Source organism: Ranitomeya imitator, chromosome 3, assembly GCF_032444005.1.
Source record: "Ranitomeya imitator isolate aRanImi1 chromosome 3, aRanImi1.pri, whole genome shotgun sequence".
Classification (NCBI taxonomy): Eukaryota; Metazoa; Chordata; class Amphibia; order Anura; family Dendrobatidae; genus Ranitomeya; species Ranitomeya imitator.
The window spans coordinates 355,089,863-355,161,951 of NC_091284.1; the positions used below are offsets into that span (position 1 = coordinate 355,089,863).

The 72,089-nt window shown below is 43.7% G+C and overlaps 1 protein-coding gene across 3 annotated transcripts; it reads left to right on the forward strand.

The window, feature by feature from the left end:
• Positions 1-7,448: 7,448 nt before the first annotated feature.
• On the forward strand, positions 7,449-57,312 carry ADPRS (ADP-ribosylserine hydrolase). Of its 3 annotated transcripts, none has more exons than XM_069756852.1 (6): positions 7,449-7,820; positions 33,774-33,870; positions 43,520-43,727; positions 50,999-51,183; positions 53,623-53,723; positions 56,510-57,312. In XM_069756852.1, the coding sequence occupies exons 1-6, from the start codon at positions 7,676-7,678 to the stop codon at positions 56,806-56,808; spliced, it is 1,035 nt and encodes a 344-aa protein (XP_069612953.1). In that variant the 5' UTR covers positions 7,449-7,675; the 3' UTR covers positions 56,809-57,312. The 3 variants fall into 3 exon arrangements, with proteins under 3 accessions (XP_069612953.1, XP_069612955.1, XP_069612954.1); XM_069756854.1 differs by having other exon boundaries at positions 7,721-7,860; XM_069756853.1 differs by lacking the exon at positions 7,449-7,820 and adding an exon at positions 7,871-8,124.
• The last annotated feature ends 14,777 nt before the right edge of the window (positions 57,313-72,089 follow it).

The following is a 72,089-nucleotide window of genomic DNA, read 5'->3' on the forward strand; positions in this document are numbered from 1 at the left end:
GGAGTTATAAGGGTTAAAAGTTGACCAGCAATTTCTCATTTTTCCAACACCATTTAATTTTAGGGACCACATCTCATTTGAAGTCATTTTGAGGGGTCTATATGATAGAAAATACCCAAGTGTGACACCATTCTAAAAATTGCACCCCTCAAGGTGCTCAAAACCACATTCAAGAAGTTTATTAACCCTTGAGGTGTTTCACTATAATTTTTGGAATATTTAAATAAAAATTAACATTTAACTTTTTTTCACAAAAAATTTACTTCAGCTCCAATTTGTTTTATTTTACCAAGGGTAACAGGAAAAAATGGACCCCAAACGTTGTTGTACAATTTGTCCTGAGTACGCCGATACCCCATATGTGGAGGTAAACTACTGTTTGGGTGCATGACAGAGCTCGGAAGCGAAGGAGCGCCATTTGACTTTTCAATGCAAAATTGACTGCAAATGAGATGGGACACCATGTTGCGTTTGGAGAGCCACTGATGTGCCTAAACATTGAAATCCCCCACAAGTGACACCATTTTGGAAAGTAGGCCCCCTAAGGAACTTATCTAGAGGTGTGGTGAGCACTTTGACCCACTAAGTGCTTCACAGAAGTTTATAATGCAGAACCGTAAAAATAAAAAATAATTTTTTTTCACAAAAATTATCTTTTCGCCCCCAATTTTTTATTTTCCCTATGGTAAGAGAAGAAATTGGACCACAAAAGTTGTTGTACAATTTGTCCTGAGTACGCCGATACCCCATATGTGTAGGTAAACTACTGTTTGGGAGCATGGGAGAGCTCTGAAGCGAAGGAGCGCCGTTTTGACTTTTCAATGCAAAATTGACAGGAATTGAGATGGGACGCCATGTTGCTTTTGGAGAGCCACTGATGTGCCTAAACATTGAAACCCCCCACAAGTGACACCATTTTGGAAAGTAGACCCCCTAAGGAACTTATCTAGATATGTGGTGAGCACTTTGACCCACCAAGGGCTTCACAGAAGTTTATAATGCAGAGCCGTAAAAATAAAACAAAAATTTTTTCCCACAAAAATTATTTTTTAGCCCCCAGTTTTGTATTTTTCCGATGGTAACAGGAGAAATTGGACCCCAAAAGTTGTTGTCCAATTTGTCCTGAGTGCGCTGATGCCCCATATGTGGGGGGGGAACCTCCGTTTTGGCGCATGGGAGGGCTCGGAAGGGAAGGAGCGCCATTTGGAATGCAGCCTTAGATGGAATGTTCTGCAGGCGTCACATTGTGTTTGCAGAGCCCCTAATGTACCTAAACAGTAGAAACCCCCCACAAGTGACCCCATATTGGAAACTAGACCCCCCAAGGAACTTATCTAGATGTGTTGTGAGAACTTTGAACCACCAAGTGTTTCACTACAGTTTATAACGCAGAGCCGTGAAAATAAAAAATCTTTTTTTCCCACAAAAATTATTTTTTAGCCCCCAGTTTTGTATTTTCCCAAGGATAAAAGGAGAAATTGGACCCCAAAAGTTGTTGTCCAATGTGTCCTGAGTACGCTGATACCCCATATGTTGGGGTAAACTCCTGTTTGGGCACACGGGAGAGCTCGGAAGGGAAGGAGCACTGTTTTACTTTTCAACGCAGAATTGGCTGGAATTGAGATCGGACGCCATGTCGCGTTTGGAGAGCCCCTGATGTGCCTAAACAGTGGAAACCCCCCAATTATAACTGAAACCCTAATCCAAACACACCCCTAACCCTAATCCCAACAGTAACCCTAACCACACCTCTAACCCAGACACACACCTTACCCTAATCCCAACCCTATTCCCAACCGTAAGTGTAATCCAAACCCTAACCCTAACTTTAGCCCCAAACCTAACTGTAGCCTTAACCCTAGCCCCAACCCTAACCCTAGCCCTAACCCTAATGGGAAAATGGAAACAAATACATTTTTTTAAATTTTTTCCTAACTAAGGGGGTGATGAAGGGGAGTTTGATTTACTTTTATAGCGTTTTTTTAGAGGATTTTTATGATTGGCAGCCGTAACACACTGAAAGACGCTTTTTATTGCAAAAAAATATTTTTTGCGTTACCACATTTTGAGAGCTATAATTTTTCCATATTTGAGTCCACAGAGTCATGTGAGGTCTTGTTTTTTGCGGGACGAGTTGACGTTTTTATTGGCAACATTTTCGGGCACGTGACATTTTTTGATCGCTTTTTATTCCGATTTTTGTGAGGCAGAATGACCAAAAACCAGCTATTCATGAATTTCTTTTGAGGGAGGCGTTTATACCGTTCCGCGTTTGGTAAAATTGATAAAGCAGTTTTATTCTTCGGGTCAGTACGATTACAGTGATACCTCATTTATATAATTTTTTTATGTTTTGGTGCTTTTATACGATAAAAACTATTTTATAGAAAAAATAATTATTTTTGCATCGCTTTATTCTGAGGACTATAACTTTTTTATTTTTTGCTGATGATGCTGTATGGTGGCTTGTTTTTTTGCGGGACAAGATGATGTTTTCAGCGGTACCATGGTTATTTATATCAGTCTTTTTGATCGCGTGTTATTCCACTTTTTGTTCGGCGGTATGATAATAAAGCGGTTTTTTGCCTCGTTTTTTTTTCTTACGGTGTTCACTGAGGGGGTTAACTAGTGGGACAGTTTTATAGGTTGGGTAGTTACGGACGCGGTGATACTAAATTTGTGTACTTTTATTGTTTGTTTGTTTTTTTATTTAGATAAAGAAATGTATTTATGGGAATATTTTTTTTTCTTTATTTAGGATTTTTTTTTTTTTTAAACATGTAGAAATTTTTTTTTTTAACTTTTTTACTTTGTCCCAGGGGGGGACATCACAGATCGCTGATCTGACAGTTTGCACAGCACTCTGTCAGATCACCGATCTGTCTGAGAGCACTGCAGGCTTACCAAGCGCCTGCTCTGAGCAGGCACTTGGTAAGCCACCTCCCTCCCTGCAGGACCCGGATGCCGCGGCCATCTTGGATCTGGGCCTGCTACAGGGAGGGAGGTAAGGAGACCCTCGCAGCAACGCGATCACATCGCATTGCTGCAGGGGTCTCAGGGAAGCCCGCAGGGAGCCCCCTCCCTGCGCGATGCTTCCCTGCACCGCTGGCACACCGTGATCATGTTTGATCGCGGTGTGCCGGGGGTTAATGTGCTGGGGGCGGTCCGTGACCGCTCCTGGCACATAGTGCCGGATGTCAGCTGCGATAGGCAGCTGACACCCGGCCGCGCTCCCCCCGCGAGCGCGGCCGATCGCGCTGGACATACTATTCCGTCCTTGGGAAATAGGGCCCACCCCACAAATAGTACGTCCAATGACAGAAAGGGGTTAAGAGATCAGCTTAGAATCTATCTTTAGATTTGCTATCTTGCAATCTGCATATAAGGAAAGCCAAAAAACTTCTAAATTAGACTTTTCATTTAGAGATAAAAATTTCAGTTGACTTGACTTAGAATATAAATTAATTAAATCCATTTTTCTGTATGTCATATATTGTATGTACTGTTGTATGTCATATGTTGTATGTACTGTATGTCATATGTTGTATGTACTCTGTTGTATGTAGTGTATGTCATATGTTGTATGTACTGTTGTATGTCATGAGTTGTATGTACTGTTTTGTTATGTTGTATGTGTGGCACCCCTAGGGGTATTTGCCACAAAAATAGTTACTGACAGTAAATGCGAATACTAAAATAGCAAGACTGCACTACCACCTCCGGCCAGAAGGGGGAGCTCCAGAGACTCCCCTTGATCCATTCTGGTCTGAGAGAAGAAATGGCAGTTGGGCTAAGGAGCTGATAGTGAGAGGTCATACAGCTGAATTTCTAACAGCCCTATGACGGTTTCCAGGCCCAAATCACCGGCCTGAGGAGAAGAGGGACAGAGAAAAGGGACATTGTGAGAACCGGGTAGCATTAATCACTACCCAGAACAGGCGCAAAGACGGATACCGGATCCGTGGCTGTATTCATTATATATAATACAGCAACCGGAAAAACGTGAGGTGATATCAGCTTCACTAGGGCCGGACGCAGCAACAGACACAGAGTTCAGCGGTACTCCTGGAGGGGGTAAGCCGATAAAAGGACTCGGGTTGCCCGTCGAACCAGGACCCGGAGGGGACAGATTGGGCCGGCAGCCAGTTCACATACAGCAGCAGGGCCACACAGAAATTGCGCACAATAAGAGGCGAAGACCCCGGCAGGGTCAAAGTAACTCAGAGTTCCCATACAGACTCCGGTGACAGGACTGGTTGTAAATCCCTTTATGTTGAAGTAAACTGGTTAAACGTTTCAGTGCCTCAGTCTTTCATTTGGACAATAGCCATCTATCCAGGATCGGGATCGTCACCGCTGGGAGAACCTGCTGCTGATCAAGTAAGTGCCTGTCCCCTCACGATACCCCTTACACTGTGCATTGCCTGAGGCCACAGCACCGGGTCAAGCCACCTGTGACATCCCCCTCAAGAGACAGACCCCATTGGTCCGGTGCTGGGTATCCCGGTCTCCTGGGCGTCACAATTGTACTGTTATATGTAGTATGTTCTGTATGTCATGTGTTGTATGTACTGTATGTTGTATGTTCTGCATGTCATAAGTTGTATGTACTGTATGTTGTATGCACTGTCATATGTTGTATGTACTGCTGTATGTCATATGTTGTATGTCATGTTTTATGTACTGTTGTATGTCATATGTTGTATGTTCTGTATGTCATATGTTGTATGTACTTTATGTTGTATGTTCTGTATGTCATATGCTGTATGTACTGTATGTCATATGTTGTATGTACTGTTGTATGTCATATGTTGTATGTACTGTATGTCATATGTTGTATGTACTGGTGTATGCCATATATTGTATGTACTGTATGTCATATGTTGTATGTACTGTATGGCATATGTTGTATGTATTTTGTATGTTCTGTATGTCATATGTTGTATGTACTGTTGTATTTTGTATGTTCTGTATGTCATATGTTGTATGTACTGTTGTAGGTCATATGTTGTATGTACTGTATGTCATATGCTGTATGTACTGTTGTATGTTATATGTTGTATGTTCTGTATGTCATGTTGTATGTTCTGTATGGCATATGTTGTATGTACTGTATGTTGTATGTACTGTCATATGTTGTATGTACTGCTGTATGTCATATGTTGTATGAACTGTTGTATGTCATGTTTTATTTACTGTTGCATGTCATATGTTGTATGTTCTGTATGTCATGCTGTATGTAATATGTTGTATGTACTGTTGTATGTACTGTTGTGTCATATGTTGTATCTACTGTTGTATGTCATATGTTGTATGTACTGTTGTATGCCATATGTTGTATGTACTGTATGTCATATGTTGTATGTAGTATGTTCTATATGTCATGTTGTATGTATTGTATGTACAGTATGTTATATGTTCTGTATGTTGTATGTACTGTATGTTGTATGTTTTTTTTACATTAACACATTAGCCGGATGATGGATTGCTACTGTCTCTTCATTGGCTAATGTGTCAATCACTATTAGTGTAGCAGGCATAACCCGATGGGACTTGTAGTCCCATCAGACGATACCTGCACACACGCACACGGACAGCGCCGCACACACCCGGACATCGCTGCACACACCCAGACAGCCTGCAGACGCCCCGGCAGACCCACAGACAGCACCGCACACCCAGGGACAGCCCGCAGACGCCCCGACAGACACCCACGGACAGCGCCGCACACCCCAGGACAGCCCACAGACCCCCCGGACAGCCCGCAGACGCCCTGGCAGACCCCCGAACACGCCCTGGCAGACCCCCGAACAGCGCCGCACACCCCGGGACAGCCCACAGACCCCCCTGGACAGCCCGCAGACGCCCCGGGAGACCCACAGACAGCGCCGCACACCCCAGGACAGCCCACAGACCCCCCAGACAGCCCCCAGACGCCCCAGCTGACCCCCAGACAGTGCCGCGCACCCATGGGACAGCCCACAGACCCCCCCTGGACAGCCCGCAGACGCCCCGGCAGACCCACGGACAGCCCGCGGACCCTGCTCGCACACACATACACGCGGACCCCGCCCGCACACACATACACGCACACAGTCACCGCCCACACACTTCCCTCCTTTCGATCTGCAGCGTTTCCCCCACAGCTAAACCGCAGAACTTTTTTACATCTGCGGTTTTGCTGCGGATGTGCCTGACTCAATGCAAGTCTATGGGTGCAGAAACGCTGCAGATCCGCACAAAGAATTGACATGCTGTGGAAAAAGCAACGCTGCGTTCCGGCTCATTTTTTTCCCGCAGCATGTGCACAGCGGATTTGGTTTTCCATAGGTTAACATACTACTGTTAAACGCATGGAAAACCGCTGCAGATCTGCGTCAAAAATGCTGCGGATCCGTGGGAAAATCCGCAACGTGTGCACATAGCCTAAGTATTTATGCAGTGTCAAACCCGCAGCGGACAGATGTTACAGCATAGTGGATGGGATTTGTAGAAATCCTATGTACACTATGCGTCCACAGATGCCCGCTGTTACCTACGGTGTCTTTCCAGATTGCAGCATGTCAATTTCTCTTGCAGAGACTCTAAAAATGTCACCCAATGTAGTGGACGTGGGGAATCCGCACGGTTCAATGAACACAGAGGAGTCACCTACGCTCAATAGATGACTGCGAAAATAGGCTGCATCCAAACCGCTGCTACTTCTGGATTGTGGGCACCTGACTTCTATAAATCTCATCCACTTTGTTAGGCTACGTTCACATTTGCGTTGTGCGGTGCTGCGTCGGCGATGCAACGCACAACGCAAACAAGAACGCATGCAAAACGCATAGTTTTGCGACGCATGCGTCCTTTTTTTGCCGGATTTTGGACGCAAAAAAATGCATCTTGCTGCATCCTCTGCGCCCTAACGCTTGCGGCAAAAAAGACGCATGCATCGCAAAACGCATGTCCATGCCCCCCATGTTAAATATATGGGCGCATGTGTCGCCGCGGCTGCGCCCGGCAGAACGCAAATGTGAACGTAGCCTTAGAACTGTGAGGGTATGTTTCCACGGTCAGTAAACTTTGCGGGTTGGATGCTGCGTACATCCGTAGCGGCCAGATGTTACAGCATAGAGGATGGGATTTCATGAAATTCCATCTTCACTATGCGTGCAGGGACACCCGCGGATCCTCTGCGGAGACAAACATGTGGCGCGTCTTTCTAGACTGCAGCATGTCAATTTATCTTGCGGAGATGCCTCTTCTCCGCAAAATAAATATCACCGTTCAATTGATGCAGTGATTCCGCACGGTTCAATGGACACACGAGGAATCAGGGCACGTACAAAAGCGCTAGCGCTTTGGACCGAGCGGACATGTGCTGCATCCAAAGCCCTGCCGGTTTCTGTAGAAACATACCCAGTGCCGCTGCGGTTTTGACTGCAGGAAAAAAAACGCAGCCTGACTCATGCTGAGGACTGGACAGGGCTAGTTTCCAATGTGTACACTGAGACCCCCATCATGGCCGCAGTTGCCCGGAAACTACCGGCTTCACGTCTGGTGGGCACTAATGATGGGCAAAGTGCTAGCCTATTAACTCGTTCACACACGGCTGTGCACGCCCCATTACGGTGCAGGCACGGGGGGTTTCCTGTCAGGGAGCTGCCGTTCCCGCCCTCACCGCACAGTAATGGCTGAGGTGTGCCGGTTCCGAGGCGCTCTGCTCGGGGCACTGGTCGGGGACTGCTTGGGCGGCGTGTTTGAGGGGCAGGAGCATGATACGTTATGGGAGTCTGTGCTGAGGTTCCTGCAGCAGCTGGAGACCAGAGCGGAAGGTGAGCGGCCGCTGCGCGCTGGAAGCTCCGGCTTCATTAGGTCGGTTTTTGCTCGTACAATAAGCTTTATTGACAACGAGTCACCTCAGACACGACTGCGCCGTACAGCGGAGAAACGAGCTGGGCCCGGTGATTGGCGTCACCCACTTCAGCCCTGCCATGCTTGTGTCGCGCTTCCGGGGTGCCCTTCTAGGGGCGCTGGTCGGGGACTGTATGGGGGCTGTGTTTGAGACCAGGGGGTCCGTAGCTGTCCGGACCGTGCTCGGTTTTATCCGCGGACTGGAGGCTAATGTGAAGGAACCCGGTAGGTGGCACCAGCAGCAGGAGGGGAGCGGGCGGCTGTGCCCATAGCGGGGGGCAGACTGTGGTCTATCAGGAAAGGACTGCGGAAGCCGAGTAGCTTCATTCTCTGTCGGGGCTTCTTTTTTGTGTACTGATTTGCCATTTCTCTTGGCACCATACAGATGATTGCACACAGGGCTGCCACTAGGAATTTCTGTGCCCCATACTGGCAATATTTTCGGGCCCACTTGAGACTCTGCCCAGCTCCGCTTCCACCCTTTGAACCTTCTACAGTCCCATCCTCCACTCTTGGGAAAACTCATCCACCATGTCCTCATCAGTGCGATATTAACAGTTCCCATCATCACCAGTTCACTCATAAGCAGCAGCTTTTTATTATTATTATTATTATTATTTATTGTTATAGCGCCATTTATTCCATGGCGCTTTACATGTGAGGAGGGGTATCCATAATGAAAACAAGTACAATAATCTTGAACACTACAAGTCATAACTGGTACAGGAGGAGAGAGGACCCTGCCCGCGAGGGCTCACAATCTACAGGGGATGGGTGAGGACACAGTAGGCGAGAGTAGTGCTGGCCGTGCAGCGGTTTGGTCGATCGGTGGTTACTGCTGGTTATAGGCTTGTCGGAAGAGGTGGGTCTTCAGGTTCTTTTTGAAGGTTTCGATGGTAGGCGAGAGTCTGATGTGTTGTGGTAGAGGGTTCCAGAGTAGGGGGGATGTGCGAGAGAAATCTTGTATGCGATTGTGGGAAGAGGAGATAAGGGGGGAGTAGAGAAGGAGATCTTGTGAGAATCGGAGGTTGCGGGTAGGTTTTGTTCTGGCCAAAGGAATTTTTAAGCTGCCTCCACCATGACATGGTAGACTCTGTTGGCCGGCCATACTCTACTCTAACCTATTAACCCCTCTACCCCCAAGGGTGGTTTGCACTTTAACCCCTCTGTGACCTTAGACATACTATCCCGTCGAGGTGCCCTGGGCTTATCTGACCCTGGACGGGATAGTACGTCATAGCCGATCGGCCGCGCTCACGGGGGGAGCGCGGCCGGGTGTCAGCTGCTTATCGCAGCTGACATCCGGCACTATGTGCCAGGAGCGGTCACGGACCGCCCCCGGCACATTAACCCCTGGCACACCGCGATCAAAGATGATCGCGATGTGCCGGCGGTGCAGGGAAGCACCGCGCAGGGAGGGGGCTCCCTGCGGGCTTCCCTGAGACCCCCGGAGCAACACGATGTGATCGCGTTGCTGCGAGGGTCTCACCTCCCTCCCTGCTCCCTCCAGCCCCGGATCCAAGATGGCCGCGGATCCGGGTCCTGCAGGGAGGGAGGTGGCTTCACAGAGCCTGCTCAGAGCAGGCACTGTGAAGCCTGCAGCGCTGCATGTCAGATCAGTGATCTGACAGAGTGCTGTGCAAACTGTCAGATCACTGATCTGTGATGTCCCCCCCCGGGACAAAGTAAAAAAGTAAAAAAAAATTTTTCCAAATGTGTAAAAAAAATAAAAAAAAATATTCCAAAATAATGAAGAAAAAAAAAAATATATTATTCCCATAAATACATTTCTTCATCTAAATAAAAAAAAAAACCAATAAAAGTACACATATTTAGTATCGCCGCGTCTGTAACGACCCGACCTATAAAACTGTCCCACTAGTTAACCCCTTCAGTAAACACCGTAAGGAAAAAAAAAAAAAACGAGGCAAAAAACAACGCTTTATTATCATACCGCCGAACAAAAAGTGGAATAACACGCGATCAAAAGGACAGATATAAATAACCATGGTACCGCTGAAAGCGTCATATTGTCCCGCAAAAAAAGAGCCGCCATACAGCATCATCAGCAAAAAAATAAAAAAGTTATAGTCCTGAGAATAAAGCGATGCAAAAATAATTATTTTTTCTGTAAAATAGTTTTTATCGTATAAAAGCACCAAACCATAAAAAAATGATATAAATGAGGTATCGCTGTAATCGTACTGACCCGAAGAATAAAACTGCTTTATCAATTTTACCAAACGCGGAACGGTATAAACGCCTCCCCCAATAGAAATTCATGAATAGCTGGCTTTTGGTCATTCTTCCTCACAAAAATCGGAATAAAAAGCGATAAAAAAATGTCACGTGCCCAAAAATGTTTTCAATATAAACGTCAACTCGTCCCGCAAAAAACAAGACCTCACATGACTCTGTGGACCAAAATATGGAAAAATTATAGCTCTCAAAATGTGGTATTGCAAAAAATATTTTTTGCAATAAAAAGGGTCTTTCAGTGTGTGACGGCTGCCAATCATAAAAATCCGCTAAAAAACTCGCTATAAAAGTAAATCAAACCCCCCTTCATCACCCCCTTAGTTAGGGAAAAATAAAAAAAAATGTATTTATTTCCATTTTCCCATTAGGGCTAGGGCTAGGGTTAGGGTTGGGGCTACAGTTAGGGTTGGGGCTAAAGTTAGGGTTAGGGTTTAGATTACATTTACAGTTGGGAATAGGGTTGGGATTAGGGTTAGGGGTGTGTCAGGGTTAGAGGTGTGGTTAGGGTTACCGTTGGAATTAGGGTTAGGGGTGTGTTTAGATTAGGGTTTCAGTTATAATTGGGGGGTTTCCACTGTTTCGGCACATCAGGGGCTCTCCAAACACGACATGGCGTCCGATCTCAATTCTAGCCAATTCTGCGTTGAAAAAGTAAAACAGTGCTCCTTCCCTTCCGAGCTCTCCTGTGTGCCCAAACAGGGGTTTACCCCAACATATGGGGTATCAGCGTACTCAGGACAAATTGGACAACAACTTTTGTGGACCAATTTCTCCTGTTACCCTTGGGAAAATACAAAACTGGGGGCTAAAAAATAATTTTTGTGGGAAAACATTGAGGGGTCTAGTTTCCAATATGGGGTCACTTGTGGGGGGTTTCTACTGTTTAGGTACATTAGGGGCTCTGCAAACGCAATGTGACGCCTGCAGACCAATCCATCTAAGTCTGCATTCCAAATGATGCTCCTTCCCTTCCGAGCCCTCCCATGCGCCCAAACGGTGGTTCCCCCCCACATATCGGGTATCAGCGTACTCAGGACAAATTGGACAACAACATTTAGGGTCCAATTTCTCCTGCTAACCTTGGAAAAATACAAAACTGGGGGCTAAAATATAATTTTTGTGGAAAAAAAAATATTTTTTATTTGCATGGCTCTGCGTTATAAACTGTAGTGAAATACTTGGGGGTTCAAAGCTCTCACAACACATCAAGATGAGTTCCTTAGGGGGTCTACTTTCCAAAATGGTGTCACTTGTGGGGGGTTTCTACTGTTTAGGTACATTAGGGGCTCTGCAAACGCAATGTGACGCCTGCAGACCATTCCATCTAAGTCTGCATTCCAAATGGCGCTCCTTCCCTTCCGAACCCTCCCATGCGCCCAAACGGTGGTTCCCCCCCACATATGGGGTATCAGCGTACTCAGGACAAATTGGACAACAACTTTTGGGGTCCAATTTCTCCTGTTACCCTAGGGAAAATACAAAACTGGGGGCTAAAAAATAATTTTTGTGGGAAAAAAATTTTGTTTTATTTTTATGGCTCTGCATTATAAACTTCTGTGAAGCCCTTGGTGGGTCAAAGTGCTCACCACACATCCAGATAAGTTCCTTAGGGGGTCTACTTTCCAAAATGGTGTCACTTGTGGGGGGTTTCAATGTTTAGGCACATCAGTGGCTCTCCAAACGCAACATGGCGTCCCATCTCAATTTCTGTCAATTTTGCATTGAAAAGTCAAACTGCGCTCCTTCCCTTCCGAGCTCTCCCATGCGCCCAAACAGTGGTTTACTGCCACATATGGGGTATCGGCGTACTCAGGACAAATTGGACAACAACTTTTTGGGTCCAATTTCTCCTGTTACCCTTGGTAAAATAAAACAAATTGGAGCTGAAGTAAATTTTTTGTGTAAAAAAGTTAAATGTTCATTTTTATTTAAACATTCCAAAAATTCCTATTAAACACCTGAAGGGTTAATAAACTTCTTGAATGTGGTTTTGAGCACCTTGAGGGGTGCAGTTTTTAGAATGGTGTCACACTTGGGCATTTTCTTTCATATAGACCCCTCAAAATGACTTCAAATGAGACGTGGTCCCTAAAAAAACTTTTAACCCTTATAACTCCCTAACAAAAAAAAAAATTGGTTCCAAAATTATGCTGATGTAAAGGAGACATGTGGGAAATGTTACTTATTAAGTATTTTGTGTGACATATCTCTGTGATTTAATTGCATAAAAATTCAAAGTTTGAAAATTGCGAAATTTTCAAAATTTTCGCCAAATTTCCGTTTTTTTCACAAATAAACGCAGGTACTATCAAAGAAATTTTACCACTATCATGAAGTACAATATGTCACGAGAAAACAATGTCAGAATCACCAGGATCCGTTGAAGCGTTTCGGAGTTATAACCTCATAAAGGGACAGTGGTCAGAATTGTAAAAATTGGCCTGGTCATTAACGTGCAAACCACCCTTGGGGGTAAAGGGTTTAAAGGGAACCTGTCACCCCCAAAATCGAAGGTGAGAGCTGCCAACCAGCATCAGGGGCTTATCTACAGCATTCTGGAATGCTGTAGATATTAGATAAGCCCCCGATGTATCCTGAAAGATGAGAAAAAGAGGTTAGATCATACTCACCCAGGGGCGGTCCCGCTGCGGTCCTGGTCCGATGGGCGTCGCGGTCCGGGGCCTCCCATCTTCTTACGATGACGTCCTCTTGTCTTCATGCTCCGGCACAGGCGTACTTTATCCTGTTGAGGGCAGAGCAAAGTACTGCAGTGCGCAGGTGCCGGGAAACGTCAGAGAGGCCCGGCGCACTGCAGTACTTTGCTCTGCCCTCAACAGGACAAAGTACGCCTGCGCCAGAGCGTGAAGACAAGAGGACGTCATTGTAAGAAGATGGAAGGCCCCGGACTGGACCGCGACGCCCATCGGACCAGAACCTGAGTGGGACCGCCCCGGGGTGAGTATGATCTAACCTCTTTCTCATCTTTCAGGATACATTGGGGGCTTATCTACAGCACTACAGAATGCTGTAGATAAGCTGCTGGTGGGCTTAGCTCACCTTCGATTTTGGGGGTGACAGGTTCCCTTTAATAAGTAACATTTCCCACATGTCTACTTTACATCAGCACAATTTTGGAACCCCATTTTTTTTTTTGTTAGGGGGTTATAAGGGTTAAAAGTTGACAATTTCTCATTTTTACAACACCATTATTTTTTAGGGACCACATCACATTTGAAGTCACTTTGAGGGGTCTATATGATAGAAAATACCCAAGTGTGTCACCATTCTAAAAACTGCACATCTCAAGGTGCTCAAAACCACATTCAAAAAGTTTATTAACCCTTCAGGTGTTTCACAGGAATTTTTGGAATGTTTAAAAAAAAACCTTTAACTTTTTTTTTCACTGAAAATTTAATTCAGCTCCAATTTGTTTCATTTTACCAAGGGTAACAGGAGAAATTGGACCCCAAAAGTTGTACAATTTGTACTGAGTATGCTGATACCCCTGATGTGCCTAAACATTGAAACCCCCACAAGTGACACCATTTGGGAAACTAGACCCCTAAGGAACTTATCTAGAGGTGTGGTGAGCACTTTGACCCACCAAGTGCTTCACAGAAGTTTATAATGCAGAGCCGTAAAAATAAAAAATCACATTTTTTCACAAAAATGATATTTCGCCCTCAATTTTTTATTTTCCCAAGAGTAACAGAAGAAATTGGACCCCAAAAGTTGTTGTGCAATTTGTCCTCAGTATGCTGATACCCCATATGTGGGGGTAAACCACTGTTTGGGCGCATAGCAGAGCTTGGAAGGGAAGGAGCGCCATTTGACTTTTCAATGCAAAATTGACTGGAATTGAGATAGGACACCATGTTACGTTTGGAGAGCCCCTGATGTGCCTAAACAGTGGAAACCCCCCAATTCTAACTGAAACCCACACACACACCTAACCCTAATCCCAACCATAACCCTAACCACACCTCTAACCCTAATCCCAACCGTAATGTAATCCAAACTCTAACTGTAGCCCCAACCCTAACTTTAGCCCCAACCCTAACGGGAAAATGGAAATAAATATATAAATTTTTTTTTTAAATTTTATTATGTTCCCTAACTAAGGGGGTGATGAAGGGGGGTTTGATTTACTTTTATAGCGGGTTTTTTAGCGGATTTTTATGATTGGCAGCTGTCACACACTAAAAGACGCATTTTATTGCAAAAAATAGTTTTTGCGTCTTCACATTTTGAGAGCTATATTTTTTCCATATTTTGTTCCACAGAGTCATGTGAGGTCTTGTTTTTCGCTGGAGGAGTTGACGTTTTTATTCGTTCCATTTTTGGGCATGTGACATTTTTTGATCGCTTTTACATTCCGATTTTTGTGAGGCAGTATGACCAAAAACCAGCTATTTATGAATTTCTTTTGGGGGCATTTATACCGTTCCGCGTGCAGTAAAATGGATAAAGCAGTTTTGTTCTTCGGGTCAGTACGATTACAGCGATATCTCATTTATATATTTTTTTATGTTTTGGAGCTTTTATATGATAAAAACGTTTATATAAAAAATTATTATTTTTGCATCGCTTTATTCTGAGGACTATAACTTTTTTTTTTTTTCCGCTGATGACGCTGTATGGTGGCTCATTTTTTGCGGGACAAGATAACGTTTTCAGAGGTACCATTGTTATTTATATCTCTTTTTGATCGCGTATTATTCCACTTTTTGCTTGGCGGTATCATGTTTGATCGCAGTGTTCCGGGGGTTAATGTGGCAGGAGCGGTCCGTGACGGCTCCTGGCACATAGTGCCGGATGTCAGCTGTGATAGTCAGCTAACACTCGGCCGTGCTCCCCCTGTACTATCCCGTTGGTGGTCATATGGGCCCATACCCCCTCCACAGGATAGTACATCTAATGTCAGGGGTTAAATCTAAATATTTTTTATGTATTTTTCTTTAAAAATGAGTCGCATACATTTTTTTTTTTTTGTATGACCATTAATGCAACATACAAGGGACAAATACCGTCACACCATGACCAGACCACATATTACCACCACATATCACCACGTACAAGGAACAAATACCGCCACACCACATATTATCACTACATAGTGACTGAATACTACATTACTGATCATTAAGGGGAATCTCACCCCAAAAATTGTATATGAGCTAAGGCCAGCCACCGGCATCAGGGGCTTATCTACAGCATTCTGTAATGCTGTAGATAAGTCCCGGATGTAACCTGAAATATAGGAAAAACAGGTTATATTATACTCACCCAGGGGCGGTCCGGGTCCAATGGGAATCGCAGTCCAGGTCCAGTGCCTCCCATCTTCATACGATGACCTACTCTTGTCTACCTGCCGCAGCTCCGGCGCAGGCGTACTTTATCTGCCCTGTTGAGGGCAGAGCAAAGTACCGCAGTGCGCAGGTGCCGGGAAAGGTCAGAGAGGCCCGGCACCTGCGCACTGCAGTTCTTTGCCCTCAAAAGTGCAGACAAAGTATGCCTGCGCCGGAGCTGCAGCAGGAAGACAAGAATAGTACGTCATCGTATGAAGATGTGAGTCGCTGGACTCGGACCGCGACGCCCATCCGACCCTAACCGCAGCGGGACCTCCCCTGGGTGATTATAATTTAAGTTGTTTTTCTTACCTTTCAGGTTACATCAGGGGCTTATCTACAGCATTACAGAATGCTGTAGATAAGCCCCTGATGCCGGTGGCCTTAGCTCATATACGATTTTTGGGGTGACTGATTCCCTTTAATAAAAAAACAAAACACAATATTAAGTGACATTATACACAGGAACTCTGTAATTACTGTCAGTGTACATGTAATACAGTGATCACCAGTGACATTATACTTAGAAGCTCTGTACATAGTATACAGTCAGTGTACAGGTAATAGTGACACCGGTGACATTATACACAGGAGCTCTGTACACAGTGTCGGTGTACAGGTAATATAGTGATCACCAGCGACATTATACACAGGAGCCGTGTATAGATAGTGTCAGTGTACAGGTAATACAGGGACACCGGTGACATACACAGGAGCTCTGTATATAGTGTTCGTGTACAGGTAATAGAGTAATCACCAGTGACATTATACACAGGAGCTCTGTATATAGTGTCAGTGTACATGTAACACAGGGATTAGCAGTGACACTACACACAGAAGCTCTGAATATAGTGTCAGTGTACAGGTAATACAGGGATCACCAGTAACATTATACACAGGAGCTCTGTATATAGTGTATAGTTTGCAGGTAATACAGGGATCACTGGTGACATTTTACACAGGAGCTCTGTATATAGTGTCAGTGTACAGGTAATACAGGGACACCGGTGACATACACAGGAGCTCTGTATATAGTGTTCGTGTACAGGTAATAGTGACCACCAGTGACATTATATACAGGAGCTCTGTATATAGTGTCAGTGTACAGATAATATAGTGATCACCAGCGACATTATACACAGGAGCTCTGTACAAAGTATACAGTAAATAGCAAAGAAGAAAAAAAGCCAGCTCACCGAGTAGCCACCGCAGGAGCACGGAACCCAACGCTGATCCACGCGGTCATCATATGAAGAAAAGAAAAAATCGTTCCAGCTCCAAATAGTAAAATCCAAATTCCAACTTTTTTTTTTTTTTTGTCCAAACAATTTTATTAATGTTAAGTGAGACAGATAACATATGCAAGAAACATTTTTAAGTTTTGTATGAAGGGGAGGGAAGGTATAGGGGCAATGCAGAGGAAAGGAAGGGGAATCAGAGGTAAAGGTGAGGGAAATAGGAATGGGGGAGGGAACCAGGGAAAGGAAAACTGGAGAACTTTAGTATCAATATTTGTTAATGATAGGCGTCATAACTTATTTCAAAGTAAACAAGTAAATAAGACTCTAAATATTGTCCGATGACATTATTCCTGACCGGGAACCTCCTTAAAAGGTCCGGGTAATATGGAGAAACCTAAAAGAAATAAAACATTTAATACATTAAGTATATTAACCTCAACTAGAATATAGAATGGAACTAAGTTTGAGGGTGTCTAGTATTCCATTTATCCCACTTTAATCCGTATTTAGGTAGACTTCCTTTTATGACCGCAAATCTGTGTTCCAGAGAACCATGGAGACGAAGCCTGTCGACAATGCCAGGGAGTCCCGGTATCGCCGTCTTCCTCCAGTAGAAAGCGATCATATTTTTAGTTATTAATAGTAGATGTATAATCACATATCTCAGTGAAGGATGTATATCGTCCAAGTCAATAGAGAGCAAGGCAGTCTGAGGAGTAAGTTGGAATTTTTTGTCAAGTATGTTACTAATGTAGTTGGAAACCTGAGTCCACAGTGGTTTGATTTTTGGACAGCTCCAGAATATATGGAGCAAGCTCCCAGGGTATCCACAATCTCTCCAACAGAGAGACGACTGTGATTTGTTAAAGTGAGAGATCCTCACAGGGGTCAAATACCACCTGGTCAGTATTTTAAAGAAAGATTCGTGGAGGGTTAAAGAAATATTGGAAGCGTAAGTGTTAATCAAGGCCCTTTCCCAAGACTCTTCACTGACGGAGATTCTTAAGTCTTTCTCCCAACGTTTCATGTAGGAGTTCTTGGTAAAACTATTATCATTATTGAAGTAATCGTAGATATACTTTGTGCTCCAAAAAGTTTTGTGATTGATGTTGTTAAGAAGCCTGATTACCACTTCCGCTTTTGAGTGTGAGCCTTTTAAAAATTTACCTATTTGCTCTTTTATCATAGTATATTCCATAAAGTCTGATGACTGAAGATTGAATTTTCTTTTGAAATTTTGAAAGGTGATGAAATTGCCATTGTAAATATCTCTGATTGTTCTGATACCCAGTTCTGACCATTTTATTGGGAATTGTGAGTTGAATATATCCGCTAGTAATGTAAGTGGAAAGTTGTATAGGAATTCTGAATCGTTGTTACCCCTTTTTGGTCTTGCTAGCTTGGTCCATGAGACGGAGATAGCTTCGATAATGGGGTGAGAAGAGGGTGAAATTGAGGGTCTGGATTTAAATATTTTGTTGTATACACAAAATTTTAAGGGACGATATTTATTGTGTGAGGCTTCCAAGTCTACCCAGGCTGGCACCTCTGAGTGTTTAAACCAATTTAAGCTTTGTTTTATAAGATTACTATAGTAATATGCTTGAACGTTAGGCAGGCCCAAACCACCTCTGGATTTATGATTGTAAAGAATACTGCAAGCCACCCTCGCTCTTTTACTGCCCCATATAAATGAGTTTATTGATGTTTGTAGCTTACCTAAAAGGGAGGAAGAGATCAGTAGAGGGAGCGACCGAAATAGGTAAAAGATTTTTGGTAGAGCTATAGTTTTGACTGCGAGTACTCTTCCTGTCCAAGACAACTCTGTTTTACTCCAGGTTTGAAAATCCTGTGAGATAACTTGCAATACCCTTTCAACATTATTTTTGACTGTTGATGTGAAATTTTTGGAGAAGGTTATTCCCAGGTAAGATATTTCAGTCTCTTCCCATATGTAACCCGTCCTTTCTCTTAAGATTTTTTCAGATTGTTTATCCAGGTTAAATTGAAGAATTTTTGATTTTTTTCCTGTTAATTTTGAAGTAGGAAACCTCAGAGAAGGATTCCAAAATTTCAAGCAAAGTAGTAGTAGATGTGATTGGGTCAGAGAGAGACAGCAGCAGATCATCTGCGAACAGGCTGATCTTGTGCTGTCGGCGAGCTGTTTCAATACCCCTGATCAGTTTGTTATTCCTAATTTGGATCGCCAACGGCTCTATTGCCAATGCAAATAAAAGCGGAGACAATGGGCACCCTTGTCTAGTGCCATTATTTATTGAAAATGTTTTGGATAACTGGTTATTAACATATATCCTCGCGCTAGGAGAGGAATACAAAGCAAATATAGATGTGGTCAGTTTTCCACCAAAGCGACTCAAGACGGCCCTAAGATAGTCCCAGTTTATGCGATCAAACGCTTTTTCAGCGTCTAATGTAACCAGTAGTGAGGGGGATTGGTTTGCTTTTATTTTATTCATTATGTTTAGTAGCCTCCTGGTTCCGTCTGAGGTCTGTCTTCCCAAGATGAAGCCTAGTTGGTCGTTGTGGATCAGTCCAGGGAGAACTTCCTTCAGTCTTTCAGCTAAAATTTTAGCATAAATTTTCAGATCGCAATTAATAAGTGAAATAGGTCTATAATTTTGAACCTTATCAGAGTCGCTCTGTCCTTTGGGTATCATGACTATCGTAGCCTCTAACATTTCCTTTGGAAAGGAACCACTCATAGATGCTCTGTTAAAGACCTGTTCCAAGCACGGGGATAAAATGTCCGAGAAAGCTCTATAATACTCGCCGACAAAACCGTCGGGACCGGGGGATTTCTGTAATTTGAGGTTGTGTATTATATTTTTTATTTCTTCCACATGGAACGGTGAGGTCAGAACCTCTAAATTTGCTGGGTCTATTTCAGGAATTTGTATATTCTCCAATAAGTTTTTTATAGTTGATTTGTCTGGACGTTGGGTATTGGGGTCTATATTTAAATTATAGAGATTATGATAATACTCGGCGAAGGTATCAGCAATTTCCTTTGGATGAAATTTTATCTCGCCTTGCTCATTTTTGATTTTGGAGATTCTATTTCTAGTTCTCTCTTTTTTTAGTCTGTTTAGCATAAATTTTGTCGGTTTATTGAGAGAGGAATATACCTTAAATTTTGACGTTTTTATTGCTGAGTCGTAATCAGAGAGGATGGCTGCTTTTAATTTTTGTCTAAGGTTGAGTATATCTAAGTGAATAGCTGAGGAGGGTGGGTGTAGGGTATTTTGTATTCCTTCTTTAACTCTGATTTGCTCTTGTATATTTTTGATATTCTCCCTTTTCTTTTTATTATACCTAGCTGAAATCTGCATGATTTTACCTCTCAGGACCGCTTTATGGGCGTTCCATAAAGAGAAGCGGTTGATACCCTCCGTGCAGTTTTCGTTGAAATAGTTTCTAATAGTCTCTTCTATTTCAGATTTATATTCAGGGATATTGAGGAGGGTGGCGTTGCATTTCCATGAAAAGGTATTTTGGGGCACCTGGGAGAGATTGAGTTTTGATAGTACTGGGGAGTGGTCAGAAAATGACTTGTCAAGAATATCTACGTTTTCAAATTTAGTCAGGGAAAAGATGTCCGTCAGGACCAAATCAATCCTTGAAGAGGTCTTATGTACGGAGGAGTAGTGTGTGTACTCCCGTGAGGAGGAGTTAAGGCACCTGAAAACGTCGTAGAGTTCGTTTTCTTTGAGCCAGTCATTGATAGATGGTGCGAGGTGGCGGGTGGTTGAGGAGGAGTCAATATGCCCATCTGGGACTATATTAAAATCTCCTACCACTATCAGAACTCCTTTTTGATGGGTCTTAATTTTCTTTAGGATCTTGTTAAGGAAAGATATTTGTCTGCGGTTTGGAGCATACACATTGACTATAGTGTGAGGAATATTATTGATTAAGCAAACCAGAATGTGGAATCTGCCTAGAGGGTCCTTAACCTCCTCGGTCATCTGAAAAGGGACAGAATCTCTGATTATGGTAATTCCAACTTTATTAAGCCAATATAAAAACAACGGTGGACATATGCTCTACATGTGCATATCAGGACACGAGCGACGCGTTTCGATCCTACACGGATCTTTATCAAAGCTGTGGTTTTTATATTGGCTTAATAAAGTTGGAATTTGGATTTTACTATTTGGAGCTGGAACGATTTTTTTTTTTTCTTCACAAAGTATACAGTGTATAGTGTCAGTGTACAGGTAACACATTGACTCACCAGTGACGTCTCTAGCTGAAGGCCTTCATCTTTGCTTTTCTCTTTCATGCAGTGCAGACCGCCATCACTTCTTCCAGACAGGATTTGTCTCTTCATAAAATAAGTTACCTAGAGCACAGCTTCCAGGGCACATTCCCCACTTTTCCCTTTCTTCAACACTACACATTTGAATACAGATATGCACCCACCATTAATAAATAATTGGTTATTGTGCAACCCACCATTCCAAATATAAATTATAATACACTATTGAGCCCCTTCTAGCTATACATAGCCACTTTCCCCACCTAATAAATATATAAATTAATTAGCCCCTGTACTCGTTCCCAAATTCATTACCAGTCACAGCATACCCAATGCCCCCCACTATGTACCTCACGCTCTCCTGACTCATTATATTTACATGCCCCTTCTGTCCCAATACATTGTCATGTCTTCTCTCTCCCACCCTCTAATCATTATCAATAGCTCTCCCTCCCACATTCAATACATCATTTACTTCCCCGCCCTCAAAATTCATTATTTGCTCTCTCCCCAGATGATCATTTGCTCTCCCCACCCTCAATTGAATTGCCCTCCCCGTCCGTCACTCTCAATTCATCATTTGCAGTCTCCCGTCCCCTCCCCCTAATTCATCATGTGCAGTCCCATTTAACCCCTACTTCATCATGTGCAGTCCACTTTATACCCCCTCCCCAAATCATCATGTGATGTGCCCTTTAAACCCCCTCCTCACGTCATGTGCAGTCTCCCTTACTCCTTCCCCCGTCATCATTTGCAGTTCCCCTTCCTCCCCTCACCCATATAATTCTTTTTATACAGAAAACAAAAACGTTTTGTATACTTGCCTCACAGTTGCTCTCCAGCAGCGCGACTCTGCGTCCGGTACATGTCGGGCGGCGCGTACACGATGACGTCAACGCGTTCGTGCCATCACCTGGCTTGAAGTACATAGAAGACCGAGGAAACGGGAGCTGCGCAGCCGTAACCATAAGACTGCCATGCACCGCTCCGAGAAAGCTCCTGGGCCCCAGCGCTGACTTGTGCACCACAGAGATGAGGCTCGATGGACAGAAGCACATAAGCAGGGCCCTGGACCTGCGGGCCCCTCTGTGTACTGCTGTTCACCGGGCCAACTGCAGCAGTAAGGGAAGTAATGCCCTGATGGCGGCCCTGATTGCACACGTCACTAAGCTGTCTTGTTACAGTTCTGTCAACATTCGGCACTGGGAGCAACGGTCGAAACTCTGGGTCGGACCCCGGGTTGGTGTTTAAAGCACAATTTATTTACAGTGCATTGCGAAAGTATTCGGCCCATTGAACTTTTCAACCTTTTCCCACATATCATGCTTCAAACAAAGATTAGTGATGAGCGAGTGTACTCATTGCTCGGGTTTTCCCGAGCATGCACGGGTGATCTCCGAGTATTTTAGTGTTCGGAGATTAAGTATTCATCATTGCAGCTGAATGATTTACGGCTACTAGACAGCTTGATTACATGTGAGGATTCCCTAGCAACCAGGCAACCCCCACATGTACTCAGCCTGGGTAGTAGCTGTAAATTATTCAGCTGAGGAGATGAAAACTTAAATCTCCGAACACTAAGGCTATGTTCACACTTTGCGTTGTCCTTCTGCGGTTCTCCCTGCAGATTTATCGTGGTTTGTTCCACGTTTTCCGCTGCGGGTTTCCGCCTATACTATTGATGCTGCATATGCAGCAATATGCAGTATCAATAGTAATGTTAAAAATAATAAAAATTGGTTATACTCACCCTCTGACGTCCCGATCTCCTCGACGCTGCACCCGGCGGTCCGGTTCCAAAGATGCTGTGTGAGAAGGACCCTTCGTGACGTCACGGTCATGTGACCGCGACGTCACCGCAGGTCCTGGTCGCACAGCAACTCTGACCGGACGGCCGCGTGCAGCGCTGAAGACTTCAGAGGGTGAGTATAACATGATTTTTTATTTTTTAACCCCAAATATGGTTCCCAGGGCCTGGAGGAGAGTCTCCTCTCCTCCACCCCGGGTAGGAACCGCACATTATCCGCTTACTTCCCGCAACGTGGGCACAGCCCCATGCGGGAAGTAAGCGGTTCAATGTATTCCTATGGGTGCAGAATCGCAGCGATTCTGCACAAAGAAGTGACATGCTGCGGGTTGTAAACCGCTGCGTTCCCGCGCGGTATTTCCCGCAGCATGTGCACAGCGGTTTGCGGTTTCCATAGGGTTTACATGTTACTGTAAACGCTATGGAAACTGCTGCGGACCCGCAGCATCAAAATCGCGGCGGTTCCGCGGTAAAAACCGCAAAGTGTGAATATAGCCTAACAAATACTCGGAGATCACCCGAGCGTGCTCGGGAAAACCCGAGCAACGAGTACACTCGCTCATCACTAATAAAAGATACCAAATGTACATTTTTGGTGAAGAATCAACAAGTGGAACACAATTGTAAAGCTGAACGAAATGTATTGGTTATTTAAAATTTTTGTGGAAATTCAAAAACTGAAAAGTGGGGCGTGCAATATTATTTGGCCCCTTTAACTTAATACTTTGTTGAGCCACCTTTTGCTGCGATTACAGCTGCAAGTCGCTTGGGGTATGTCTCTATCAGTTTTGTACATCGAGAGACTGAAATTCTTGCCCATTCCTGTCAAACAGCTCGAGCTCAGTGAAGTTTGATGGAGATCGTTTGTGAACAGCAGTTTTCAGCTCTTTCCACAGATTCTCGATTGTATTGAGGTCTGGACTTTGACTTGGCCATTCTAACACTTGTGAACCATTTCATTGTAGACTTTGCTTTGTTTGGGTACAGTATATACTCGAGTATAAGCCGAGATTTTCAGCCCAAATTTTTGGGCTGAAAGTGCCCCTCTCGGCTTATACTCGAGTCAAGGTGTGTGGCAGGGTCGGCGGGTGAGGGGGAGAGGGCGCAGAGGCATACTTGCCTGCTTCCAGCGATCCTGGCGCTCCCCGCCTGTCCCACGGTCTTCAGTGCTGCAGTTCTTCCACTGTTCAGCGGTCACGTGGGACCGCTCATTAGAGAAATGAATAGAAGGCTCCACCTCCCATAGGGGTGGAGCCGCCTATTCATTTCTCTAATCAGCGGTGCCGGTGACCGCTGATAGAGGAAGAAGCTGCGGCACCGAAGACCTGCTGTACGGGGGAAGGAGCCGGACGCCAGGAGCAGGTAAGTATTGCATATTTACCTGTCCACGTTCCAGCCGCCGGGCGCCGCTCCATCTTCCCGGCGTCGCTCCGCTCTGACTGTTCAGGTCAGAGGGCGCGATGACGCATATAGTGTGCGCACCGCTCTCTGCCTGATCAGTCAGTGCGCAGAGACGTCGGGACCGGATGCTGGGAGCTGCAAGCAAGAGAGGTGAGTGTGTTGTTTTTTTTTTTTTTATTGCAGCGGCAGCAGCGGCACAGATTTATGTGGAGCATCTATGGGGCAGTATGAACGGTGCAGAGCACTATATGGCACAGCTATGGGGCAGTATGAACGTTGCAGAGCTCTATATGGTACAGCTGTGGGGCAGTATGAACGGTGCAGAGCACTATATGGCACTACTATGGGGCAGTATGAAAGGTGCAGAGCACTATATGGCACAGCTATGGGGCAGTATGAACGGTGCAGAGCACTATATGGTACAGCTATGGGGCAGTATGAACAGTGCAGAGCACTATATGGCAGAGCTATGGGGAAATAATGAACGGTGCAGAGCACCATATAGCACAGCTATGGCGCAATAATGAACGGTGCAGAGCACTATATGGCACAGCTATGGGGAAATAATGATCTATTTTTATTTTTGAAATTCACCGGTAAATGCTGCATTTCCGCCCTAGGCTTATACTCGAGTCAATAAGTTTTCCCAGTTTTTTGTGGCAAAATTAGGGGGGTCGGCTTATACTCGGGTCGGCTTATACTCGAGTATATACGGTACATTGTCTTGTTGGAAGACAAATCTCCGTCCCAGTCTCAGATCTTTTGCAGACTCCAACAATTTTTCTTCAAGAATGGTCCTGTATTTGGCTCCATCCCTCTTTTCATCAATTTTAACCATCTTCCCTGTCCCTGCTGAAGAAAAGCAGGCCCAAACCATGATGCTGCCCCCACCATGTTTGACAGTGGGGATAATGTGTTCAGGGTGATGAGCTGTGTTGCCTTTACGCCAAACATATCGTTTGGCATTGTTGCCAAAAAGTAAATTTTGGTTTAATCTGTCCAGAGTACCTTCTTCCACATGTTTGGTGTGTCTCCCAGGTGGCTTGTTGCAAACTTAAACAACACTTTTTATGGATATCTTTGAGAAATGGCTTTCTTCTTGAGACCAGACCATAAAGACCAGATTTGTGCAGTGTAAGACTGATTGTTGTCCTGTAAGACTGTCCCACCTCAGCTGTAGATCTCTGCAGTTCATCCAGAGTGATCATAGGCCTCTTGGCTGCATCTCTGATCAGTATTGTTTGAAAGTGTTTAGAAGGATATCCAGGTCTTGGTAGATTTGCAGTGGTATGATGCTCCTTCCATTTCAATACAATCGCTTGCATAATGCTCCTTGGGATATTTAAAGTTTTGGAAATAATTTTTTATCCAAATCCGGCTTTAGGCTATATTCACACTTAGCGGTTTTTACCGCGGAACCGCCGCGATTTTGATGCTGCGGGTCCGCAGCAGTTTCCATAGCGTTTACAGTAACATGTAAACCCTATGGAAACCGCAAACCGCTGTGCACATGCTGCGGGAAAAACCGCGCGGGAACGCAGCGGTTTACAACCCGCAGCATGTCACTTCTTTGTGCAGAATCGCTGCGATTCTGCACCCATAGGAATACATTGAACCGCTTACTTCCCGCATGGGGCTGTGCCCACGTTGCGGTAAGTAAGCGGATAATGTGCGGGTGGTACCCGGGGTGGAGGAGAGGAGACTCTCCTCCAGGCCCTGGGAACCATATTTGGGGTTAAAAAATAAAAAATCTGGTTATACTCACCCTCTGATGTCCGGAGCTCCTGGGCGCTGCACGCGGCCGTCCGGTCAGAGTTGCTGTGCGACCAGGACCTGCGGTGACGTCGCGGTCACATGACCGTGACGTCACGAAGGGTCCTTCTCCCACAGCATCTTAGGAACCGGACCGCCGGGTGCAGCGCCCAGGAGATCCGGACATCAGAGGGTGAGTATAACCAATTTTTATTATTTTTAACATTACTATTGATGCTGCATATTGCTGCATATGCAGCATCAATAGTATAGGCGGAAACCCGCAGCGGAAAACGCGGAACAAACCGCGATAAATCTGCAGGGAGAACCGCAGTTGTTTTGCCCTGCAGATTTATCAAATCCGCTGTGGGAGAACCCGCAGGGACCCGACGCAAGGTGTGAACATAGCCTAAAACTTCTCCACAACAGTATCACGGACCTGCGTGTTGTGTTCCTTGGTCTTCATGATGCTCTCTGTGCTTCAAACAGAACCCTGAGACTATCACAGAGCAGGTGCATTTATACGGAGACTTGATTACACACAGGTGGATTATGTTTATCATCATTAGGCATTTAGGACAACATTGGATCATTCAGAGATCCACAATGAACTTCTGGAGTGAGTTTGCTACACTGAAAGTAAAGGGGCCGAATAATGTTGCACGCCCCACTTTTCAGTTTTTGAATTTCCACAACAATTTAAAGGGCCACTGTCACCCCCTCCAGCCGTTATAAACTAAAAGATCACTGACCAGCAGAAGAGGAACTGAGCGGCAATCGGTATAATAATCTTCACAGGCAGTAATAACATAGGAGGAGTCTCGGCATAAACTTCAAGCAACAAATCTTTATACTCGCAATGCCGGGCGCTGCTTAGCATATGCAGTGGTTAGAAATCCAGGAATAGCAAATAACAAAAGATGCAGCACTCACCCGAATCTTGCTGAAAATAGTGTCCTTTATTCGCTTTAAGCGGTGTTAGACATATTGCGGAGAGGCGGCAGGAAGGAGGAATAGGTGCGGGGGAGAGAAAGGACGGACTACGGCCGTTTCACGCAGATGCGCTTCAACGGGTCCGGGTGCCAATGGACCCTGTGGTCGGCCCTCACAGCAATGCAGCAATTCTACTACATAGGAGTGATCTGAGCTTCGCTCCTATGCAGCAGAGCCAATCAGGCTATGCCGGCCTCTAGCCTCCCAAGGCTATTGATGCATGGCAAAAAAAAAAAGTTTAAATCACCCCACTTTCGCCCCATTCAAAATAAGACAATAAAAAAATCAAATAAACACATATTTGGTATCGTCGCGTTCAGAATCACCCGATCTATCAATAAAAAAAAGGATTAACTTGATCGCTAAACGGTGTAGTGAGAAAAAAAATCGAAATGCCAGAATTTTTTTTTTTTTTTTTTTTTTTTTCTTTTGGTCGCCGCAACATTTTACTAAAACGCAATAACTGGCGATCAAAAGAACAAATCTGCACCAAAATGGTATAATTAACCCCTTCATGACCTTGGGATTTTTCGTTTTTCCGTGTTCGTTTTTCGCTCCCCTCCTTCCCAGAGCCATAACTTTTTTATTTTTCCGTCAATTTGGCCATGTGAGGGCTTATTTTTTGCGGGACAAGTTGTACTTTTGAACGACATCATAGGTTTTAGCATGTCGTGTACTAGAAAACGGGAAAAAAATTCCAAGTGCGGTGAAATTGCAAAAAAAGTGCAGTCCCACACTTGTTTTTTGGTTGGCTTTTTTGCTAGGTTCACTAAATGCTAAAAATGACCTGCCATTATGATTCTCCAGGTCAGTACGAGTTCATAGACACCAAACATGACTAGGTTCTTTTTTACCTAAGTGGTGAAAAAAAATTCCAAACTTTGCTTAAAAAACAAAAAAACGCCATATTCCGATACCCGTAGCGTCTCCATTTTTCATGATCTGGGGTCGGTTGAGGGCTTATTTTTTGCGTGCCGAGATGACGTTTTTAATGATAGCATTTCGGTGCAGATACGTTCTTTTGATCGCCCGTTATTGCATTTTAATGCAATGTCGCGGCGACCAAAAAAATGTAATTCTGGCGTTTCGAATTTTTTTCCCTGTACGCTGTTTAGCGATCAGGTTAATGCTTTTTTTAGTTGATAGATCGGGCGATTCTGAGCGCGGCGATACCAAATATGCGTAGATTTTATATTTTTTTTATTGATTTATTTTGATTGGGGCAAAAGGGGGGTGATTTAAACTTTTATATTTTTTTTATTTTTTTTAACATTTTTTTTCAACTTTTTTTTTTTACTTTTGCCATGCTTCAATAGCCTCCATGGGAGGCTAGAAGCAGGCACAGCACGATCGCCTCTGCTACATAGCAGCGATCTGCTGATCGCTGCTATGTAGCAGAAATGGAGGTGTGCTGTGAGCGCCGACCACAGGGTGGCGCTCACAGCCACCGGCGATCAGTAACCATAGAGGTCTCTAGGACCTCTATGGTTACCATCCTGACGCATCGCCGACCCCCGATCATGTGACGGGGGTCGGCGATGACGTCATTTCCGGCCGCCCGGCCGGAAGCGGTAGTTAAATGCCACTATCTGCGATTGACAGCGGCATTTAACTAGTTAATAGGTGCGGGCAGATCGCGATTCTGCCCGCGCCTATTACGGGCACATGTCAGCTGTCCAAAACAGCTGACATGTCCCGGCTTTGATGCGGGCTCACCGCGGAGTCCTGCATCAAAGCAGGGGATCTGACCTCGGACGTACTATCCCATCCGAGGTCAGAAAGAGGTTAAAAACGTCGTCTTGGCACTCAAAAAATAAGCCCTCACCCGACCCTAGATCACGAAAAACGGAGACTCTACGGGTATCGGAAAATTGTGCATTTGTTTTTTTTTTTTACCACTTAGATAAAAAAGAACCTAGCCATGTTTGTTGTCTATGAACTCATAATGACCTGGAAAATCATAATGGCAGGTCAGTTTTAGCATTTAGTGAACCTAGTAAAAAAAAAAAGCCAAAAAAAGTGTGGGATTGCACTTTTTTTTTTTTGCAATTTCACCACACTTGGAATTTTTTTTCCCGTTTTCTAGTACATGACATGCTAAAAAAACCAATGATGTCGTTCAAAAGTACAACTTGTCCCGCAAAAAATAAGCCCTCACATGGCCATATTGACAGAGAAATAAAAAAAGTTATGGCTCTGGAAAGGAGGGGGAAAAAATGAAAAAACCCCGGGTCATAAAGGGGTTGACCCAGACTCCTTTTAATAAATCTTAATTAAACCATACTTATGACATTGTCCATTTGAGTGATGCCATTCTATCCTGCAAGAGAATTAAATTAACCCCTTAGCGACCGCCGATACGCCTTTTAACGGCGGCCGCTAAGGGTACTTAAACCACAGATCCGTTAATTAACGGCGCTGTGGAAAAAGTCCATAGCGCCCCCCAGAGGCCGATTTTCTCCGGGGTCTCGGCTGCCGAGGGTAGCCGAGACCCCAGAGAACATGATTCGGGGGGTTTTTAACCCACCCCGCATTTGCGATCGCCGGTAATTAACCGTTTACCGGCGAAAGCAAAAAAAAAAAAAAAGCGATCTCTTTTTAATTTCTCTGTCCTCCGATGTGATCGCACATCGGAGGACAGAGAAAAGGGGTCCCGGGTGGCCCCCCAATACTCACCTAGCTCCCCCGATGCTCCTCGTGTCTCCCGGTGGGCGCCGCCATCTTCAAAATGGCGGGCGCATGCGCAGTGCGCCCGCCGGCCGGCACCGGGAGAATCTTTGGGGTCTCGGCTGCCGGGGGTAGCCGAGACCCCAAAGAGCACGATCGGGGTCGGTATTACCGACCCCTGTTTTGCGATCGCCGGTAATTAACTGTTTACCGGCGACCGCAAAAAAAAAAAAAAAAAAGTAAAGTGTAATTCTCTGTCCTCTGATGTGATCGCACATCAGAAGGACAGAGAAATAGGGGGATTCGGGGACCCTAGCATACTCACCTAGGTCCCTGGATCCTCTTGCTGCTCCTCCTGGCCGCCGGCAGCAGAACATGGCGGACGCATGCCCAGTGCGCCCGCCATCTGTCTCCATCTGCCGGCCGGCAGGAGAACAGCAGTTAGGGCTAAAATTAGGGTTAGGGGTAGGGTTAGGGTTAGGGGTAGGGTTAGGTTAGGTTAGGGGTAGGGTTAGGTTAGGGGTAGGGTTAGGGCTAGGGTTGGGGCTAAATTTAGGGTTAGGGTTGGGGCTAAATTTAGGGTTAGGCTTCTTTCACACTTACGTCGGTACGGGGCCGTCGCAATGCGTCGGCCCGACATACCGACGCACGTTGTGAAAATTGTGCACAACGTGGGCAGCAGCTGTAGTTTTTCAACACATCCGCTGCCCAATCTATGTCCTGGGGAGGAGGGGGCGGAGTTACGGCCACGCATGCGCGGTCAGAAATGGCGGATGCGACGTACAAAAACGTTTCATTGAACGTTTTTTTGTGCCGACGCTCCGCCAAAACACAACTGATCCAGTGCACGACGGACGCGACGTGTGGCCATCCGTCACGATCCGTCGGCAATACAAGTCTATGGGCAAAAAACGCATTCTGCGGGCACATTTGCAGGATCCGTTTCTTGTCCAAAACGACGGATTGCGACGGAATGCCAAACGACGCAAGTGTGAAAGTAGCCCTAGGGCTAGGGTTAGGGTTGGGGCTAAAGTTAGGGCTAGGGTTGGGGCTAAAGTTAGGGTTAGAGCTGGGATTAGGGTTAGGGTTTGGATTAGGGTTGGTATTAGGGTTAGGGTTGGCATTAGGGTTACGCTTAGGATTAGGGTTAGGTTTGGGATTAGGGTTAAGGTTAGGGTTGTGATTAGGGGTGTATTGGGATTAGGGTTAGGTTTGAGGTTAGGGTTGAGATTAGGATTAGGGGTGTGTTGGATTTAGGGTTTTGATTAGGGTTATGGTTAGGGTTGACATTAGGGTTGTTTTGGGGTAAGGGTTGTGATTATGGTTAGGGTTAGTGATTAGGATTATGGATGAGGTTGGGGTTAGGGGTGTGTTGGGGTTAGGGTTGGAGCTAGAATTGGGGGGTTTCCACTGTTTAGGTACATCAGGGGGTCTCCAAACACGACAGCCAATTTTGCGCTCAAAAAGTCAAATGGTGCTCCCTCCCTTCTGAGCTCTGCCGTGCGCCCAAACAGTGGGTTACCCCCACATATGGGGCATCAGCGTACTCGGGATAAATTGGACAACAACTTCTGGGGTCCAATTTCTCTTGTTACCCTTGTGAAAATAAAAACTTGGGGGCTACAAAATCCTTTTTGTGAAAAAAAAAATATTTTTTATTTTCACGACTCTGCATTCTAAACTTCTGTGAAGCACTTGGGCATTCAAAGTTCTCACCACACATCTAGATAAGTTCCTTGGGGGGTCTAGTTTCCAAAATGGGGTCACTTGTGGGGGGTTACTACAGTTTAGGTACATCAGGGGCTCTGCAATCGCAACATAATGCCCACAGACCATTCTATCAAAGTCTGCATTCCAAAAAGGCGCTCCTTCCCTTCCGAGCTCTGCCGTGCGCCCAAACAGTGGTTTACCCCCACATATGGCGCATCAGCGTACTCGGGATAAATTGGACAACAACTATTGCAGTCCAATTTCTCCTGTTACCCTTGTGAAAATAAAAACTTGGGGGCTAAAAAATCTTTTTTGTGGAAAAAAAAAATATTTTTTATTTTCACGGCTCTGCATTATAAACTTCTGTGAAGCACTTGGGCATTCAAGGTTCTCACCACACATCTAGATAAGTTCCATGGGGGGTCTAGTTTCCAAAATGGGGTCACTTGTGGGGGATTTCTACTGTTTAGGCACATCAGGGGCTCTCCAAACGCGACATGGCGTCCGATCTCAATTCCAGCCAATTCTACATTGAAAAAGTAAAACGGCACTCCTTCTCTTCCAAGCTCTGCGGTGCGCCCAAACAGTGGTTTACCCCCACATATTGGGTATCGACGTACTCAGGAGAAATTGCACAACAACTTTTGTGGTCTAATTTCTCCTGTTACCCTTGTGAAAATAAGAATTTGTGGGCAAAAAGATCATTTTTGTGTAAACAAAAGCGATTTTTTATTTTCACGGCTCTACGTTATAAACTTCTGTGAAGCACTTGGGGGTTCAAAGTGCTCACCACACATCTAGATAAGTTCCTTAAGGGGTCTAGTTTCCAAAATGGTGTCACTTGTGGGGAGTTTCCACTGTTTAGGTACATCAGGGGCTCTCTAAATGTGACATGGTGTCCGATCTCAATTCCAGCCAATTCTGCATTGAAAAAGTCAAACGGCGCTCCTTCACTTCTAAGTTCTGCGGTGCGCCCTAACAGTGGTTTACCCCCACATATGGGGTATTGGCGTATTCAGGAGAAATTGCATAACAAAATTTATGGTTACATTTCTGTTTTTACACTTGTGAAAATAAAAAAAATGGTTCTGAATTAAGATGTTTGCAAAAAAAAGTTAAATGTTCATTTTTTCCTTCCACATTGTTTCAGTTCCTGTGAAGCACGTAAAGGGTTAATAAACTTCTTGAATGTGGTTTTGAGAACCTTGAGGGGTGTAGTTTTTAGAATGGTGTCACACTTCATTATTTTCTATCATATAGACCCCTCAAAATGACTTCAAATGTGATGTGGTCCCTAAAAAAAAAAATGGTGTTGTAAAAATGAGAAATTGCTGGTCAACTTTTAACCCTTATAACTCCCTAACAAAAAAAAAATTTTGTTTCCAAAATTGTGCTGATGTAAAGTAGACATGTGGGAAATGTTATTTATTAACTATTTTTTATGACATATCTCTCTGGTTTAAGGGCATAAAAATACAAAGTTTGAAAATTGCAAAATTTTAAAAATTTTCGCCATATTTCCGTTTTTTTCATAAATAATCGCAAGTAATATCGAAGAAATGTTACCACTAACATGAAGTACAATATGTCACGAAAAAACAATCTCAGAATCAGCGGGATCCGTTGAAGCGTTCCAGAGTTATAACCTCATAAAGTGACAGTGGTCAGAATTGCAAAAATTGGCCTGGTCATTAAGTACCAAATTGGCTCTGTCACTAAGGGGTTAACAAACCATATTCCTCACCTTTCCGCAGAGAAGATGATGATCCATTTGTCCTACGATGGTTCTAGCTCTGCTACATCTAGATGGCGGGTTGCATGATGCGACCATACAGCCTGTCATCCAGCAGAGACACTGATCATTGTCTGCACACCGTGTTTGGTATGTTTTTGATGCTGCAAAATGTCGCCAGCATTTCCGCACCTATTAATTCAATTAGGTATATTTTTATTTCATGTGCATTTTTTTGTCACCACAAAAAAACCACATTAACCTGCAAAATAGGGTTAGTCTGCAAATTAGTAGCTGCGAGGAGAAAATGAATTTTATTCCCACCTCAATGTCCCAATTTGGGTCACGAGGCAGCAGCGTGTGTGTTCAGTCACCGCTCTAAGTATAGAGAGGTGGCTGTAACCAGTGACAGCAGCTCAACATTAGTGCCGGCAGCATTCTCCTACAGAGTGCGCGCGCTGGACAATAACGCTATTAACCCCATATCTGCAGGTTAATTTCGTTTTATTCTGGTGACAGGCTCTCTTTAAACATTCTTGTATTTTTTCACCTGTTTTTCAGCAGTTCAAGTTTTAAGTAATATTAGATTGTAAACTTTATTTATAGTCATGTGCCGATTACATGGATTTGTACTACCTTTTCCACAGCAAAAATACCCACTTTTTTTCCTTCTCTTTCCTCTCAGAATCGCTGATGTACACAGATGACACAGCGATGGCAAGATCTGTGGTACAATCATTGCTGGAGAAGCCTCCATTTGATGAAAAAGATCTCGCTGAAAGGTACATTTGCTATTTTATAAAAATTACTTTGCGAAGTGGACATTTCATTTGTATGTGCAGTTAAACGTCTCAAATCAAACTGGGCTTTAGCAGAGTTCTTTTGTATTACAAGCTTAAATAGGACCTTTCACCATTTTTTTTTTTTTTTTCATGCTCAATTTATGTGCCAATGTCAACTGTAAACAAGGATGTGTTAACAGAATCTTCTCTTGGGGCGTTTACTTTTTCTCCTGCATTGCTTTGACCGATCATAAGCAGGAGGCATCATACAGAGGGAAAAAAAAAATTCCCCCCAGAGACGGTCAAAACCAACTTTTGCTGTGTAATATGGTAAGAATGTGTCTAACCAGGTTACACAGATCTTCCTGCACCTTTTGATTGGGCAACATCATGCGTAGGAAAAAGCAAACACCCTTTTGTATAGTGGATATTGGCATATAAACCTTGCAAGCTAATGTCTCTCTCCAATGGAGATGAGAAACGATAAAATAAAAAATACGTTTTGTTCAGATCTTCTGCCATATTATCCTATTTTATCATGCGACCATTAAAGTCCTCTTTAGGGTGGCTGGTCAGTTTTTACTCATGAGTAAGTAATCTTAGCAAATCTGTAGGCATACATCAAACTTGCTAATATGAGGTCATTTAACAAAATAAAAATGAGCTGGAGTATAAGTTGGTATGCATGCAAAATAGCATGGAGCATGTTCACACTGGCCATTGCACAGACAAAACCTAACACTGATGCAAAATGAACATATACCCTGTTGTAAATAAGGAAAATCTATAGTGTATTTAAGTAACATAAGGTACTTGGTAGACATTGTTTTTGATTAAAAAAAAAAAAAAAAAATGCATAAAAGCCATCCCACCAGCGTCAAGGTGTACCCAAATCGGGATGGTCCTAACCTCTAATATTAAAACAATACCATTTGTAGAAGTGACGTCAATATGAATAAAGGCCGAGCAGTATAGGGTCCCGAATCCGGGTACGCATTAAATGGTAAGCTATATAAATGTAACGTCCAGCTCAAAGGTAAGGAGACCAAACCCTCACCTGCAGGAAGCGCAGAAATTTGAAACGTAAACGAAAAAAATTAACAAGTGTATAAGTTGGTATGTATGCAAAATAAAATTTTTTTTACACTGGCCATTAAATAGACAAAGACAGAAATAAAGGGTGTGGCCTAACTTTCTTTGAGCAGGACATTATATTGGATATCCATATTCGGGACCCAGCCCTGCTTGGCCCTTATTCACATTGACGCCACTTTGACACTTGTTAAGGTTTTAACTCCTTTCTGACATCCGACGTACTATCCCGTCCATGTGCCCTGGGCCCGTCTGACCGTGGACAGGACAGTCGTAGCCGATTGGCCGTGCATATGGGTGGTGTGCAGCCAATCGGGGCAGGGTGTCAGCTGATTCTCACATCTGACACCCGGTACTAAGTGCCAGGAGTGGTCACCGACCGCTCCCGGCACTTTAATCCCCGGAACACTGCGATTAAACATGATCGCAGCGTTCCAGAGCCTGCACAGGAGCTGAAAGCCTCTCTGCCTTTGAATCGGAGACCCCACGGCACGCTGCGGGGTCCCGATCGCTTTCATGTAGACCCGATGTCGTCATGATGACATCCGGATCTCCAGAGCTGAGACTTCCTGTCATGCGCAGTGCATGTCAGGAATTCTCTAAGGCCCATTTCACACATCAGTTTTTTGCCGTCAGTGACAATCCGTTGGCTCGACGGATCCGTCACAGATTGTGAAAAACTGATGCGACGGATTTGTTTTTTTTGACGGATCCAACTAGGGAGGCTGGCTAAAAGGATCCTAAAAAAAATAACATGCTTAGTTAAAAAAAAAAAAAAAACACTATCCGTCGCCGGATTCCATCATTTGACGGATCCGGCACCCATAGGCTTCCATTCTAACAAACACCGGATGGCGACGGAGACCAAAAACGTTACTTTGACCATCGTCTCCGGCCTTCGGATCAACAATTTTCGACGGATCTGATGAACCAGTGAGGCAATCCGTTGCTAATACAAGTCTATGAGAAAAAAACGGATCTGGCGGCATCAGTCGTTGGATCCGCTTTTTTCAAAATTCGAAGGATTGCGACTGATCGCAAAAAACTGATGTGGGGGCCTAAGGTCAGTGTACAGAAGCTGCAGCGCTGACAGCTTCTATAGCATGCAGATCTGCATGCTATAGAAGCGAACAGCATGCAGAAAATGATTGTCCCATAGTGAGACAGGGTGTAAAAGTAAGAATGAAATTAAATTAAAAAGAAAAATAATCGTAAAAATATTTTAAAGAATAAAAAATCAATATTTACTCTATCAATAAATAAATGGCAAAAAATCTAAAGAATAAGGGTACGTGTCCACGTTCAGGATGGCCGGCGGTTTGGACGGAGCGGTAAACTCGCTCCGCCCCCTTCTGGGGACGCGATGATGCCGGATGTGTTCATTGCACACATCCGGTATCATTGCACCCCACACATAGGGCCCTGTGTTATGCCTTGCGGCGGCGCAGCGTCGCCGCAAGGTAAATTGACATGCTGTGATCTAAAAAGACGCGCCGCATGTCTGGAATTGCAGGGCCGCCGGCTGCGTCTCTATGCAGCGTCAAACACGCAGCGTTTCCTGAACGTGGAAACATACCCTCAAAGTACACATTTGGTATTGCCGCGTCCGTAATGACCCGACCTATAAAACTGTCCCACTAGTTAACCCCTTTAGTGAATATCATTAAAAAAGAAAACCCAAGGCAAAAAACAATGCTTTATCATACCGCCGAACAAAAACTGGAATAACACGCGATCAAAAAAGACTGATATAAATAAACATGGTACCGCTGAAAACGTCATCTTGTCCTGCAAAAAACGAGTCCCCATTCAGCTCAATCAGCGGAAAAATAAAAATGTTATAGCTCTCAGAATAAAGCTATGCAAAAATATTTTTTTTAATATAAAATAGTTATTGTATAAAAGCGCCAAAACATAAAAATGTAAATGAGGTATCGCTGTAATCGAACTGACGATAGAATAGAGCTGCCTTACCAATTTTACCACAAGTGGAAAGGTATAAACCTCCCAGCCCCCCCCCCCCCCCCCCCCCAGAAAAAAAAAATTCATGATTTGCTGGTTTTTGTTTATTCTGCCTCCTAAAAAAGCTATCAAAAAATGTCATGTGCCCGAAAATGGTACCAATAAGAACGTCAACTGGTCCCGCAAAAAGCAAGACCTCACATGACTGTGGGCCAAAATATGGAAAAATTATAGCTCTCAAAATGTGGTGATGCAAATACTATTTTTTAAAATAAAAAAGCGTCTTTTAGCGCGTGAGAGCAGCCAAACAGAAAATCCGTCTATAACTCTTCTTTCCTGATATTTCCGGTACCGGAGATGTCCATGTGTGTAATACTTGTGGCATGTGTGTGCTGCATCAGTACCACAAGGGCGGGCCCAGGGAAGAAGCGTTACATTGAGCGCTGTTCCCCCGGCGCCATGTGCTGAACATGGCTCTCATCATTCTCCCCTGCTTGTGCCCATCACCGACAGAGCAGGGGAGAATGATGAGTCTTGTTCAGCACCCGGCGCCGGGGAACAGCGCTTGCTGTAACGCTTCTTCCGCTGCACCGACATCCATGTGTTATGCATATGCACGTGTGCTGGATGTTTTGTGGCCCGTGCTGACATTAGAAAAACGGACATGTCCGCGTGTTTTGCCTACAGACACACGGTGCGTGGAAACACACTGACATGTGCACAGACCCATTCACTTGAATAGGCAAATAGCACTCTTTTCCTCCCGAGTCTATCCGCATGGCTGCCCAATGGTGTGAAATTCTGTGACACACCCATGATTTCAATATGATGACTGCACCTCTAGATAAATTCATTGAGAGGTGCAGTTTGTAAAATGGGGTCACTTATGGGGGGTTCTGCTGGTTTGGCATGTCATGGGCTCTCCCACTGGGTCATGGCACCTGCAAACCATAACCGTAAAATCTGGTGCTCCTTCCCTTCCGAGCTCTGCCATGTGCCCAAACAGTGATTTACCACCAAATATTTGGTATCAGCGTACTCAGGACAAATTACACAATAACTTTTGGGGTCCTGTTACCCTTGGGAAAACTACAATTGGGGGTGAAGCTATCATTTTTGTGGAAAAAATGATTTTTTAACTTTATGGCTCTACGTTATAAACTTCTGTGAAGCTCTTGGGGATTCAAAGGTCTCCCCACACATCTAGATAAGTTCCTCTGGGGGGGGGGAGGTGTCTAGTTTCTAAAATGGTGTCACTTGTGGGGGGTTTCCACTGTTTAGACACATCAGGGGCTCTCCAAATGCAACTAGGCGTCCAATCTCAATTCTAGCCAACTTTTCGTTGAGAAAGTCAAACAGCGCTCCTTCCTTTCCAAGCTCTGATGTGCACCCAAACAGTGGTTCCCCCCGCTTATGGGGTATCAGTGTACTCAGGAAAAATTGCACGATAACTTTTGGGGTCCAATTTCTCCTGTTACCCTTGGGAAAATAAAAACAAAAAATGGATCTGAAGTAATTTTTTTTGTGGGGGGGGGGGGGGGGGGGGAGCTAAATTTTTTTATTTATCTATTTTTTTTTTTTAAACATTCAAAAAATTCCTGTGAAGCACTTGAAGGGTTAATAGACTTATTGAACGTGGTTTTTCGCACCTTGAGGGATGCAGTTTTTGGAATGGTGTCACTTTTGGGTATTTTCTATCATATACACCCCTCAAAGTGACTTCAAATGTGATGTGGTTCCTTAAAAAAAAAAAAAAAAAAAAGTTTGTAAAAAGACAAATCGCTGGTCAACTTTTAACCCTTATAACTCCCTAATAAAACATTTTGGTTCCAAAATTGTGCTGATGTAAAGTAAAGATGTGGGAAATGTTACTTAAGTATTTTGTGTAACATACCGTACATACCCGAGTATAAGCCGACCCCCCATAATTTTGCCACAAAAACTGGGAAAACTTATTGACTCGAGTATAAGCCTAGGGTGGAAAATGCAGCAGCTACCAGTGAATTTCAAAAATAAAAATAGATGCTCCATACCGTTCATTATGGCCCCATAGCTGTGCCATATAGTGCTCTGGACCGTTCATTATTGGCCCCATAGCTGTGCCATATAGTGCTCTGCACCGTTCATTATGGCCCCATAGCTGTGCCATATAGTGCTCTGCACCATTCATTATGGCCCCATAGCTGTGCCATATAGTGCTCTGCACCGTTCATTATGGCCCCATAGCTGTGCCATATAGTGCTCTGCACCGTTCATTATGGCCCCATAGCTGTGCCATATAGTGCTCTGCACTGTTCATTATGGCCCCATAGCTGTGCCATATAGTGCTCTGCACCGTTCATTGTGGCCCCATAGCTGTGCCATATAAAGCTGTGCCATTGCTGCTGCTGCTGCAATAAAAAATGTCATGCTCACCTCTCTTGCTTGCAGCTCCTCAGCGTCCCGTCCCGGCGTCTCTCTGCACTGACTGTTCAGGCAGAGGGCGGTGCGCACACTAGTACGTCATCGCGCCCTCTGACCTGAACAGTCACAGCAAGAGGACGCGAAGACAGAGCGGCGCCCGGCGTGTGGAACGCGGACAGGTGAATATGTAATACTTACCTGCTCCCGGCGTCCCGCTCCTACCCCCGGACAGCTGGTCTTCGGTGCCGCAGCCTCTTCCTCTATCAGCGGTCACTGTTACCGCTCATTAGAGAAATTAATATGCGGCTCCACCCCTATGGGAGTGGAGTCCATATTCATTACTTTAATGAGCGGTCCCACGTGACCGCTGAACAGGGGAAGAGCTGCGGCACCCGGAGAGCGTGGGACGGGCAGGGGGAGCGTAAGGAGCACCGGGAGCAGATAAGTATGCCTCAGCGCCCTTTCCCCCTCACCCGCCGACCCTGCCGCCGACCGTGACTCGAGTATAGGCCGAGAGGGGCACTTTCAGCCCAAAAATTTGGGCTGAAAATCTCGGCTTATACTCGAGTATATACAGTATCTCTGTGATTTAAGGGCATGAAAATTCAAAGCTGCAAAATTTTCCTCAAATTTCCATTTTTTTCACAAATAAACGCTAGTCTTGTCAAAGAAATTTTACCACTATCATGAAGTACAATATATCACGAGAAAACAGCGTCAGAATCACCGGGATCCGTTGAAGCGTTCCAGAGTTATAACCTCATAAAGGGACAGTGGTAAAAATTAGCCCGGTCATTAACATGCAACCCACCCTTGGAGGTAAAGGGGTTCATACTGGAGGTTATGCTCATCCTGATTTTAGGCACACCTTGATGCTGGTGGGATGGCTTTTGCATTATTATTATTTTTTTTATTATTATTTATTATTATTATTATTTTTTCTTCAGTAAGAAAAGGTGTTTACTAAGTGCCCTATTTATATGCACTCTTGCTTTTACTTATTTACTAACAGCAGGGTATATGTTCATTTTGTTTGTGTCTTAGGTTTTGTCATATACAGTCTGTCTCTCTACGGCTGGAGTCTCCAACCCGTGGCTCACTGACCACTTCTGTGTGACTTGTGGCTATTTGCACGGGTGCTCAGAGTATATTGGACAGCCATGAGCAGGACAAAGTGGAGTGGGAGGACAAGCCATTTGTTTCTGTGTCCAACAGCGCTCGTACTTAATTGGAGTGTCATAGAAACAAAATTAAAATCCATAAAGACATATTGGCCTCACATTGAACATATGGGATTAATTATAAGTGGGAAAATGAAAGAGCTGACACTTCAACCTCAATTGAAGTGGGGACATCCTACAGTGTCCAAGTAACTACAACAGAGATCTGCTCTAAGAACTAGTCACTAAGGCTTGGATTCGTTTTCTCCGAGGCGGAGAATTGCACTTCCAAGGGAAGAGCTTCCTCTGTTCAAAGGGCTTGTCTGAGACACTTTGGAGTCAGTGATGAACACTGGGGTTTTCATTGATTTGATTAATTATGGGAGATATATTTTCGGCATCGTAGCAGGGATCAAACATAATGTATTCACTCGCATCACTGTAAGATCATTCTAAGGCCGACGTCACACTAGAGTTTTACGAACGTATGAGAGGCGCAAAAACTACGCATTGCACACGCACCAATGATTCTCTATGGGGCAGCTCCTATCTGCCGTATATTTCTCAGCCGTATTTTACGGGCGTAGAAAATCGCAGCATGTGCGTTTGTCAGCGTACTGCGCAAAAAAATCCGCCAATGAAAGTCTATGCGGGTGAGAAAAATAAGGATTACACACAGACAATGCGTGTGACTTGCAAGAAATATGCAGCGGTGTTCTAGAGAAAAGCCGGTAATTCAATGCGGTGTACAGTAGAATCACATTGAAAGGTTAGAATAGAATAGGTCAAATAAATGTCTACACATAGTATGTGTATGTATATATACATACATACCTACCTACCTACCTAGCTTAGAAGCCGGCAATTCAATTACCGGCTTTTGCTATCTCCTTCTCAAACCAGACATGATATGAGACATGGTTTACATACAGTAAACCATGTCATATCTTTTTTATTTTTTTGCATATTCCTCACTACTAATGTTAGTAGAGTGTGTGCAAAATTTGGAGGCTCTAGGTGTTAAAATAAAGGGTTAAATCGCAGAATAAACTGGCGTTTATTTTCTCTGCCAGAGTGGGAAGGCCAGTGACTGAGGACAGATATTAATAGCCTACAGAGGGACCATGGTTATTGGCCCCCTCCTGGCTAAAAACCTCTGCCCCCAGCCACCCCAGAAAAGGCACATCTGTAAGATGCGCCTTTTCCACCACTTAGCCTCTCTCTTCCCACTCCCGAGTAGCGGTGGGATATGGGGTAATAAAGGGTTAATGTCACCATGCTATTGTAAGGTGACATTAAGCCTGGTTAATAATGGAGAGGTGTCAATAAGACACCTATCCATTATTAATCCAATAATAGTAAATGGTTAATAAAACACACACACTTATATGAAAAAAGTATTTTATTGAAATAAAGACACAGGGTGTTGTAATAGTTTATTATACTCTAAATCCAAATGACGACCCTCGTTCTGTAAAAGAAAAAAAGAAAAAAGCTACAATATCCCATACCTTTCCGGTGCTCAGTCACGTCCCCAAAATACGCAGCCACACCCTGCCCACGGATGACATACTGATCACTGTTTTGGGATCATTTCTGCGTACTACGCCTGTAAAATACGGACCGTATTTCCCTACGCTGAGTGTGACGCCGGCCTAACCCCTTCAACTTTTATATTGTCTGATGGATGATGCTATTCATACCATGTTTCATCCCTAAAGAAAGGTAAAATCAATATTATGGAATGGCACCATTTAATAACTACTTACGAATGGTTGCCAGGTCTCCAAGCCAGAAGATGGGCTTTATCTGGCCCATATGACAACATTTTGGTTTATAGAAACTGGCCCCCCCCCCGGAGTCGGAGGTGTATACGCTCATTGTGATTCCCCAATAACCGTCTTAGGCCGGTTTCACACGTCAGTGGCTCCGGTACGTGAGGTGACAGTTTCCTCAAGTACCGGAGACACTGACTCACGTAGACACATTGAAATCAATGTGTCTCTGCACATGTCATGTCAGCGTGTTTTTACGGACCGTGTGTCCGTGTGCAAAACACGGAGACATGTCAGTGTTCGTGGGAGCGCACAGATTACACGGACCCATTAAAGTCAATGGGTCCGTGTAAAACACGTACCGCACACGGACGCTGTCCGTGTGCAGTCCGTGTGCCGTGCAGGAGACAGCGCTACAGTAAGCGCTGTCCCCCCCACGTGGTGCTGAAGCCGCCATTCATATCTTCATAACCACCTCCCATAGGGGTGGAGCCGCATATTCATGACTGTAATGGGCGGCACCACGTGACCGCTCATACAGGAGAAGCTGCGGCGAGGACAGGACGCTGCGAGGGAGCCGGGTGAGTATTTTATTACCAGCGGGTGGGCGCACAGGGGGTGGGAGAGGGTTGGGGACAGGGACCTTTATTTAAAACACAAAAAAAAAAAAAAAAAAAAGGATTTTTCATATCTTCTTTCCAGCGAACGCTGCTGGAGAGAAGATATGAATGGCTGTTTCAGCACCAGATGCAGGGGACAGCGCTTATCTCTAGCACGGTCTTCTGCGTGCTCCGTGTGGTACCCAGTCGGCACACGTGTGCCACACGGATGGCCTACGTGAGCTCACGGACACGGATAACTCCGGTACCGATTTTTTTTTTTTTTTTTTTTTTTTTTTTTTTTCCCGGTACCGGAATTATCTGGACGTGTGAGACTGGCCTTAGTAGTGAAAGCAGCCTCGTCCATCACTCATCAGTCAATTATGTAATTGCCTTGACCATTAGAGGCAGCGGAGTTGTGTCTCTCTGACAGTGATGGCAGCAAAGGGCTCTGCCCGCTGTTATACATGACAGAGTATATTGAGCTGTGTTCAGAGGGAAGTGTTGAGGGATTTATGGCTCTCTAATTCAGATAAGCAGCTTGTTAGCAATAAAATATTTAAATTGGAGCTTTTGGAGGTGAGGGATGAAATACAATAGTCATTGTCCTGAAATAGGTAAGCCCTTTTTAAATTTTGCATTCCCTTTTCTTTTTTAGATTCACCACAGAGTACTTCAATGATCCTGATCGTGGCTATGGAATGGGAGTAGTACATGTGTTTGAAAAACTTCAAAGTGGGGAGTACCATAATGTCTTCACTCCAGCTAAGGAACAGTTCAATGGGAGAGGTTCCTTTGGGAATGGAGCCGCCATGAGAGTGGTCGGGATTCCTCTGGCTTTTCCAAATATTCAAGATATTATAAAGGTTACTACTGCTTTAATTCAATAGTATGAGCTTTTTTTTCTTATATTGCTTTATTTCCTTTAAAGCTATGTGCACACGTTCAGGATTTCTTGCAGAAATTTCCTGAGCAAAACCGGACGTTTTCTGCAAGAAATCCGCATGCGTTTTTTGTGTGCGTTTTCTTGCGTTTTTTTGTCCGGAGATTTCCTAATGCAATGATATAGTGGGAAATTCACAAAAAATCTTCAAAATTAATGAACATGCTGCGTTTTTTACCATGATGCGTTTTTTTTTTTGCGGAAAAAAACGCATCATGTGCACAAAAATTGCGGAATGCATTCTAAATGATGGGATGCATAGTTTATGCATTTTTTATAGTGAAAAATCCGCAACGTGTGCACACAGCCTAAAAGAACAAATAAAACTACAAAAAAGCTTCCTGTGACTGTAGGACCTACGGATAGTTGAATATTTGTAAACTAACATGTGCTAAAGACCGAAAATTGGTTATTCCTTAAAAGATTAAAGGGACAACAAAGCTTTTTTTTTTTTTCCTCCCCATCTAAGAGCCATAACTTTTTTTTTTGTCTATTTTCCCATCAATTATATGCGTTTTTATTTACCATGCCCACTATATAGTAAAACTGACGGATAGGAAATTTGTAAGAAAACCTTTTATTTTTGTCACCATTTTCCGAGACCCGTAGCCTTCTCATTTTTTTGGATATGGTAATGTAAAAGATCTTTCACTTTATTGCAATGTTGCAGCGGCCAAAAAACATACTTCTGGTGTGTTTTTTTTTTTTTAGTCTTTTCTTCGTTACTCCATTAACTGATCAAGTCATTTATTTTATATTTTGATTGGACTTTTATGAACACTGCGATACCGAATGTGTGTGTATATGTATATATATATGTATATATATATGTATATATATATGTATATGTGTATGTATATGTGTATATATATATATATATATATATATATATATATATATATATATATATATATACATATATACATATATATACATATACATATACATATACATATATATATATATATATATATATATATATATATATATATATATATATATATATATATATAATTTTTTTTTTTAAACTTTTTTTCACACTTTAGTTAATAGTCTAGGGGACTTGAAGCTGCAATCGTCTGATCGCTTTTGCTATTCATAGCAGTACAGCAGTACACATCAGTACACAATTTCCTATGAAGGCCAGCCACAGGCTGGTGTTCACAGAAGTATTGTAATGACAGGCAATGGCGGTCATCAGACCCAGGTTGCCATGACAACCCATCGACTCCCCTCATTCACGTCAAAGGCGCACCAATGGTACCTTTGAACAATGTGAACCCCTGTTGTACAAGTTAAATGCTGCTGTCGAAGATCGACAGTTGGATTTAACCGGCTAACAGTCATAGGCTCCACTCCACCACATGGCTGTTAGAGGCACATGATGGCGTCATATGCCCTTGAAGGAGTTAACTTTATTCATGGGCCAGTACCAATATGGCAATATCAGAATTTTTTTGTTTTTTTATAGTTCTATTTATTTTATGGCGCTTTACATGTGAAAAGGGGGCAAATATAGACAAATACAATAAACATGAGCAATAACAAGGCACTAACAGGTACAGAGGGAGACAGGACCCTGCACACTTTTTTGTTATACTGGAAACTTAAAAAAAAAAATATTGTAAGTTTTATGTAGAATTTTGTTTTACAGCTTAAAGTTTATGAAAAAAAACAAAACCCTGCAATCTATACCAGGCCTCTCCTCCGGCAGGATGTGATTGGCTGGCTGTAAAGTATGGCAGATCCCATAGAGATAGCAACCCCATCGGCACACGGCAACCGCTTTGTGGGTTTCACTAGACTGACAAAAGGAGCTCTTTACCTTTCTCAAACTCTGCCACTGTCACTATTCCTATGTGGGATTTAACAGTTAGGATCAGTGAGCATGTCAGTCCTAGCGTTACAGCAGGAATCTGAACGTATGCTACAGCTTCTGTTCCATTGTGATCAGCATGGCATATTTATCATGGAGCCAAGTGTCATGTGCTCCTCATGGATATGTAGCCTTTAAGGGGATAATCATGCAGTAGTTGTCACATCAGAAATGATAACATACTATTAAGTTGTTTGTTGCTCATTTGACTTCAAATCCCTGATTTTAGAATTTGCATTTTCTTCCTACTTTAAGGCCTCATTCAGATGTTCGCGTTTCACATACCCATACCCATTATTGTCTGTAGTTCACATGTCCGTGTTTTTTTTTTTTTTTTTTCCAGTCCTTGCAAAACTCGGTATTGTGGATGAAAGTGTCAATACGAGTATATGGGTTTGTGGAAAAAAGCACAAGGATGGCATCTGTGTTCCATTAGTGTGCTGTCAGTGTTTAACCAAGTCCGTTGTTTAAATAAGGATGTGTGAATGACGCCTTAGGCCATGTTCACACAGTGCGTTTTTTACTGCGGAACCGCTGCGATTTTGCCGCTGCGGGTCCGCAGCTGTTTTCCATGCAGGGTACAGTACAATGTACCCTATGGAAAACAGGAACCACTGTGCACATGATGCGGAAATTCACTAAAAAAGCCGTGCTGAATAGCTGCGGTAAAAAAGGACCATGTCACTTCTTTGTGCGGAACTGCAGCGGTTCTGCACCCATTGACCTCCATTGTGAGGGTCAAACCCGCAGTAAAACCCGCAGACGAAAAAAATATCTGCGGGTTTTCTGCGGTTTGTGGTGCAGAACCGCTGCAGCAGGAAGTGCGTGGGCGGGGAGTGTGGCTCCCCCCCCCCCCCCCCCCCCCCTCCCCCGTGCCCTCATCTCCCCCCCTTATACTTACCGGGCCTCCCGGTGTCCGTCCGTCCGTCCGTCTTCTCCCTGGGCGCCGCCATCTTCCAAAATGGCGGGCGCATGCGCAGTGCGCCCGCCGAATCTGCCGGCCGGCAGATTCGTTCCAGGCACATTTTGATCACACTGATAACCTCACAGTGATCAAAATAAAAAAAAAGTAAATGACCCCCCCCCACCCCCTTTTATCACCCCCATAGGTAGTAACCATAATAAAATAAAGAAGTTTTTGTTTTTTTCCCCACTACAGTTAGAACTAGGGTTAGGGGTAGGGTTTAGGGTATTTTCAGCCATTTTAACCCTAAAAAAACTTCCTAGAAAAGACACAGACTCTGCAGAGAAAACTGCATCAAAAAACGCACCAAAAACGCACCTGCGTTTTCTGCCAAGAGCTGCGGTTTTTAGTGCAGAAAAAACAGCAGGGAAATCAGGAACGTGTGAACATGGCCTTAAGTTGTGAAAAGGCAGTCCATCTTCACCGGCATTGTGATCCCAGGGTTCCAGGTGTTTGACTTTGCTCCTGCTACTATTACACACATGGCAGTAAGCACCACCAGTGTGTCAGCATCTCCATTAGCCTTTTTAATGACATGGTCACTAGTGCATACCTCATGTAAGGGCAGTCCCACACGTCCAGATAATTCCGGTACCGGAAAAATCAGTACCGGAATTATCCGTGCCCGTGTGTTTCTGTGGCACACGAGTGCCGCCCGTGTGCCCACTGGGTACCACACGCACCGTGCAGGAGACGGCGCTAAAGTTTTTGCGCTGTCCCCTGCATCTGGTGCTGAAGCCGCGATTCATATCTTCTCTGCAGTAGCGTTTGCTGTAAAGATGATGTGAATAATCCTTTTTTTTTCTTTTTCTCGTGTTTAAAATAAAAGTCCATGTCCCCACCCCCTGTGCGCCCGCCCGCTGTTCTTAAAATACTCACCCGGCTCCCTCGCTGGCTGGCGCTGCTTCCCGTCCTGGCCGCACCTTCTATTGTATGAGCGGTCACGTGGGGCCGCCGATTACAGTCATGAATATGCGTCTCCACCTCCCATAGGGGTGGAGCCGCATATTCATCACTGTAAATGAGCGGCCCCACGTGACCGCATACAGTAGAAGGTGCGGCCAGGACAGGAAGCAGCGCCAGCCAGCGAGGGAGCCGGGTGAGTATTTTAAGAACAGTGGGCGGGCGCACAAGGGGTGGGGACATGGACCTTTATTTTAAACACGAGAAAGAAAAAAAAAAAGATTATTCATATCATCTTTACAGCAAACGCTACTGCAGAGAAGATATGAATAGCGGCTTCAGCACCAGTGGGGGGGGGGGACAGCGCTTACTGTAGCGCTGTCTCCTGCACGGCACACGGACAACGTCCGTGTGCGGTACGTGGCTTACACGGACCCATTGACTTTAATGGGTCCGTGTAATCCGTGCGCTCCCACAAACGGAGACACGGTCCGCAAAAAATCAATGACATCTGCACAGATGCATTGATTTGAATGTGTCTACGTGTGTCAGTGGCTCCGGTACGTAAGGAAACTGTCACCTCACATACCGGAGACACTGACGTGTGAAACCGGCCTAAGGAGTTTGTCAGAGCTAGGTTACTCCCTCTTTAACGCAGTCAGCTTCTTGCAGCACAATCTTGAGGAGTCAATGATTGTTATGGCAACCAGAGACCTAATAGATTGTGAAAACAAAATGATTATTCTTGCACAGTGAAAGCTACAAAACAAAACAAAAAAAACAAAACTCCCGAATTACCGTAACCTTTTTGCTCATCCTGTGTAAGCTAAAATTAGGCGATTGATCCAAAATTCTTTGGAAGCCAAAAAAGGAAGCAATAATTACTATAGCTTGTTACTCAAAATACAAGCCCTCGTAGAGCTCTGTGCTCTGACTTGCTGCTAGTAGTCTGGCAATGTCTAGCCCATCTACTGAGCATAAAGGTTTACCCGGGAGTTGGAAGTACATGTGCATCTTGAGCTCGCCTGGTAGTGTTGTGTTAGAACTGAATGTGGCGTTCCTTTCTGAGCAGGCTCCAGTGGAGCGCCACTTGTGTCACTGAGATGTGCAGTTTAAAAAAAAAAAAAAAAAGTCGCCGGAATACGTCATTGACGGATTCCAGTGCCATAGGCTTCCATTATAGGAAAAGCTGGACCGCGCCGGATCAGGCGTTGTCCGGTTTTTCGCCGGACACAAAAACCGTTTTTCTCCGGCTGCCGGATCCAAAATTTTTGCCGTATCCGGCGAAAAATGGATGAAACGTAAGGCAATCCGGTGCTAATAGGAGTCTATGGTAAAAAACGGATTCGGGGGGCGTCATTCGCCGGATCCATTTTTTTCAAAATTCGCTGGATTGCGCCTGACGGCGAGAAACAGATGTGTGAAAGTAGCCTTAGGCACACAGTAAGTAGAGACCAAGAAATAGTATACGATTGAAAAAATAATTTGTTACAGCTTTGAGATCATTTCTATGAAAGTTTGCTTCATTTAAATTATTAATCAAAACTGCCTAAGGGTATGTACACACAATGCAGATGTAATGCAGTTTTGCAGCGTTTTTTCTGCAGCAGAAACGCTGCAGAACTGCACTGTGATTTACAGTACAATGTAATTCAATGTGAAAAAGAAAAGCTGTGCACATGGTGCAGAAAAATCTGCGCAGAAACGCTGCAGATTTCAAAGTGGTGCATGTCACTACTTTTGTGCAGTTCTGCAGCGTTTCTGCACCCCTCCATTAGTAGAAATCTGCAGTGGTAAAATCTGCACAAAATCCGCATAAAAAACGCAGCTGCGGATTCTGCCAGGAGATACAGATTTAGGCTATGTGCACACGTTCAGGAATTCATGCGGAAAATTCCTGTGAAAATCCGGACATTTCTGTGAGATTTCCGCATGAAATCCGCATGCGTTTTTTTTTGCGCGGTTTTGACGCTTTTTTTTTCTGGAAATTTCCCAATGCATTAGACAGTGGGAAAACCATGAAAAAACCGCAAAATTAATGAGCAGGTTCATTATTTTTCCGCAATGCGTTTTTCATGCGGAAGAACGCACATTATGTGCACAGAAATTGCGGATTTCATTAAAAATGATAGGATGCTTAATGTATGCAGATTATTTGCGATATTATAGCGTTTTTATAGCGCAAAAACGCTAGAAAACCGCAAATAATCTGCAACGTGTGCACATAGCCTCAGTGCAGAAAATTCTGCACCACATTTCCTACGTGTGCACATAGCCTTAAAGGGAAGGTACCGCGTTTGTAGGTCATTAATAAATCACTGTAATGTAACATAACATGCTGCTATAAGCAAGTTTGAAATTCATGTGAAACAGATTTCATGTGTTATGAGTTTAAAGAATGCACTGGGGGCTGACATCTTGGTTTTGCAGCAGTAGCAGGGCACTATCAATGTCAGATTACGGCACTCCATGGACATAGGGTCAGCGCCGGTCTATTATCTCCTATCTGCAACATTAGCAGTGAGCTGGGCACGCCTCTGTGGGCTGCACAACTCACTGCTGTAGGTGTGACTAGCTGCCATTTTATTATAGCCCTGTGCTATCTGCCGAGCTCCACTTACTGTCTATCACAGGACAGAAGAAGCCCTCACTGCTCCTCTGTACTCCAAGCAGGCACACATCCTCTGCTCCTCACAAGCTGCCCTGTGTGCTTCTCCTGCTGTGTCTCTGCCTCCCCCTCACACACAGTCCCTGTGATCTCAGGTAAGCTGCACTCACAGCCTGCAGAGAGGGAGGTGACACCTGGAGAGAGAGAGCAGGGCAGCTGACAGGACAGGGATTAAGGTGGGGGAAGGGGAATAGCAAGAATGTTATTCACAAAAAATGCTGCTGAGCCCACTGTGTTCTGCTCCTCTGATGCAGTAACTGCTGGTGATAGCAGGTCACGGGGCAGTCACACACAAAATGGCGCTGCCCTGTGATGCTGCTCTTCATTCTGCTCCAGGGATATTAGACCACCCAAAAGGGGAGGGAAATGGTGATAGCAGCAAAATTGGGGCAGTAACTGCTGACAACAGTACAGCTGCTAAATCTTACTATAGCTGCTTGAGATCTAAAACGGAAAATGCTCCCCCTAGTGGTAAATATGTATATTTGTAGAAAAATATATAATAATTTTTCATATAGAAATGTTTGCAAACATTGCATTAATACATTTTAATTACTATTTTAAGCTTAATTTCACAAAAAAACAAAATACAAGAAAACTGGTGGCACCTTCCCTTTAAGGAAAAACACTGGTTGCTACAAAGATTGGTTTTCAATGGGAGGATCAAACAGAAAGATGCACAAGTACTTTTCACAGTTTATAGTCTCATTTGAATCTAGTCTCCATAGGGATTAAGAAGAAAAATGATGGCCCTACAACTAAAACATTGTCTTCTTTTCACAGTATGCTAAAATCAGTGGAGAACTGACACATGCATCCTCACTGGGCTACAATGGGGCCATTCTTCTGGCCCTTGCCGTGCACTTTGCTCTTCAGGGAAATCTGAGTCGGGAGTCTTTCTTGGAACATCTTCTGAGCAACATGCAAGAAGTTGAAGCTGATGAAAAGTCTCGGAGTGATGCTCTGGAGTAAGTTATATGTTTGTGTTCTTTATGGGTTTAGCTGTTGTAAAGTTGCATTAATTGAAATATGTTTATTGTTTACCAAGCACAACTGCATATTTTTTTAAGCATAGTTGTAGCAAGAGGTTCAGCACTGTAAGGAGCCAGAGACTTCTGAGCAGGTCCCCAACACAGGCAATTACCCGGTTACAACTGCAGATGTGCATCCTAATGATATGGAACATCTAAGCACAAATCACACAACTAATCAAAATGACTAAAAATAGTATCTCTTTATTACTATATAAAATGTAAGACAAGTGCTCTAAAAATCATATAATTAAGAACAAACAAAGGTGGAGGAACATGATATCGCTTCATAGGTAAAGGTAACGCGTCTGTATTGATACATTGTAGGAAGTACATTGGGAATCAAGTAAAAGCCAGCAAGCCTCTGTAGCAACAACTGTACATAAAGGGTAAATGTCCAGCAAAGTATGAAATATGTAGTGTAACCCATTAATGATAGATGCCACGAGGTAAACCTCATAAACTGTATGTGTATTTATACAGTGTTCAACATAAATGAGAACACCCCAAAAGATTTGTCAGAATTAACAAGAATTCAAACACAGGTAAGTCTGTTCATTAAAGGGAACCTGTCACCCCCCTTCAGGCGTTTGTAACTAAAAGACCCACCTTGTGCAGCACTAATGCTGCATTCTGACAAGGTGGCTCTTTTAGTTATGCTCCCTGCACAGCACAGGCTCGGAGTGACGGCTGTGCAGCATCTGGATTAGGGGGGAAAGACCCGCCCCGGGACAATTTCACGGTATGAGGGGGCACATTTTATAAGCGTTTATTTCATCGTGTGCAGGGAGCATAACTAAAAGAGCCACCTTGTCAGAATGCAGCATTAGTGCTGCACAAGGTGGCCCTTTTAGTTACAAACGCCGGGGGGGGGGGGGATGACAGGTTCCTGTTGAACCAGTGTCCAGCAGACAATTGACTATAAAAGGTACCTGTGGTACCACATGGAAGAGAAATATCATAAGATCTGAGTAATAAAATAATTTCTTTGCACAAAAAGGTGAATGCTATAATAAGATTAGCAATTCACTTATCTGTCGAATATTGTAGCAAGTGACACACAATTTTTAAAAAGCTGGCATTGTAGCCATTCCGCAGAGGCACCTGACCACGGAAGTTAACTGAACAGTAGTACCGTTTTATGGGAAGGATTGAAGAAAATTGACATGCGAGTTCACTGCAGATGGCCAAAGTAGAAAGTATTTCCTGTGTCACAGTATGGCATACACTGCAGAGGAATGGGATGCATAGGTGTTGTCCGTAAAGGAGGCCTCTCTTAAAGCCCATACATAAGAAAACCCACCTACAATTTGCTGGACCCGTGCTGAAAAATATGAAGACTACTAGGGCTTTTTACTCTGGAGTGATGAGACCAAATACATGTTTTTGGAACTGATGGTGTCGTAAAGGTGAGGAGCACAAAGATAAATACATGGTTCCTACAGTGAGATATGCTGGTGAGTGTCCTTATGTGGGGCAGCATGAGTGCTGCTTTCGGGAAGCTACCAGATGTACTGCTCTTTATTGAAGATACTACCGTTACTCCGTACCCTTAGTCGACATATATTTTTCAAATATGATAGTGATCCAAAAAACACATCTAAGGCTGCTGTTGCATTTCTGAAGAACAGGGTGACAGTAATTCCATGTCCAAGTATGACTCCTGAAGCCAACCGAATGCCTATGAGGAATTCTGATCACTCTCCATCCAGCATGCAGGCTCTAAAAGAGGTTGTTCTTGACGAAAACCTAGAAGACTTGGTGCTGTCCTGTAAAACTCAAGAGGCCGTACAAATTAGTTGATGCTGTTGTTTATGATATAGTGTATTCATATTTGCATCAGCTAATTAAACTGAAGATTTTACAATCAAAGTTATATTAATAACCTTTCTGGTTATGGGTTAAAAATGTTTTGTGAAACTGTCAATTTTTTAGAAACTGTTCTTGTGTTCAGTGAAATATTGATTTAAAATGTTACTTTAAAAAGGGGGTGCACTCATATATGCTAAGCACTGTATGACTATACTCTCCCAATCATAAGGAGTAGAAGAAAAAGTTGATACAGACCAGGAATTTCCTTGTCAACTAGTCTGTGTAGGTGAAGCGGAGGAAGATGTACAATGTAGAAAAACAACAACAAAAAACAATTGGGAGCTATGTGTTCAATCTGCAGCCTTTCCTGACACGTGACTTGGACAGACTGCAGTATGAATTACATCACTAATGCCATGTTATCGAATTCTCAGAGAATGCTTTCATATCTTGTATAAATTAAGGTTTTTCTAATGCTTGTGTCCATGTAGCAGTTGTGTGTATATACATCCATACTTGCATACATACTTTCCTGTTCTACAATGAATTCTATTCTTATCTTAGGTTGGAGCTGGGAGAGTTTCCTTACTGTAACAGACTGAAGAAGATTAAGGAGTTTTTAGATAAAGAAAATGTGTCTCGCAGTGATGTTGTGAAAGAACTTGGTAAGAGGATTTTTTGGGGGGGTAGGAGTAGAGAGATGTAGTGAGAGGTGATGTGGATATATGTACTGGTTGGTACCAAATCATGAGTGTTATATCGTGCTGTCTTGTAACAGTATGGGCTCATGGAAGTGTAGTGGTCCAATGTCGTTTATTCTTACTATACAATGTGTCACTGTGAAACATGATGATGATCTGCACTATTGCCATATTTTCTATATTGACAATAAAAGAATGGCGGTAACGCAAAGCAGGATCCATGCCAAGTATCAGTAGAACACAGGCTACAGTTTACTGCAAAATGGGATCTGACAACAAACGGGAAACACTGTCTGACACCCATCAGTCAGCAAGTTATTACCTTTCTATAGGAACTTGTTTTGACTGGACAACGCACTTAAGGCTAGGGTCACATTGCGTTAGGGCAGTCCGTTTAGCGCATAGCTAACGCAGTGTCCCAAAAGGGATCGCGTTAGCCGATCCCGCTAGCGAGGAACCGACCGCGAACGCTGGTCCATCACTCAAATGACGGCACATCGCTAGCGCACGCCCAATGTGGGCGTGCACTAGCAATGCGTTCGCCATAGACAGTAATGGCGGCTTTAACGGACTACGTTACACCGCGTTATGCCGCGGTGTAACGTAGTCCGTTAAACGTACCGCCATAACGCAGTGTGACCCTAGCCTAAGGGAACCTGGCAACAGGATTGTGCACAGTAACCTACAGTGTCAGGATGGCGCTGTTATACTGCATAAAAAGACACCTTGGGTGATGAAATCCATCTTGTGGCTGTTTCTTGATCTTTATTTTCAGTTTTGTGTTAATGATATTCTCGTGCCCTAAGGCGGGGTTCATGTATGTGGTGCTCTGATTAGGTATTCATAATGCAGACTGCTGACGGATCACTGATTCCTCACTGACCTGCCCTCTAGTTTACATAATGAATACCATCATACTGAATTTAAAAAAAAAAAAAAAAAAAGCTTTTGAAGGCAGGGATCGGCCCTGGCACCTGTGCTGCAGCATAATCACATGTGTACATTGCACTTATTCCCTTTTGCAGATTTACTTGAGCAAGGTAAAAAAAAAAAGTCATTTTGAAAATGGCACCCACCACGTCTGCGCAGTAGCAGCTATTGGTTTGTGGAGAGATCAGATAGCTGCTGTTGCGCAGGCTACGCCGGCACCATCATTCTGAAGAAAAAAGTCATCCACCAAGATGGCGAATCCTGCGCATTTTTTTTTATATTTTTTTTATTCAGTATGTGATGGTATTCATTATGTAAACTACGGGGCAAGTCAGTGAGGGAACAGTGACCTGTCAGCAGTCTGCATTTTGAATATCTAATCAAAGCACCACATTCCCCAACCCCACCTTAGGGCACGAGAATCTCATTAACAAGATGGATTTTATCAACCAAGTTTTTTTTTTTTTTTTTTTTTTTCAGTATACCAGCGCCATCCTGACACTGTAGGTTACTGTGCACAGTCCTGCTGACAGGTTCCCTTTAAAAGGAATGTCAGCAGTTTTTTGCTATGTAATCTGAGGGCAACATGAGTTAGGGATGGATATCCTGATTTTAGCGGTTTGTCACTTATTACGATGTGTGCTGTTCCAATACAATCTGTGCTTTATAAGCAAGAGATTATCAATACTGAACTAACTCCATGCCTCCTGGTCAAACCCTGCCTCCAGCAGTGATTAGCAGCTTGCTATCACTATTCGATGTGAATAGAAAACTGCTAATCAGTGGTACTGGTGTGGTCAGCTTTCTGAGTTCTGTTACATCTACAGCATAGAAAACTGATTGTATCACAACTTCTGCACCCAGTAAAGTAATAAATTGTTGGATTCAGGGCCTCTTTCCCTACATAATGCTGCTCTCAGATGAGCTAGTAAAAACCTGCTGACAGATTCCTCTTAACTGTAGTCATGCTTGGAAGCGTTTAATATGCCTTAGCATTATTGATACTGTATGTATGAATGTACTATAAGGGTAAGATCACACAGGGCGTTTTTACTGCGTTTTTATTCTAATTTTCAGCTGCTTTTTACAGTACCAGCAAAGCCTATGAGATTTCTGAAATCTCATGCACACACATTGGTTTTTTGTGTGATCAGTATTTTGTGCTTTGCTGCGTTTTTTTGGACACAGAGCATGTCACTTCTTTCAGCGTTTTTACTGCGTTTTTTCAGCGTTTTTCACCCATTGACTTGAATGGGTGTTGAGAAAACTCGGGTATCATTATTTGCTGCGTTATTGCTGGTGAAAATTCAAGGACATTAGCATGGACAAAGAGGAAAAAAAAAGCACAAAAAAAGTACCAAATACGCAACAAAAAACGCACCTAAACCTGTGTTTTTGACGCAGCTTCTTTCCTGCCAAGAAGATCAGGTTTTGCTGCAGAAAAAAAGCAGCAAAAACGCCCTGTGTAAATCTGAAATACAGCAAATTACCTACTGGCGAAAAATACTTTTCTTAGCAATTTTGAGGAGTATTTTTACCCCTTTTGTAAAATATGTAGTGAGATCTACGCATGTAACTGTGTGGCCTTTGGATGGGAAGTATATTTTAAGTGACAGCAAGATGATTCCTTAAATACTGTTACCACAGGTCTCCAGAACGGCGGTAATGTAAAAAATATGGTGGAATTATGCTTTAGTGGGCAGTGAGAGGAAAAGTGTAGTCTGTGCAGTTGTGTTCTGGATATCATTCAGCACTACAAAGGAGAAATTTTATTATAAAAAAAAAAGCAGTATGTTTAATTCTTGATTTGTGTTCCCAAGGTCATGGTATTGCTGCTTTAGAATCCGTACCTACTGCGATCTATTCATTCCTGCGCTGCATGGACCCAGTGGAAGATCTTCCCAAAGAGATGAACAGCTTACAAAGGACTGTCGTATTCTGCATCTCGCTAGGTGGAGACACTGATACTATTGCAACCATGGCCGGAGCAATTGCCGGTGCTTACCATGGAGAAGATCAGGTCCCCGAAATCTGGAAAAAGAATTCTGAGGGGTACAAAGATGCAGAGCACTGGGGTAAACAACTGTGGGAATTATACAGCTCTCGCCTTCCTTCCTGAAGGATCTAAAGAGGTTCTTTGTTCATATATACACTGCACACAAGCAGCAATACTGCTATTCTAAGTAATATATACTCCTGTGCTGCATGGGGTTCTCCCCAATGTAGTGCCATATACTGCTGACAAAACTGATCGGCTGCAGCTGCCACGTATATGAGATGTGGCGGCTGCAGTTGATGTAAGCAGATGCCCAATGGGAGATGCAGCGCTGGATAAAGTGGGTCATTTAATTATTACTTATTTTGGCTGTATTTCCGCCTTTGTACAGCTTTTTTGTCACTGAGGGACTTGGAAACGTCTGATGCCTCTGAATCTGGAGATTAAAAGCTCAAAAAGACTGACCTATTTTATATCAGTTACTGGTACTTTTATCCTTAACTGTATTACCATGATGTGTTTTGACTACTCACACGAAAGAAGAGTATAGAAGTTTCGATCCACAAATAACATGTGACCACCTAATGTATTTTTTTTTTTTAAATAAATCACTGCTTAATAACCCAAGGTGTGATTTGCATTGCCAGCAGCCTTGTATCATCACAAAGTGGCGTTTCTCTTTCTTTTTTGGGGGGGGGGGATTTGACATGGTTTTAAATGATAGTTTAAGGGGAATCTCCCAATAGGGTCAGCCCTTCTATGCATCTATATGGGCATGCAGGTGATATCAAGGTATCATTTTGTTCAGCTTTCTATCTGTGATCCAATATCTTAATCCAGAGAAATGCAAATTTTTCCTTTAATATGTAAATGAGCTGTTAAGATCAGTGGGTCGGACATAATCTCGCTAGAATCTTCCTCCAGAGTTTATTATCAATAAAAGGGGTGCTGCCGGTGTGAGACATGTAATGACTGACAGTCTGTTCTCCTGATCTACATGTCTCACATTGGTAATGTCCCCTTTCATTCACAGTAAGCTCTGGGCGCACATTCTCCGCGACATCTATGCGTCACTTATGGATATTGGCTAATTTGCATATTGAGAAAAATATGGACTTTGGATACAACACCGTATTGCAGCCTTAGGCTACTTTCACACTAGCGTCGGATTCGGCCCGTCGCATTGCGTCGGGCCGAGATTCCGACGCTAGCGTTGGATGTGCTGCACAACAGGTGCAGCGGATGCATTTCTCCAGCGCATCCGCTGCCCCATTGTGAGGTGCGGGGAGGTGGGGGCGGAGTTCCGGCCGCGCATACGCGGTCGGAAAAAGCGGTCCGTCAGCTGCAAAAATGTTACATTTTTTTGCTCCCGGCGGTCCGCCACAACACGGCGCAACCGTCGCAAGACGGTTGCGACGTGTCAATACGTCGCAATGCGTCGGTAATGTAACTCTATGGTGCAAAAACGCATCCTGGAAACAACTTTGCAGAATGCGTTTTTCCCCTAAACGACGCATTGCAACGTATTAAAAATAACGCCAGTGTGAAAGTAGCCTTAAAGGTATAATTTTAGTCAAATTTATGACCTGTGTGCCTATGTAGTCTACTTGGGAGGGTTGATCCAACTGATAAGTGCCCTTTAATAATTGGCTCAGGGGTCTAGTAGATCTCTTTTGCTGTCTTTTCAAAAACCTCAGGAAAACTTCAAAGTAGATGTATGATGGTATTTAGCACATCTAGATCCAAATAGCATATCCTGCCAGACAAACCTGACCTCTAGAGTTGACAACGAGTTGTTGATGATGCCGACTTCATAGCTCATGTGCTACATTGCCCTTTCTATGGCTGCAGCAATCTCTAGCAATAGAATTCATTTATATTTTTCTTAAATTGCGTTCAGGAGTGGGAAAAAATTGTTTTTCAGTAACTGCAAAATGAATGAGATTTCTAACTTGCGATTTACACTTTTTTTTTTTTTTTTTATACGTGTGTGCATCTTTAAAAATCCTTTCAGCGTTTTTACTGCATTTTGTCCACAATGAGATTAAAATGGGTTAGCAGGAAAAATGCATGAAACGTTCATAATTTCCACTGCAGTTTTCGGGCCATGATCTGCATTTTCATACAGGAGAAAAATATAGGCAAAAACTACACATCCTTTTTTTGGTATTGACTGTCAGTGCAGTTGGTGAGGAACAGACAAAATTTTGATGTGTTTGTTTAGGCCAGATTAGAAAATGCTTGTCACGTGACTTGGGGTAAAAGCCAAAACCAAAATCTGTCATGTGAAAAGGCTCGTTAGAGAGTCGATATTGACTTTTAGGATTGCTCCTTCCTATAGGTGGCACTAGCGTTCTAGTCCTCTTCCTCTCTGAAGAGACAATTTGCATAGTTCCCAGAGGAGCTTGCTTAAGTCTCCTTACCTTGGCATCTCAGGCTTGACATGTCATTCTCCGAAAGGAGAAACGTTACCCCTTGGTTCTCATTTCATTACGTAACACCAGATTTGGAAGTTCCACACCACACATTGCAATATTGCACAGTCAGGAGTCACAAGTTATATAAGTTAACAGAACCGTCTCATTGAAGAGGGAACACAATCTCATAATTTTTTTTTTTGCCAAACCTGTAGTCAATCCACATGGCCCCAGGTCTTCGCTGTTCATCCATGACTGCAGACTAAAGTCTGTTCTGGCTACGTTTTTTTATTAGCTCTCTTTCATATTTTTCCCTACGGCAGCTTTGCAATGTTGCAAAATGTTTTCCATAACAAGAAAAAGCTTTTTTTTTTTTTTTTTTTTAACCCCTTAAGCCCCGAGGGTGGTTTGCACGTTAATGACCGGGCCAATTTTTACAATTCTGACCACTGTCCCTTTATGAGGTTATAACTCTGGAACGCTTCAACGGATCTTGGCGATTCTGACATTGTTTTCTCGTGACATATTGTACTTCATTTTAGTAGTAACATTTATTCGATATAACTTGCGTTTATTTGTGAAAAAAACGGAAATTTGGCGAAAATTTTGAAAATTTCGCAATTTTCCAACTTTAAATTTTTATGCCCTTAAATCACAGAGATATGTCACGCAAAATACTTAATAAGTAACATTTCCCACATGTCTCCTTTACATCAGCACAATTTTGGAACCAAAATTTTTTTTTGTTAGGGAGTTATAAGGGTTCAAAGTTGACCAGCAATTTCTCATTTTTACAACACCATTTTTTTTTAGGGACCACATCTCATTTGATGTCATTTTGAGGGGTCTATATGATAGAAAATACCCAAGTGTGACACCATTCTAAAAACTGCACCCCTCAAGGTGCTCAAAACCACATTCAAGAAGTTTATTAACCCTTCAGGGGTTTCACAGGAATTTTTGGAATGTTTAAATAAAAATGAATATTTAACTTTTTTTCACACAAAATTTATTTCAGCTCCAATTTGTTTTATTTTACCAAGGGTAACAGGATAAAATGGATGCCAAACATTGTTGTACAATCTGTACTGAGTACGCTGATACCCCATATGTGGGGGTAAACCACTGTTTGGGCGCATGGCAGAGCTCGGAAGGGAAGGAGCGCCATTTGACTTTTAAATGCAAAATTGACAGGAATTGAGATGGGACACCATGTTGCGTTTGGAGAGCCACTGATGTGCCTAAACATTGAAACCCCCCACAAGTGACACCATTTTGGAAAGTAGACACCCTAAGGAACTTATCTAGATGTGTGGTGACCACTTTGACCCACCAATTGCTTCACAGAAGTTTATAATGCAGAGCCGTAAAAATAAAAAATCATATTTTTTCACAAAAATGATCTTTTCGCCCCCAATTTTTTATTTTCCCAAGAGTAAGAGAAGAAATTGAACCTCAAAAATTGTTGGCCAATTTGTCCTGAGTACGCTGATACCCCGTATATGGGTGTAAACCATTGTTTGGGCGTATGGCAGAGCTCGGAAGGGAAGGAGCGCCATTTTACTTTTCAATGCAAAATTGACTGGAATTGAGATGGGATGCCATGTTGCGTTTGGAGAGCCCCTGATGTGCCTAAACATTGAAATCCCCACAAGTGACACCATTTTGGAAAGTAGACCCCTTAAGGAACTTATCTAGAGGTGTGGTGAGCACTTTGACCCAACAAGTGCTTCACAGAAGTTTATAATGCAGAGCCGTAAAAATAAAAAATCATATTTTTTCACAAAAATAATCTTTTCGCCACCAATTTTTTATTTTCCCAAGGGTAAGAGAAGAAATTAGACCACAAAAGTTGTTGTGCAATTTGTCCTGAGTGCGACGATACCCCATATGTGGGGGTAAACCACTGTTTGGGCGCATGGCAGAGCTCGGAAGGAAAGGAGCGCCATTTGACTTTTCAATGCAAAATTGACTGGAATTGAGATGGGACGCCATGTTGCGTTTGGAGAGCCCCTGATGTGCCTAAACATTGGAACCCCTCACAAGTGACACCATTTTGAAAAGTAGACCCCTTAAGGAACTTATCTAGATGTGTGGTGAGCACTTTGACCCAACAAGTGCTTCACAGAAGTTTATAATGCAGAGCCGTAAAAATAAAAAATCTTATTTTTTCACAAAAATGATCTTTTCGCCCCCAATTTTTTATTTTCCCAAGGGTAAGAGAAGAAATTAGACCACAAAAGTTGTTGTGCAATTTGTCCTGAGTGCGACGATACCCCATATGTGGGGGTAAACCACTTTTTGGGTGCATAGCAGAGCTCGGAAGGGAAGGAGCGCCATTTGACTTTTCAATGCAAAATTGACTGGAATTAAGATGGGACGCCATGTTGGTTTGGAGAGCCCCTGATGTGCCTAAACATTAAAAACCCCCACAAGTGACACCATTTTGGAAACTAGACCCTCTAAGGAACTTATCTAGATGTGTTTTGAGAGCTTTGAACCCCCAAGTGTTTCACTACAGTTTATAACGCAGAGCCGTTAAAATAAATTTATTTTTTTTTCGCAAAAATTTTTTAGCCCCCAGTTTTGTATTTTCACAAGGGTAACATAATAAATTGGACCCCAAAAGTTGTTGTCCAATTTGTCCTGAGTACGCTGATACCCCATATGTGGGGGGGAACCACTGTTTGGGCGCATGGCAGAGCTCGGAAGGGAAGGAGCGCCATTTGGAATGCAGACTTAGATGGATTGGTCTGCAGGAGTCACGTTGCATTTGCAGAGCCCCTGATGTACCCAAACAGTACAAACCCCCCACAAGTGACCCCATATTAGAAACTAGACCTCCCATGGAACTTATCTAGATGTGTTGTGAGAACTTTGAACCCCTAAGTGTTTCACTACAGTTTATAACGCAGACCCGTGAAAATAAAAATTCTTTTTTTTTTCACAAAAATGATTTTTTAGCCCCCAGCTTTGTATTTTTACAAGGGTAACAGAATAAATTGGACCCCAAAAGTTGTTGTTCAATTTGTCCTGAGTACGCTGATACCCCATATGTGGGGGGGAACCACTGTTTGGGCTCATGGCAGAGCTCGGAAGGGAAGGAGCGCCATTTGGAATGCAGACTTAGATGGATTGGTCTGCAGGCGTCACGTTGCATTTGCAGAGCCCCTGATGTACCCAAACAGTAGAAACCACCCACAAGTGACCCCATATTGGAAACTAGACCTCCCATGGAACTTATCTAGATGTGTTGTGAAAACTTTGAACCCCCAAGTGTTTCACTACAGTTTACAACGCAGAGCCGTGAAAATAAAAATCCTTTTTTTTCCCACAAAAATGATTTTTAGCCCCCCAAATTTTTATTTTCCCAAGGATAACAAGAGAACTTGGACCCAAAAAGTTGTTGTTCAATTTGTCTCGAGTACGCTGATACCCCATATGTTGGGGTAAACCCCTGTTTGGGCGCACGGGAGAGCTCGGAAGTGAAGGAGCACTGTTTTACTTTTTTCAATGCAGAATTGGCTGGAATTGAGATCGGACGCCATGTCGCGTTTGGAGAGCCCCTGATGTGTCTAAACAGTGGAAACCCCCCAATTATAAATGAAACCCTAATCCAAACGCACCACTAACCCTAATCCCAACTGTAACCCTAACCACACACCTAACCCAGACACACCCCTAATTCTAATCCCAACCCTAATCCCAACCGTAAATGTAATCCAAACCCTAACCCTAGCCCCAACCCTAGCCCTAACCCTAACCGGAAAATGGAAATAAATACATTTTTTTTAATTTTATTATTTTTCCCTAAGGCTAGGTTCACATTGCGTTAGGGAAATCCGTTTAGCACTAGCGGATTGCGCTAACGCAATGTCTTTTTAGGTGTCGTGTTTAGTGGTCGCGTTAACGTCCCCGCTCTGGAAGATCGGGGATCGGACCTCGGGCGCGCCGCGGACGCTGCTAGCAGCGTCTGAGGCGCGCCACAAAAGAATGGCACCTTGCTAGCGCGAGCCGAAAATGGCACGCTCTAGCGATGCGCTACACCTGAAAATCACATTGCTGTCAATGGTTGTGCTAACGGACCCGTTGCACGGCGTTAATTGTGACATTTTCGCCGTGCGACGCTGTCCGTTAGCGTTAACCCATTAACGCAATGTGAACCTAGCCTAACTAAGGGGGTGATGAAGGGGGGTTTGATTTACTTTTATAGCGAGTTTTTTAGCGGATTTTTATGATTGGCAGCCGTCACACACTAAAAGACGCTTTTTATAGCAAAAAAGTTTTTGCGTCTCCACATTTTGAGACCTATAATTTTTCCATATTTTGGTCCACAGAGTCATGTGAGGTCTTGTTTTTTGCGGGACGAGTTGACGTTTTTATCGGTTACATTTTCGGACACGTGACAGTTTTTGATCGCTTTTTATTCCGATTTTTTTGTGAGGCAGAATGACCAAAAACCAGCTATTCATGAATTTCTTTTGGGGGAGGCGTTTATACCGTTCCGCGTTTGGTAAAATTGATGAAGCAGTTTTATTCTTCGGGTCAGTACGATTACAGCGACACCTCATTTATATCATTTTTTTTATGTTTTGGCGCTTTTATACGATAAAAGCTATTTTATAGAAAAAATAATTATTTTGGCATCGCTTTATTCAGAGGACTATAACTTTTTTATTTTTTTGGTTATGATGCTATATGGCGGCTCGTTTTTTGCGGGACAAGATGACGTTTTCAGAGGTAACATGGTTATTTATATCCGTCTTTTTGATCGCGTGTTATTCCACTCTTTGTTCAGCGTTATGATAATAAAGCGTTGTTTTTTGGCTCGTTTTTTTTTTTTTTTTCTTACGGTGTTCACTGAAGGGGTTAACTAGTGGGCCAGTTTTATAGGTCGGGTCGTTACGGACGCGGCGATACTAAATATGTGTACTTTTATTGTTTTTTTGTTTTTTTTTTATGTAAAGAAATGTATTTATGGGAATAATATTTTTTTTTTTCTGCTTTATTTAGGAATTTTTTTTTTATTTTTTTTTTTACAAGTGTGGAAATTTTTTTTTTTACTTTTTCACTTTGTCCCAGGGGGGGACATCACAGATCACCGATCTGACAGTGTGCACAGCACTCTATCAGATCGGTGATCTGACATACAGCCGGGCAGGATTAGAGCTGCAGCCTGATCCTGACCCGGAAGTGCTCCCTGCAGGACCCGGATGCAGCCCGGCGGCCATTTTGGATCCGGGGACTGCAGGGAGAAGACGCTCGGTACACGGTGAGCACATCACCGTGTACCGATCGTCTCAGGGAAGCCCGCAGGGAGCCCCCTCCCTGCGCGATGCTTCCCTGCACCGCCGGCACACCGCGATCATCTTTGATCGCGGTGTGCCGGGGGTTAATGTGCCGGGAGCGGTCCGTGACCGCTCCTGGCACATAGTAACGGATGTCAGCTGCGATAGGCAGCTGACACTCGGCCGCGCTCCCCCCGTGAGCGCGGCCGATCGCATATGACGTACTATCCCGTCCATGGGAATTAAGTCCCAGGTCACCTGGACGGGATAGTACGTCATATGGGATTAAGGGGTTAAATATGGCTATTTGTCAGGATGCTGTAGGCTTAAAGAGGTATTCCCATCTCCCAAGATCCTATCCCAATATGTAGCAGGTGTAGCAATAATAATCTTAGCAAATACCTCCAATTAGAAATGTAGTACAGTGAACCAGAAAAATTATATTACATTTCTAATTGGACGCATTTATTAATATTATTACACCTATTACATACTGGGAAAGGATCTTGGAGATGGGAATACCCCTTGAACTTTAGCATCTGTTTATTGATGTATCTTGCACACATGGTGAAGTCTATGTTGTAGGTTGCTACTCCAATGCAAAAAATATACACTAGACTATAACATTTTTGTTTTTATACCTGAGACTGCAAAACACATTAGACTGAAGTATGCAGTGGTTGGGACAATTATTCCACTTACAAAACAATTCACATTTTAGTCTATTTTTACCAATACAGTTGTTCAAACCGTTCATATAGTCAGAGGCAAATATACACTGCTAATAAAAAAAATTAAGGGAACACTTAAACACAATGTAACTTCAGGTTAATCACATAACCTGTCCACTTATGAAGCAACACTGATTGTGAATTAATTGTCCCTGCTGTTGTGCAAATGGAACAGACAACAGGTAGAAATTATAGGCAATTAACAAGACAACCCCTATAAAGGAGTGGTTCTGCATGTGGTGACCACAGACCATTTCTCTGTTCTCATCCTTTTTGGCTGCTGTTTTGGTTACTTTTGCATTTTGTCATTGCTCTCACCCCTAGAGGTACAGTAGCATGAGGCTGTGTCTACAACCCACAGAAATTGCTCAGGTAGTGCAGTTCATCCAGGATGGCACATTAGTGCAAAGCTGTGGCTAGAATGGTATGTGTCTGTCAACACAGAGTCAAGAGAATTTAGCAGATACCAGTAGGTATAGGGGGCCATACGAGGGCAACAACCCAGCAGCAGGACCGCTACCTCCTCCTTTGTGAAAGAAGAAGCCCTGCAAAATGAATACCAGCAAACCACTAACATCCATGTGTCTGCTCAAATTGTCAGAAACAGACTCCATGAGGGTGGCTTGAGGGCTCGACGTCCACAAGTGGATGTTGTGCTTACAGTCCAACACTGTGCAGGCAATAGGCATTTTCCAGATAACACCAGGATTAACAGATTTCAACACTGGCGCCCTGTACTCTTTATGGATGAGAGCAGGTTCACACTGAGCACATGTGACAGTCTGGAGCCACTGTGGAGAATGTTGTGCTGCTTGCAACATCGTCCTTCATGACCAGTTTGGCAGTGGATCAGTAATGGCGTGGGGAGTCATATATTTGGAGGGCTGCACAGCTCGTCATGTACTCGCCAGAGGTACCCTGACTGCCATTAGGTGCCAGGATGATATCCTCAGACCCCTTGTGAGACCATATGCTGGTGCGGTGGGTCCTGGGTTCCTTATGATGCATGACAGTGCTAGGCCTCATGTGGCTGGAGTGTGTCAGCAGTACCTGCATAATGAAGGCATTAATGCTATGGACTGTCCTGCCCGTTCCCCAGACCTGAATCTAATCGAGCACATCTGAGAACATCCATGCCTCTTCAGGACAACGCCAGGAGTTGTAGCGAGGTCATGCAGGCATGCGAAGGCCACACGCACTACTGAACATAATGTCCTCGTCTAGAAGCATTTCAATTGAAGTTGGAGGAGCCTGTAATTTGATTTTCCACTTTGATTTTGAGTATCATTCCAAATCCGGACTTCCATGGGATATTAACCCCTTTACCCCCAAGGGTGGTTTGCACGTTATGGACCGGGCCAATTTTTACAATTCTGACCACTGTCCCTTTATGAGGTTATAACTCTGGAACGCTTCAACGGATCCCGGTGATTCTGACATTGTTTTCTCGTGACATATTGTACTTCATGATAGTGGTAAAATTTCTTTGATATTACCTGCGTTTATTTGTGAAAAAAACAGAAATATGGCGAAAATTTTGAAAATTTCGCAATTTTCTAACTTTGAATTTTTATGCAATTAAATCACAGAGATATGTCACACAAAATACTTAATAAGTAACATTTCCCACATGTCTACTTTACATCAGCACAATTTTGGAACCAAAATTTTTTTCTGTTAGGGAGTTATAAGGGTTAAAAGTTGACCAGCAATTTCTCATTTTTACAACAAAATTTAGAAAACCATTTTTTTAGAGACCACCTCACATTTGAAGTCATTTTGAGGGGTCTATATGGCAGAAAATACCCAAAAGTGACACCATTCTAAAAACTGCACCCCTCAAGGTGCGCAAAACCATATTCAAGAAGTTGATTAACCCTTCAGGTGTTTCACAGCAGCAGAAGCAACATGGAAGGAAAAAATTAACATTTTACTTTTTAGTCACAAAAATGATCTTTCAGCAATAATTCTTTTAATTTCCCAAGGGTAAAAAGATTAAATGGACCTCAAAAGTTGTTGTCCAATTTGTCCTGAGTACGCTGATACCCCACATGTGAGGGGGAACCACTTTTTGGGCGCACGGCAGGGCTCAGAAGGAAAGGAGCGCCGTTTGACATTTTCAATCTAAAATCGGCTGGAATTGAGATCGGACGCCATGTCGCGTTTGGCGAGCCCCTGATGTGCCTAAACAGTGGAAAACCACCACAAGTGACCCCATTTTGGAAACTAGACCCCCTAAGGAACTTATCTAGATGTGTCGTGAGAACTTTTATCCCCCAAGTGCTTCACGAAAGTTTATAATGCCCGGGCGTGAAAATAAAAAATCCTATTTTTTCCACAAACATGATCGTTTAGTCCCCAATTTTTTATTTTCTCAAGGGTAAAAGGAGAAATTGGACCCCAAAAGTTGTTGTCCAATTTGTCCTGAGTACGCTGATACCCCATATGTAGGGGGGAACCACTGTGTGGGCGCATGGCAGGGCTCAGAAGGAAAGGAGAGCCGTTTGACATTTTCAAGGTAAAATTGGCTGGAATTGAGATCGGACGCCATGTCGCATTTGGCAAGCCCCTGATGTGCCTAAACAGTGGAAAACCCCCACAAGTGACCCCATTTTGGAAACTAGACCCTTTAAGGAACTTATCTAGATGTGTCGTGAGCACTTTTATCCCCCAAGTGCTTCACGAAAGTCTATAATGCCCGGGCGTGAAAATAAAAAATCCTATTTTTTCCACAAACATGATCGTTTAGTCCCCAATTTTTTATTTTCTCAAGGGTAAAAGGAGAAATTGGACCCCAAAAGTTGTTGTCCACTTTGTCCTGAGTATGCTGATACCCCATATGTAGGGGGGAACCACTGTTTGGGCGCATAGCAGGGCTCAGAAGGAAAGGAGCGCCGTTTGGCATTTTCAAGCTAAAATTGGCTGGAATTGAGATCAGACGCCATGTTGCGTTTGGCAAGCCCCTGATGTGCCTAAACAGTGGAAAACCCCCACAAGTGACCCCATTTTGGAAACTAGACCCCCTAAGGAACTTATCTAGATGTGTCGTGAGCACTTTTATCCCCCAAGTGCTTCACGAAAGTTTATAATGCCCGGGCGTGAAAATAAAAAATCCTATTTTTTCCACAAACGTGAACGTTTAGTCCCCAATTTTTTATTTTCTCAAGGGTAAAAGGAGAAATTGGACCCCAAAAGTTGTTGTCCAATTTGTCCTGAGTACGCTGATACCCCATATGTAGGGGGGAACCACTGTTTGGGCGCATGGCAGGGCTCAGAAGGAAAGGAGAGCCGTTTGACATTTTCAAGCTAAAATTGGCTGGAATTGAGATCGGACGCCATGTCGCTTTGGCAAGCCCCTGATGTGCCTAAACAGTGGAAAACCCCCACAAGTGACCCCATTTTGGAAACTAGACCCTTTAAGCAACTTATCTAGATGTGTCGTGAGCACTTTTATCCCCCAAGTGCTTCACGAAAGTCTATAATGCCCGGGCGTGAAAATAAAAAATCCTATTTTTTCCACAAACATGATCGTTCAGTCCCCAATTTTTTATTTTCTCAAGGGTAAAAGGAGAAATTGGACCCCAAAAGTTGTTGTCCACTTTGTCCTGAGTACGCTTATACCCCATATGTAGGGGGGAACCACTGTTTGGGCGCATAGCAGGGCTCAGAAGGAAAGGAGCGCCGTTTGGCATTTTCAAGCTAAAATTGGCTGGAATTGAGATCAGACGCCATGTTGCGTTTGGCAAGCCCCTGATGTGCCTAAACAGTGGAAAACCCCCACAAGTGACCCCATTTTGGAAACTAGACCCCCTAAGGAACTTATCTAGATGTGTCGTGAGCACTTTTATCCCCCAAGTGCTTCACGAAAGTTTATAATGCCCGGGCGTGAAAATAAAAAATCCTATTTTTTCCACAAACGTGAACGTTTAGTCCCCAATTTTTTATTTTCTCAAGGGTAAAAGGAGAAATTGGACCCCAAAAGTTGTTGTCCAATTTGTCCTGAGTACGCTGATACCCCATATGTAGGGGGGAACCACTGTTTGGGCGCATGGCAGGGCTCAGAAGGAAAGGAGAGCCGTTTGACATTTTCAAGCTAAAATTGGCTGGAATTGAGATCGGACGCCATGTCGCTTTGGCAAGCCCCTGATGTGCCTAAACAGTGGAAAACCCCCACAAGTGACCCCATTTTGGAAACTAGACCCTTTAAGCAACTTATCTAGATGTGTCGTGAGCACTTTTATCCCCCAAGTGCTTCACGAAAGTCTATAATGCCCGGGCGTGAAAATAAAAAATCCTATTTTTTCCACAAACATGATCGTTTAGTCCCCAATTTTTTATTTTCTCAAGGGTAAAAGGAGAAATTGGACCCCAAAAGTTGTTGTCCACTTTGTCCTGAGTACGCTGATACCCCATATGTAAGGGGGAACCACTGTTTGGGCGCATGGCAGGGCTCAGAAGGAAAGGAGTGCTGTTTGGCATTTTCAAGCTAAAATTGGCTGGAATTGAGATCAGACGCCATGTTGCGTTTGGCAAGCCCCTGATGTGCCTAAACAGTGGAAAACCCCCACAAGTGACCCCATTTTGGAAACTAGACCCCCTAAGGAACTTATCTAGATGTGTTGTGAGCACTTTTATCCCCCAAGTGCTTCACGAAAGTTTATAATGCCCGGGCGTGAAAATAAAAAATCCTATTTTTTCCACAAACATGATCGTTTAGTCCCCAATTTTTTATTTTCTCAAGGGTAAAAGGAGAAATTGGACCCCAAAAGTTGTTGTCCACTTTGTCCTGAGTATGCTGATACCCCATATGTAGGGGGGAACCACTGTTTGGGCGCATAGCAGGGCTCAGAAGGAAAGGAGCGCCGTTTGGCATTTTCAAGCTAAAATTGGCTGGAATTGAGATCAGACGCCATGTTGCGTTTGGCAAGCCCCTGATGTGCCTAAACAGTGAAAAACCCCCACAAGTGACCCCATTTTGGAAACTAGACCCCCTAAGGAACTTATCTAGATGTGTCGTGAGCACTTTTATCCCCCAAGTGCTTCACGAAAGTTTATAATGCCCGGGCGTGAAAATAAAAAATCCTATTTTTTCCACAAACGTGAACGTTTAGTCCCCAATTTTTTATTTTCTCAAGGGTAAAAGGAGAAATTGGACCCCAAAAGTTGTTGTCCAATTTGTCCTGAGTACGCTGATACCCCATATGTAGGGGGGAACCACTGTTTGGGCGCATGGCAGGGCTCAGAAGGAAAGGAGAGCCGTTTGACATTTTCAAGCTAAAATTGGCTGGAATTGAGATCGGACGCCATGTCGCTTTGGCAAGCCCCTGATGTGCCTAAACAGTGGAAAACCCCCACAAGTGACCCCATTTTGGAAACTAGACCCTTTAAGCAACTTATCTAGATGTGTCGTGAGCACTTTTATCCCCCAAGTGCTTCACGAAAGTCTATAATGCCCGGGCGTGAAAATAAAAAATCCTATTTTTTCCACAAACATGATCGTTCAGTCCCCAATTTTTTATTTTCTCAAGGGTAAAAGGAGAAATTGGACCCCAAAAGTTGTTGTCCACTTTGTCCTGAGTACGCTTATACCCCATATGTAGGGGGGAACCACTGTTTGGGCGCATGGCAGGGCTCAGAAGGAAAGGAGCGCCGTTTGGCATTTTCAAGCTAAAATTGGCTGGAATTGAGATCAGACGCCATGTTGCGTTTGGCAAGGCCCTGATGTGCCTAAACAGTGGAAAACCCCCACAAGTGACCCCATTTTGGAAACAAGACCCTTTAAGGAACTTATCTAGATGTGTCGTGAGCACTTTTGTCCCCCAAGTGCTTCACAAAAGTTTATAATGCCCGGGCGTGAAAAAAAACAACCCTATTTTTTCCCACAAAAATGATCATTTAGTCCCCAATTTTTAATTTTCCCAAGTGTAACAGGAGAAATTGGACCCCAAAAGTTGTTGTCCAATTTGTCCTGAGTACGCTGATACCCCACATGTGGGAGAAAACTACTGTTTGGGTACACTTCGGGGCTCGGAAGGGAAGTAGTGACGTTTTGAAAAGCAGACTTTGATGGAATGGTACGCGGACATCATGTTCTGTTTGCAGAGCCCCTGATGTGCCTGAACAGTAGAAATCCCCTACAAGTGACCCCATTTTGGAAACTAGACCTAATTTGGAACTTATCTAGGTATGTGGTGACAATTTTGAACCCCCAAGTGTTTCACTTAAATTTATAACGCCCGGGCGTGAAAATAAAATATCCTATTTTTTCCCACAAAAATGATCATTTAGTCCCCAATTTTTAATTTTCCCAAGTGTAACAGGAGAAATTGGACGCCAAAAGTTGTTGTCCAATTTGTCCTGAATACGGTGATACCCCACATGTGGGAAAAAATACTGTTTGGGCACACGTCGGGGCTCGGAAGGGATGTGGTGACGTTTTGGAAAGCAGACTTTGATGGAATGGTCTGCAGGCGTCATGTTCCGTTTGCAGAGCCCCTGATGTGCCCAAACAGTAAAAAAAAAACCACAAGTGACATTTTGTAAACTAGATCCCCAATGAACTTACATAGATGTGCCCCCTTTTTGGAACTAATCTACTGTAAAGTAAATTAGTAGTGCATGGAGGTGTGGTACACTCTGAAGCAATCCTTCATACACAGGCCAGGTTTTTCGGGGCAGGTGTCGCATTGATAAATGGTGTCCTTGCGTATTCCCCTTTTGTAACACACTCGGCACCTTTTTTGCGACTTACCTCTTTTTGCAGTTTGCGGGACCTCCCCCGGGAAATGCTGACCTGGTACGATACGAGCACCTTCAGTTCCGGAAGTACTGGGGCCAGCTCCTTCCCTCGTGCCAAATAACAGGGCCTTAACCACTACCTCCTGGAACTGAAGGTACGACGTATCGCTGTGGCGTGCACATCGTGACAGCAGGAAAGCGTTGAGCATTGCCATTTGTACGATGTGCAC

Coding starts and splice junctions, on each gene's coding strand:
- ADPRS (XM_069756852.1), top strand. CDS start 7,676: ATGGCTGAGGTGTGCCGGTTCCGAGGCGCTCTGCTCGGGGCACTGGTC. Junction 33,871..43,519: donor GAAAAAGATCTCGCTGAAAG/GTACATTTGCTA, acceptor TTTCTTTTTTAG/ATTCACCACAGAGTACTTCA. Junction 51,184..53,622: donor TCTCGGAGTGATGCTCTGGA/GTAAGTTATATG, acceptor TTCTTATCTTAG/GTTGGAGCTGGGAGAGTTTC.